At 46.3% G+C, this 72,089-nt stretch overlaps 1 protein-coding gene across 1 annotated transcript; it reads right to left on the reverse strand.

The window, feature by feature from the left end:
- Nucleotides 1-30,444: 30,444 nt before the first annotated feature.
- Nucleotides 30,445-31,767, reverse strand: LOC131978742 (trace amine-associated receptor 13c-like). Its single transcript, XM_059342474.1, has 2 exons — nt 31,595-31,767; nt 30,445-31,261 (listed from the first exon to the last, which is right to left on the reverse strand). The coding sequence occupies exons 1-2, from the start codon at nt 31,765-31,767 to the stop codon at nt 30,445-30,447; spliced, it is 990 nt and encodes a 329-aa protein (XP_059198457.1).
- Between the last annotated feature and the right edge of the window lie 40,322 nt (nt 31,768-72,089).

Below are 72,089 nucleotides of genomic sequence, written 5' to 3' on the forward strand. Positions count from 1 at the left end.
TGACATATCCTGATCAAAGATAACTCCAAGGTTCTTAATGGTGGTATTGGAGGCCAGGGTAATGCCATCGATGCTAATGAAGTCTTTAGATAATGAGTTTCGGAGGTGTTCGTGTCCGAGCACAATCACTTCCGTTTTTCCCGAGTTTAACATTAGAAAGTTGTGGACCATCCAGGTTTTTATGTCCTTAGGGCATGCATTAAGTTTGGGTAGCTGATCAGTTTCACCTGGATTGATTGATCTATATAACTAAGTGTCATCTGCATAACAATGAAAGTTAATTGAATGTTTTCTTATTATGTTACCTAGAGGGAGCATATAAAGGGTGAATAAAATTGGTCCAAGCACAGAACCCTGTGGAACACCGTGGTTAACACCAGTGCGCACGGAGGATTCATTGTTCACATTGTTACAGCCCGGCTCGAGGACTGCAACAAAGAACGGGAGGAGAGACGAGGTTCTGTACCAAAACAGCCAAATTTATTACACAAATGTGCCAAACAGGGGTAAAAACGGGGTGCGTAGGCACGCCGGGACGTCTACCTCAGACGGCGTCCCTGGAGAGACCGAGCGTCAGACAGTGAGGGGAATAAATGCACTCCACCGGGCCCAGGTGCAGCACATTTCTTGATTAGTCTCCACCTCTGCTGAACCTGGAACGCAAAACAGACCAACCAGTAACCGGACACAACAACACCCCCAGCATAGGTGGCAGAGGCCGTCACACCCCCCCCCCCCCCCCCCCATAAGAAGGAGTTCCCAGGGGAACGTCACAACTGCTAAACCCCCCCATAACCTAAAGCTAAGGGGAAAACACCTTAAATATACCGTACCCAATACACATTTCATAATCAAATTACCATCACTTATACCCAATACATTTTTACACACTTACAATTACCGTTCAAATTTACATTGACCGTCCTACCACTAATCCTTTGCAAGCCAACCAGCCCAAGCTTGTCCCCCAGCAACTTCGGCGCCTGAAGAAGCATTTAAGAGTGACAAACAGAAGACCAGAGGGTTATACACAAGACAAGCAAGACAATCAGGAGCTGTGAACTCTGGAAAGGGCATCAGCCACAACATTTTCTGAGCCTTTGATGTGGCGGATATCCAGGCAATACGACTGTAAATACAGCATCCAAGGCATGAGTCTACGATTTGGGCAATGGACAGACTGTAGGAACGTCAGGGGGTTATGATCCGTGTGAACAACAAGGGGGACGCTGGAACAGACGTAAACATCGAAATGCTGCAAGGCCCAAACCAGGGCAAGGGTCTCCTTCTCTATTACGGAATAGTTCAACTGAAAAGCATTGAACTTCTTTGAGTAAAAACTCACCGGCCGATCTACCCCACTACCATCCTTTTGGAACAGCACTGCTCCTGCCCCTACGTCGCTCGCATCCACCTGTAACTCGAAGGGACGATCCATCTGAGGGGCTGCAAGGACAGGAGATGAGCACAGCACAGATTTTACATTTTCAAAAGCCTTCTGGCACACAGTTGACCAGACAAACCGGGCGTTCCCCTTTAGCAGGTCAGTAAGTGGCGCCACCACAGTGGAAAAGTTTTTACAAAAACCCTAGTACCCTACCTAGTAGCTAGTACCTAGTACCCTACGAGGCCTAAGAAACGCTGCAGCTCTTTTTTCGTGGTGGGGGCTGGGTACCTCTCCACAGCGCTTACCTTGGCCTGCACAGCACACACTCTTCCCTGCCCCACAACTTTTCCCAAGTAAACCACCGTAGCCTTAGCAAACTCACACTTTGCTAGATTCACGGTCAACTGAGCAGCACTCAAACGAACAAACAAATCGCTAATACGGTCCAGATGTTGCTCCCACGTATTGCTGTAAACAACCACATCGTCCAAATATACCGCGCATCCATCCAACCCAGACACCACCATGTTCATCAGTCTCTGAAATGTTGCCGGTGCATTTCTCAAGCCAAAGCTCATCACAGTGTAGGCAAACAAACCAGAAGGTGTAATGAACGCAGAGATCTCTTTTGCTCGGTCAGTCAGCGGGATCTGCCAGTATCCCTTAAGGAGATCGAACTTACTGACGAACCGTGCTGCACCAACCTGATCTATGCAATCCTCGATTCTCGGTAACGGGTACGCATCAGGTTTTGAAACGGCGTTTACTTTACGGTAATCTGTACAAAATCGTGGGCTTTTATCGCTTTTTTCAACGAGCAAGCATGGTGATGCCCAACTGGAGGACGACGGCTCTGCAATCCCATTTTCCAGCATATACTGAATCTCAGACTCCATCACTCTGCGCTTTTCCTCAGACACTCTATAGAAACGCTGGCGAATTTCCTTCGTGGTACCTACATCAATATCGTGCTTGACCAAATGAGTTCGACTCGGTGTATCCCCAAATAAACCAGGAAACTTTTTGATCACTGCTGACAACTTAACCCTCTGTTCCTCAGTCAAATGTGCCAACAATGACGGCAGATTTTTCAATGTCTCGCTGTTTGACAAACGACCACGCAGCAGCCCGTCATCAGGTGCCATGACCCCATCGTCCTCCCCCCACGAGAACGGACCCCCCACTGCTGCTACAGCTGACACAGGCTTGGACTCGCGACAATAATAGGATTTTAATAGGTTAACATGACACAGTTGCGTCGCTTTCCTGCGGTTCGGGGTCGACAATATATAGTTTTGGTGGGTCACCTGATGCAACACAGTATACGGACCACAAAACCTAGCCTGAAAAGGTGAATGAATCAACGGCAGCAATGCCAGAACCTGGTCGCCAGGGCTAAACACACGCTGCTCTGCTTTCCGGTCATGCAACCGTTTCATCTTTCCCTGAGACAACGACAATTTATCCTTGGCCATCTCCCCTGCTGAATACAAGCGGTGCCTGAAACCATTTATGTAATCGATCAGGTTAGACGGCGGTTCTGATGACGGTGCAACAGCATCACGCAGCACTGCGAGAGGTCCACGCACTGAATGACCAAACACTAACTCATTAGGGCTAAAACCGGTGCTGTCCTGCACCACTTCCCTAGCAGCTAGCAAGAGCCACGGCAGCCCTTCCTCCCAGTCCTGATTTAGCTCTACACACCAACTACGCAACAACGATTTGAGCGTTTGGTGGAACCTCTCCAGAACACCCTGGCTCTGTGCATGATAAGCAGACGACATGTTATGCTGGACTTTAACTGTTTCAGGATTTGCGCAAAGAGATGTGATGAAAAATTTGATCCCTGATCACTCTGGATAACTTTTGGTATTCCAAAGATAGAAATAAACTGTGAGAGTGCTTTTACAACTGACTTTGCTGTGATGGAACGCAGAGGATACGCAGCTGGATAACGCGTGGCCTGGCACATCACTGTAAACAAGTAGTTGCTACCAGATTTAGAACGAGGCAACGGGCCGACACAATCGATCACAAGATGATCAAACGGCTGCGCAATTGCTGGAATGGGATAAAGTGGAGCAGGCTTTATTCCCTGGTTTGGTTTCCCTGTGATCTGACAGGTGGGACAGGATTTAATGATGTTAGACACATCTTTCTTTAAACGAGGCCAAAAGAAATATTGTAGTATGGAATTGTATGTCTTACGAACACCAAGATGTCCCAATTGGTCATGTGCTGTCTTAAGGACCTCAATGCGGAATTTCTCTGGAACCACAACCTGAAATACTGGCTTTCCAATAAAACTTACACCATGGGGCGACCATTTCCTCAGCAGTAGACCCTCCTGCAGCAGGTAGCCACCAGCAGCGCTCCTCACCGCCTCCTTAGAGAGAAGGGCATCAAACATCAGACTCAAGGAAGGGTCAGCTTTCTGCTCCGCCTCCAGCACACTGCGAGGAACTGACAACAAAGACTCAGGAACATCAACAAAACCAATTTCAACCGCTTCTCCCTTTTCATGCTCCTCCTGGTGAGAATGGCTCATAGCTCGTGTCACAGCACAAGCTGTAAATACTTCAGGGAAACAATGTGCATTTTCATCTACTTTACCAGTTACCACAGGTGCAGATGACACAATCGGGGGTGGTGGACCGTCGGCCCGCACTCTGCTGCCAGCGAGACCGTTCCCGAGGATGACATCCACCCCGCTGATCGGCAGCTCGGGGCGGACCCCCATGGCAACCTCTCCTTTCACCAAACCACAGTCAATACAGAGAGAATGCAGTGGAACAGGCTCAACATTCAATCCCATACCCCGCATCAAGACAAAGTCCCCAGTATCAGAGTCTCCAGAAAAAGGCAATACAGAGCTCAAGATATAAGAGTCAAATGCAGCTGTGTCCCTCAAGATCCTTACCGGAACACTTTTACCTCCCACCAGTGACACACGGCCTTCGGACATGAACACCGAGAAATCAGATCCTCTCCCACACTTGAGCTGTTGAGAAGAGACAGGCGCCACAGACATGCAACAAACCCCAGAATTTCCCTGCCTAGCATTAGCTTTCGGGCACTCAGCTTTCCAATGTCCCCTTTCCTTAGAAAAGTTACAACTTTTATCAGACTGAAAATGTCCTCGTACAGGGTACTCTGACCTACCATGACGTGGAGACCGTTTCTCTTCCCACTTACCCGGTGCGTGATACATACCAGCCCCAGGAGCCCGAAAATCACTCCGGTGCGTCAGCACATACTTGTCAGCCAACACCGCGGCCTCAGCAGCCGTCTTCACCTTGTGCTCACTGACGTAAACTGCAATATGGCTGGGAATAGAATTTTTTAATTTTTCCAACACCATCATATCACACAAGCCATTAAAAGTGTCAACGCCTGAAGCACTGCACCACCGACCAAAAAAAGTGACCAGATCCCTGGCAAACTCGAGATGACTTTGTCTACCATTCTTCTCCCAGGATCTAAATTTCTGGCGATAGGCTTCAGGAACCAATTCATAAACTTTCAGCACTGCAGCTTTAACAGACAAATAGACCCTGCTTTCCGCCATCGACAGAGCCGAATAGGCTTCCTGGGCCTTACCTGTTAACACACATTGTAGGAGGATTGTACGATCGGAATCAGACCAACCCCTGCTCTCAGCTACACGCTCGAACAAAGAGAAAAATGTGTCGGGGTCTCGTTCATTAAACTGAGGAACTAACCGCAAATTACTGCCAACATCAAACAATGAACTGGAACCAACGTGGTCACGAGCAGCCCCGCCAGCATGCAAGCTCAACCGCCGTTCCTCCAGCTCCAGCCTTTTAAGTTCGGTCTCTCCCCTCAGTTTCTCCACTGCCAGCTTCTCCATCTCTGTCTGCAGGCACAGCAACTCTCTCCTCTGCTCAAATGACAACATCGCATCAGCACTGTCCCCCATAGGACCAGCAGCCAGTGTTTTGGGTCCAAAATACCCTTCATCAGACAGTATAGCTTTGATAATGCTTTTCATGTTTTCCTTCATTCGCTTATCACCGACATCCAAATCAAAATGTTCTGCAATATGGACTAATTGTTCACGTGAAAAGCCGTCCAGCAGGACCTCTGATGGCTCTTTCAAAAACTCTTCCACACTTGCCATTTCTCATCACCGCTCACCTTTACTCCGTCCCCTGTCTGTCTGACACCTGTGACAATACTCGCAGCACGCTGAGCTCCACACAGCCCCCGCCCACAGCCTGAACGTCACCGTAGCCCTGTCCCTCTAACTGCCTAACCAAACTAGCTAAAACTCCCCACCTAGTCTTCAGGCGCTAGTTGCGGTGGGTATTTACGCACTTCTTACCGCAGACCCGGCGAAGCAACCAGCAATAGGCGACCTCACCCGCAGCCTCGGCCGTGCTCCCGAGCAAAACTGCTCCAACCACGTTCACACCACACTACAGCCCCCCACTGCGAACACCAAAGGGAGTCCGCACTTAAGCCTAACAGGGACAGAAACAACGGCAACTTACGATGGCCGCGGCCGGCTGCTGAACCCACTGCTTTTAAGAAAACATCAGCTCACAGGTAACTCAACACGTCAAACAGCGGCTTCATCAAACGGAAACTTAACCTCGTCAACATTACTCCCGAGCGATCAGCTGAGCATCCCCCCGTAACCAGCAACAGCTGTGTACTTACGTCACGCTACAATCGGACTTCATTCACAGAAACCCCCCAAAAAATCCGCCCACAAGCCTCACCTGTTAATGGCAGGATGTAGCCTTTTCCCCCCACATCACCCTACTAATAAAACCCTGAACTCTACTAAATCCTGCCTCCTGTGTTGTGCGCTCGAGCCTCTCCCCGCTACCCCTAACAGAAGATCTGGCCATGGACCCAGGCTCGGCAGACACAGGAGAGCGGACCCAAACCCCGCTTCCTGAACCCGCACAGCAGGCTCTCCAGGCCCAAGGGAGAGTTATTTCGGACCACAGCCGTCTCCTCAGGGAGGCTTCAGTTTCTGTCCAGTCCCTGGGTGACCGGCTCCTGGCCCAGGAGGCTCTACAGCAGGGGCGCTCTTCCCAGGTCCAGAACCTCACATCGATAGTCCAGGCCCTGTCGGAGCAGGTGGCTGCACTTATGGCTGCCATCACCCCCCTGGCTGCCCCTGCCGCAGGTCCAACCCCGTTGGCTGCTTCGCCTCCGGCCCTGTCTTCCGTCCAGCCCCGTGAGCCCAACTTGGCCAGTCCCCGCCCCTTCGACGGGACCTTTTCCCAGTTCCGTGGCTTCATCATGCAGTGTGAGTTGATATTTTCCCATCAACCCAGCCAGTTCCTCACACCAGCAGCCCGTGTGGCCTTCATCACCAACCTCACCACCAGCGAGGCCCTGAATTGGGCCCAGGCCATCCTCAGCTCTCGCCCGGCTTTGTTTGACGACTACACCACCTTCCTCGCTGAGTTCAGGAGGGTCTTCGACCACCCCACTGCCGGGCAGGATGTTGGGGCACGGCTGATGTCCCTTCGCCAGGGGAACCGGACAGCAGCCGCCTTCTCGACAGAGTTTCGCACTCTTGCTGCTGGGAGTGGTTGGAATGACGCTGGGCTAAGGAGCGCTTTTCGTCAGGGGCTGAGTGAGAACATCAAGGACGAACTCATCAGAGACAAGCCCTCCACTCTGGACGAACTGGTGGCCTTGGCTATTGATGTGGACGAGCGCATCAGGGAGCGCCAGCGTGAGAGGCGGCCCCCGACCAGCTCATCACGGCCCTGGAAAACCATCCTCGGGGCCTCCCCACCAAGGGCCAACCCCCCTGTTCGAGAACCAGCCACCACCATCCCCTCAGGTGAGGAGCCCATGCAGTTGGGTCGGACTCGCCTCACCGCAGCAGAGAGGAACCGGAGGATTGTCCGGGGATTGTGCCTCTACTGTGGTGACGGCAGGCACCTCCGTGACTCCTGCCCCTCCCTGCCAAAAGAGTAGGCTCACCCGAAGGGGGATTGCGGGTGAGCCGAATTACTCACTCCCCACCACCTATCAACCCAGCCAGGTTCCCTGTCACCCTCTCCTGGCAGGGTCAGACTATTTCAGTCGGGGCCATCATAGACTCGGGGGCAGACGGGAACTTCCTGGACGCCCAGTTTGCCCGCTCGGCTGCCCTCCCCCTCGTCGCCCTGGAGTCCCCACTTGCAGTCTCTGCCCTTGATGGACACAGTCTGGGGCCCCTCACCCACCGCACAAGACCCCTCTCCATGACCATCTCCGGGAACCATGTGGAGATGATCGACTTCTATGTCCTTAATTCTCCCCAAGCCCCCCTCATTCTGGGCCGACCATGGCTGGAGCTCCACATTCCCCATGTCAGCTATGGTGAGGGGCGCATCCTCAGCTGGAGTACGGCCTGCTATGCGCGGTGTCTCCGTGCTGCTCATACCCCGTCGTCACCACCCCAGCCCCCTCCAGCTCCCCCAGACCTCTCCTCCGTGCCAGAGGTCTACCACGACTTGGGAGAGGCCTTCAGTAAAGAGCGTGCACGCACCCTGCCCCCGCACCGGCCCTATGACTGTGCCATTGAGCTCCGCCCTGGCAGCAAACACCCGGTCAGCCGCCTGTACAACCTTGCCCCTCCAGAGAAGGCCGCCATGGATGAGTACATCTCCGAGAGCCTGGCCGAGGGGCTTATCCGACCTTCTCACTCCCCGGTGGCAGCGGGATTTTTCTTTGTGAAGAAGAAGGATGGGTCCCTCAGGCCATGCATTGACTACCGTGAGCTCAACGCCATCACCATCCGGAACACCTACCCTCTCCCCCTCATGAGCTCCAACTTCGAGCCCCTCCTCGGGGCCACGGTGTTCACTAAGTTGGACCTACGGAACGCATACCATCTGGTCCGGATCTGTGAGGGGGACGAATGGAAGACGGCTTTCAAGACCCCCCGTGGCCACTATGAATACCGAGTGATGCCCTTCGGCCTAACCAACGCCCCCTCGGTTTTCCAGGCCCTGATGAATGACGTGCTGAGGGATATGTTGGACATCTTTGTGGTCCTGTACCTGGATGACATCCTGGTGTTCTCCAGAGACTCTGAGGAACACGTCCAGCATGTCCGCCTCGTCATCCAGCGTCTCTTGGAAAACCGACTGTTTATTAAGGCTGAGAAATGCATCTTCCACGCTCCCTCCGTGGAGTTTCTGGGACTCATTGCGGAGGGGGGACGGACCCGGCCTGACCCTAAGAAGATCCGGGCAGTCGTCGACTGGGAACAGCCTACCTCCCGCAAGCAGCTGCAGTCCTTCCTTGGCTTCGCCAACTTTTATCGCCGGTTCATTCGGGACTACAGTCGGGTGGCTGCCCCCCTCACTGCCCTCACCTCCTCTCTGCGACCGTTTGCCTGGACACCAGGGGCCAGTACCGCCTTCGCTGACCTGAAGAGGCGCTTCACCTCTGCACCGATCCTGGTCAACCCAGACCCCACGAAGCCCTTCATAGTGGAGGTGGACGCCTCAGACACGGGTGTGGGCGGTGTCCTCTCTCAGCGGTCTGCTGACCAGAAGATGCGCCCCTGTGCCTTCTTTTCCCGTCGCTACTCCCCCGCTGAGACCAACTACGACATCGGTAACCGGGAGCTACTGGCTGTTGTGGAGGCATTCCAGGAGTGGCGGCACTGGCTGGAGGGCGCAGAGCACCCCATCACCGTTCTATCAGACCACAAGAATCTGACGTACATCAGGTCGGCCAGGAGGTTGACCTCCCGCCAGGCACGCTGGGCCCTGTTCCTCGGGCGGTTCGACTTCACCATCACGTTCCGCCCGGGGTCCCTGAACAATAAGGCTGACTCTCTGTCTCGGTGTCATGCGGCGGGGGAGGAGCCTACCACTCCAGATACCATCCTTCCTTTCTCCCGGGTCATCGGAGTGGTCAATATGGACATTGAGGCAGCGGTCATAAGGGCTCAGCACACCCAGCCCGACCCTGGGACTGGTCCACCTGGTCGTCTCTTCGTCCCGGAGGCCGTCAGAGCCACGGTAATCCAGTGGGGTCATGCCAGCCGATTTGCCTGCCACCCGGGGGCCCGACGTACCCTGTCCTTCCTGCGCCGGCAGTTCTGGTGGCCTACTATGGCAGAGGATGTCCGGGGGTACGTCTCAGCCTGCCCCACTTGTGCCCGCAGCAAGACATCCCATCAGCCCCCATCTGGTCTGCTGCGGCCCCTCCCCGTACCCAGTCGTCCATGGTCCCACATCGCGGTCGACTTTGTGACTGGTCTCCCCCTGTCCCAGGGTGACTCAGTCATCCTCACCATTGTGGACCGGTTCTCAAAGTCTGTGCGGTTGGTGGCCCTGGCGAAGCTGCCAACCGCAGGGGAGACTGCAGAGCTGCTGACTGCCCATGTCTTCAGGCTGTACGGGCTCCCCCAGGATGTGGTGTCTGACCGTGGTCCCCAGTTCACCTCGAAGGTGTGGCAGGCCTTCTGTGGGGGTATTGGGGCCACGGCAAGCCTCTCATCCGGCTACCATCCCCAGACCAACGGGCAGGCCGAGAGGACAAATCAGAGTCTGGAGTCGGCACTCCGCTGCATGGCTTCCCTCCATCCATCCTCCTGGAGCAGGGACCTGCCCTGGGTTGAGTACTCCCTGAATGCCATGGTCAGCGACTCCACCGGCCGGTCACCTTTTGAGTGCTCCCTGGGGTACCAGCCCCCCCTGCTCCCACTCCAGGAGGCTGATGCTTCGGTCCCGTCTGTCCAGGCTCACATCCGTCGGTGTCGGCGGGTTTGGGCCTCGGTGCGCTCGGCTCTGATCCGTGCTACGTCGCGGGCCGCTCGGGGTGCCAACCGGCGCCGCTCCCCTGCACCTGAGTACCAGGCCGGCCAGCAGGTTTGGTTGTCCACTGCTGACCTCCCCCTCCACGTCCCCTCCCGGAAGCTGGCGCCCAGGTTCATCGGTCCCTATGTCATCGATCGGGTGATCAACCTTGCGGCTGTCCGGCTGGTCCTCCCCCACTCCCTTCGGCGTGTCCACCCGGTGTTCCACGTCTCCCGGGTCAAGCCCGTCGTCACAAATGCTCTTGTGCCGCCGGCTCCTGCTCCGCCCCCTCCTCAGCTGGTGGATGGTCACCCTCAGTGGGCGGTTCGGCGGCTCCTTCGGGCCCGGCGCCAGGGCCGGGGGTTCCAGCACCTGGTTGACTGGGAGGGGTATGGGCCTGAGGAACGGAGCTGGGTTCCCAGGTCGCAGATCATGTCCCCTGCCCTCCTCCGGGACTTCTACAGGGCCCACCCTGATGCCCCGGGTGGGCCCCGGATGGCCGCACCTGGAGGTGCTCGCTCGGGGGGGGGGGGGTCCTGTTACGGCTCCACCCACACCCTCCTCCTCTGCTCCTTCACACCCCTCTGTTCCGGCCTCAGCCACTCCCAGCACCTCAGCTCGCTCCCAGCGGGCACTCCTCAGACACAGCTGCAACAGGTTGAGTTGACGAGGTGAATGAGCCGGATCACTGCACATCTGCTGCCACTCTCCAATCAACCCCTCTGCCTACAAGACTCCAGCTCTCCTGCCAGTCATCGCCAGATCTTCCCTGATTGTTACCTGGCAAGTACCTTGAAGAGAAGAGAAGTGTTTTGTTGCTGTTGCCTTTTTGCCCTTTTGGCTTTTTGAACCTTTTTGCCTCCTTGCCTTGCTCCAACTCATATTCAACCTCTCTTCCCACAGATCTCCCCTCTCCAGCAGTGATCCGGCTTGCCTGCCCGTCAACCAGCCCAGTCACCTCACCTGCTCTTCACCTCCAGCTCACCTCCAGCTCACCCAGCCTTTTCCCCCCACATCACCCTACTAATAAAACCCTGAACTCTACTAAATCCTGCCTCCTGTGTTGTGCTGCAGCACACTATATATTATCCACCGGGCTTCTTCTTATTCTTTCGTAGCTTCCGTGTTTTTTCCGGTCGACTACTCGTCCCGGAGTTTTGGTCATACATACACTAAAAAGGTATCAAATTGACCGGCTCGGCCATGACAAGTGTGCTATGACTTTTCTAAGGGTTTCGGCAAATGTTTTTCAAATTATTCGGCAAAAATCCCCCCAATGTTACCATATGGAGAGGCTAGAGTAGATTACATCATAGCTAAAGTGGAGAGGAAGAGAACAATTTGTCAAAAAATGAAATTGGAAACTGCGCTTGAGATTGCAGATGCCACTCTTCAGAAATAATTTATGGGTAGAAATGTAGGAAATTTGTCTTCTTAGTCACATTTGTCTGCTATAGCTGTCAGAGTTATAGTTTGGGGCTTGGGATGCATAGATGCACCACCAATATGCACCCATAGCCTCATAAACCGCCATGGTAGAAAGGCACGAAAATTTCTAGAGGAAAGCAAAGGCACCAGTTACTTCTGAGCGCTCTAAAAAAAATCTTAATTTTTTTCCAGAAAACACACATGTAGACATCCAGGAGGAACTCAGGATGCTCAAAGTGAAGTCGGTTCAATGATAGGAGCTAAGGTTTGGCCAAAAGTGCTATTTGTTGGATGGGAAAGTTTGCCAATGTGTGACTGCAGTCTCAGAAATGCTTTCCAGTTTTGTAGACTTTTGTCTTCTTTCTTCTTTAAATAATGAAAATAGTTTACCAAAGTTGCCTGTGGGAATTTTTTTTTACCTCAGTACCCAACAAGATGGTTGTGTCTGTCAGTTAAAAGAAAGAAAACAAACTGATACTGCTGCATGTGTTTTTTTCTTACAGAACCAAACAAGGTATAAAATGTATTGTGAGTTCTGCGTAACGTTACCCCTTACTATTTACACATCTGATGAGGTGAGGTCCAGATTTCTTCCCTTTTTCTAATGTCTCTAAGACTTTCAAAAGTAAATTTGTGGCTCAAAGTTGAGTTGAAAACTTTCTGAGGGAAGCTGCAGAATAGGTTGATAATTCTCTGGTGATTTGTGGCTGGCAGCGACCCCCTCTCACAGTACACATGGTAATTGAATTTGTTGTTATCCAAAACACTATTTTTTTATTAAATATTGAACTCCAAACAAACAATCACTAAAAGTAATGACAGACACAATATCAAATAGAAATAAACTGTATAGTCATAATTGCATAAGGTGTTGAAGTGTGATAGCGGCATCATGTGTTTATGCTGAAGCTTGTTTTTCTTAACACCTCTGATGGCAGTGATACCTCAGAGGTTGAAATGTCGTCATGTGACTAATCCATGCAGGTGTGAACAAAGTGTTGTCTACAGGGGTTCAGTACACCGCCATCAGGAGCAACTAATGGGCAGAAAAACATTGTTCATAGAGAGGCAGATTAAATCTAATGGGACCTAAGTAAGTGTGTGTGTGTGTGTGTGTGTGTGTTTGTGTGCAAATGTGCTTGTTTGCTATGGGTCAATGCCAATTTTACAATACACTCTGGCATTAAACCCAAGTCATCAGGAAAAAAACCTTTGAGTACTTTTTTATTCAGTTTAGTTTTGAGTCCCACATTAGAAACATAACTAAGAATGCATTTTATCGTCTGAAGAACAGTGCCAGAGTGCGACCATTTCGCTCTCATTAAAGAGACATTAATGTGTGGAGGAGCTATGGTGTATGTTTGTTATTTTCATAAAATGTTATTAAGTTTTATTTAAAATGATTGTATGGTTTAAACCAGGCAAAAGAGCAGTTGTTAAAACCAAGAAAACCACAGATCCTTGAGCAGAAGCACTGATATTTATCCACAGAATAAAATCAGGTTAAAAACAGGGGTCAAAGATTAAAAATGGTAGGACCGGGGGGCTGGTAAAAGGGTGTTAAAATGAGGGAAGCTAAAAACTGAGGGCAGAGGGAGTCCATTAAAACAGTCTAGAGTCTTATCTGCAAAGGCAGGGGCTGCAGCACTCGGGGCGCCAGTGGAAGTCGATCTGTCGCTGTAGAAAGCGTTGATACACTCCGCGCTCGGTCCTTCGGCCTCTTCACCCCGCTGCACTGCACCGTTGTCTTCCTCAGGGCGTTGACCTCGAGATATCAGGAGAGCAAGACAGCAGTCACTGCACCTTTAAACACACGTACATACAGCGGGTCACACTTAGTCGTAGATCACTACTCACGTAGAAGGAAGAGTATCTCATCCGCTTCTTCATGGGGCCTTCTAACAATCAGTCCCTGGCTTCTCCGTCCAACAGCTCTGGCGTGGTCACTGGGATCGGTCCCCTCTGTTCCTGCTTCGGCTTCCTGCCCTTTCCGCTGGATCGGTCTCTCCTCCCGTTTCCTCTTGAAGCTTGTTTAAAGTCCGCTAATTTTACGCTCCACAGATGCAGGCGATTACGCCGTGGGGAGTCACATCCATATGGGCTTTTCAGAATAAAATCACAATACACTCCTGGTGTGCAATACATGCAATATGAACATAAATAAAAACTACACACTAAAATCAGAAATATTGTAAATTAAAACACACTGGGAACTTAAAGACACACAATAAAATCTTACTTAACCCATGTGAGAAATGCACACATTTATCACCTGCAGTATCGCCTACTCTAATGCTCTACTTTCTGGTCTCCCAAAAAATAATATAGCTCATCTGCAATTACTTCAAAACTCAGCAACATGTTTGTTGACCAGGACTCGAAAGAGACCACATATTACAACAATTTAAAAGTTTCTGCATTGGCTGCCTGTTTAAGTTTAAAAAGTTTATAAAGCTCTTAATGTTCTGCTGTATTTACTCAAATAGTAGCCGGGGCTTATATTAATAAAAAATCTGTTTTTGGACCTGGCTAATAATAGGGGCAGGCTTTTATTTGAATGGGGCTTTTATTAAAAAAAGAAAATCAGAGCAGCTCTGACTGGCACTTTTTAGAGTGTTTTACACAGCGCATTGTAGCCAGTTACCCGGATTTCAGCCATATTGGAAGTACTCAAATGTAAACAAACAATGAACAGCACGCTGAATGTTCATTTTAAGCAGGATTTGAAATGTCTAAACTACTAAATAGCCCAGAAAAACGTGCGTAAACGGCTCACCTTTACAGAGAATGACTAGGACAGCGGTACACTTTGACATAACACCTGTAAGACACCCGGCTTAAAAAAGAGGCCGGCTTTCATTTACTGAAAATAGTTTTTACACCAGGTTACTAAATGAGGCCAATCATTAATAGGTGCCTGGCTCTAAATTGGGGGGAAAAGGTATGTGCTATTTATTTATCAGAGAGGCTTTTAGCCTATGAATCCTGAAAGTCAGAACCTAAACACTCGGTGACCTTTCATCACTATGGACCACACCTCTGGAACAACCTTCCTGAAGACCTGAGGGCAGCAGAGAATGTTAATATTTTAAAAATACATGTTATTTGTATGAAAGGTGCTACACAAAGTTTGATTGATTGATTGATTGATTGTCATGAGTTATTTTTTAAATTAAAAATACATTTTGTTTTTAAATTCAGTGTGTACACATACATTTTAGAATGTTTAATAATTACAATTATTATTAGTATTATTATGATATAACAATTATGGTCATCATAGAAATTATTTTTATACAGCTTATATCGATATCGGTAAATGTCTGTTATAATTATTTAACAGCAATGTTAATATAGGTTATCGTATGGCCAATTTTTTAAATTTTATTTTTTTATCAGTGCATCCCTAATATAAATACAAAATAATAATAACAAAAAAGATCTTTGGGCAAAAATATATGCAATTTGTACATTGAGTATTTCGTGTGGCCCACACAGGCAGACCTGTGATACAGTCAAAAATACATTTGCAGATCCCACACAGGAAGAAGGCCACAGCCTGTGTTTAAATAAAACTGCACCAGAAGTGAATAAACAGCTATGTTTACTGTTACAAACACCCCAAAGATGTGACTCTCAAACAGACCTGCAGAGATACAACACATCCAGCATCTACATCTGTCTCTGAGAGGGTTCAGAGCAGTTTCCTCACACATCATGTGCATGGGAGAGAGAATAGTCAACAAGGAGTCAACAGTTCAAAAAGGTTATCTCTTGACTTCATGCTCTTCTGCAGATTAAGAACACTTCTGATAGATGAGCAGACTAAATCTTTCTTTTTTTTTAAATAAATCATAAAATGTGACATCAAAAACTCAAAATGAATAAAAACATAGGAGAGGAGTAAAAACACAGAAATATTATTTTGTTCTCACCAATTTCTTGACGTCATCCTTCCATAGCTTCTCTACAGTATGTTGGCCTCACAGGAGCCAGGCTGCAGTATCTGAAGAGTAACAATATGTCTAACTGTTTTCCTGAACCAGGGGTAAAACAAGGCATAAATCAGAGGGTTTAGACAAGAGTTAAAATTGTAAAGATAGTTAATAAAGGACATAGTTGAACGACTCATGGAATCATATCCTCCCATACTTCCAAAGTAAGTTGGTGTGAAACACATTAGAAACACAACTACCAAAACACCAAGAGTCCTGGCTGCTTTCAGCTCAGATTTCTTTGCTGTTTTAGTCACTGAAATCTGCTTTGTGACAGCTGTAATGTGAGAGCGCATGGCACGAGCTTGAGACACAGCCACAACAAAGACTCTCGAATATAAAACTATAATGGCAGTAACAGGAACAAGAAAGCTTAAAACAAGTTCAAGGTAGGCACCGACATAATTTGTTAAATTATCACAATATCCATCGCAGTGAGAAGTGATTGCTTGTTGAATAAGAAGTAAATTAAAGGAGTAACTATTGGAGGCAACAGAACAGAACCATGAAAGACAAACACAGACTCTAACTCTATTCATAGTGATTCTGGTGGTGTAATGTAGAGGGTCACAAATAGCCACATAGCGGTCAACTGATATGAGCACCATGTTTACGACTGAAGCAGAGAAAATTATGTTAGACAAACACTTATAAAGGGAACACAAAAGGTCACCAAACAACCAGCAATGTGATTTTTCTAGTGCATCTGCTGGCATCACCAGGAGGCCCACAACACAATCTGAGACAGCCAGAGAGAGGAGGAGGATGTTGGTGGGTGTGTGGAGCTGCCTGGAGGAAAAGAGAAAAGCATCATTCTACAAAACACTCCTCATGACAAAATGTATAAACTATTACAAATATTGATGAAAATTGATTGAAGAATTTAGGTTTTCTGTTCAGCAACATATATGGTGAACATATCTAAGTGTTGATGATTTAAATAACAATATAGAGGTCACAGTGTTTTTTGCGTTAACGTGCAGTCAGGAGGACAGAAGATAATACTAGTGTTAGAGCAGCAACATTATTCACTACCAGTTCAAAGACAATTCTTCTTCATCTACAGCTGTTATTCACATGTTTAAAGTACAAAACCTGTAAAGAGAAACAAAAAAGTTAATCTCTGCCTGAAGTGGGAGATTGAGATGATGATGAGCAGGTTGAGGACCGCAGTGAGCACAGAGATGGAGTACAGTGTAATGTTTATAAACAATGTTTCAGGCCAAGGAGACGGTGGCATCCAGCAGGAGAAATTGGGGAATTCTGGGAAACAAGGCACCCAATCATCCCCAGCCTCCATCTTCAGAGATCTGCAGATAGCTGCAGCTCTGGCAGCTTTCTGAACAAAACTGAGTCATGTAACTGATTTACTTCTCTGTTACTTCTCATAATCCCACCCCTCCTTTTCCCCTCTGTGTATTTTGGTCTCCGATGTCCCTTCCCTCCTCACCTCACACCATCATCTTCATCACTTTCCCCGAATCTCTCTTTCTCTCTGTCTCTCTCTCTCTCTCTCTCTCTCTCGCTCTCTCTCTCTCTGAGTGAGAGCGTGTTTGTGAGAGTGTAGCGCTGGGAATTTTAAAAAAATAAATAGTTGCATTGCTTTTTTTTTAAAAACAATTTAAAAAAAAACAAATGAAAGCAAACCTTAAAACACTAAAACAAGAGCAGAGTCTCATGTGCGGTTGAAAGCCAAGGAATAAAAATAGGTTTTAAGATGAGTTTTAAAAATGGACAGTGACGAGGCTTGTCTGATGTGCAAAGGCAGCTTATTCCACAACTTGGGGGCTGCAACAGAGAAAGATCTGTCCCCTCTGAGCTTCCGTTTTGACCTCGGTACCTCCAGGAGCAGCAGATCAGCTGACCTGAGGCACCGAGCAGGAGCGTAGGGGTGGAGGAGCTCAGAGAGGTAAGACGGGGCGAGACCATTTAAAGATTTAAAAACAAATAAAATAATCTTAAAATGGACTCTAAAATGCACAGGCAGCCAGTGGAGGAAGGCCAGGATGGGAGTTATGTGCTCCTTCTTACGAACTCCAGTTAAGAGGCGAGCAGCTGCGTTCTGCACCAACTGGAGCCGTGCGAGGGAGGACTGGCTGACTCCAAAGTACAAAGAGTTACAGTAATCCAGCCGAGTAACAAAGGTGTGGATTACTGTTTCAAAGTGCTGGTGCATAAGAAAAGGCTTCACTTTAAATCAAATCAAATCAATTTTATTGATATAGCCCAAAATCACAAATCACAGATTTGCCTCAAAGGGCTTCACAGACTGTACATGGCACAACATCGTCTGTCCTTAGACCCTCACATCGAAGGTTGAAGGGGGAGAGGGAGCGAGGATAGAGAGAGACGGTTGAAAGAGAGACAGAGAGGAGCAGGAGTTCTGGGAGGGCCACAGCAGCAGGTGATGAAGCGCCACCATTGGCCCGTAGTGATGGTGAGTGTAGAGTGGACCAGGAGAGGAGCATTCCCATCTGGGGCCCAACCAGATCCACAGCAGTGAGACCAGCAGGAGTGATGCCGAGCAGGACCACAGCACGACACCCTGTGGAAGAGAGAGCAAAGAAAAGTGCTAGTACTCTGGGAAAATAAAAGCTTGTGTCATGTATTATTGGGACATCAGAGAAAGAGAAGAAAAGAGGGGCCCGGTGTATCATGTCCCCCAACACATTGGGCCTATAGCGGCATAACTAGGGGCTGGTCCAAGGCAGGCCTCAGCCAGCCCTAACTATAGGCTTTGTCAAAGAGGAAAGTTTTAAGTTTACTCTTCAATAAAGAGAGGGTGTCTGCCTCCCGTACTGAGACTGGGAGATGATTCCACAAGAGAAGAGCTTGATAACTGAAGGCTCTTGCTCCCAATCTAGTTTTAAGGACTTTAGGAACCACAAGTAACCTAGAATTTTGGGAGCATAGTGCTCTAGAAGGGTAATATGGCACTATGAGGTCTTTAAGATATGATGGTGCCTGACCATTTAGAGCTTTGTAAGTAAGAAGAAGGATTTTAAACTCAACAGGAGAAATAGGATCTCTTTTCTTGGTTCTTGTCAGTACACGAGCCGCAGCACTTTGGACTAACTGAAGAGTTTTGAGGGATTTATTGGAGCAGCCTGACAGTAAGGAATTACAGTAATCTAACCTTGAAGTAACAAAAGCATGCACTAATTTTTCTTCATCCTTTTGAGACAGGATGTGTCTAATTTTTGTAATATTACGTAGGTGAAAAAATGCAGTCCTTGAAGTTTGTTTTATATGGGAGTTAAATGACAGATCCTGATCAAAGACAACTCCAAGGTTCTTAATGGTGGTATTGGAGGCCAGGGTAATGCCATCGATGCTTATTAAGTCTTTAGATAATGAGTTCGAAGGTGTTCGTGTCCGAGCACAATCACTTCCGTTTTTTCCGAGTTTAGCATTAGGAAGTTGTGGACCATCCATGGAAAGATAATTTTCACCTGGATTGATTGATCTATATAACTGAGTGTCATCTGCATAACAATGAAAGTTAATTGAATGTTTTCTAATTATATTACCTAGAGGGAGCATATAAAGGGTGAATAAAATTGGTCCAAGCACAGAACCCTGTGGAACACCGTGGTTAACACCAGTGCGCACGGAGGATTCATTGTTCACATAAACAAACTGGGAATGGTCTAATAAGTACGATTTAAACCAGCCCAGTGCCATTCCTCTAATGCCAATTACACGTTCCAGTCTATGTAATAGGATACAATGGTCAATTGTATCAAATGCAGCACTCAGATCTAGCAAGACAAGGACAGAGACAAGTCCTTTGTCCGAAGAAATTAAAAAGGTCATTTGTAATTTTTACCAATGCTGTTTCTGTGCTATGATGAGTTCTAAATCCTGACTGGAAGTCCTCATATAAACTATTGTGTTGTAGAAAATCACAAAGCTGATTTGCGACTGGTCTCTCCAGGACCTTAGAGAGGAAGGGGAGGTTAGCTATTGGTCTATAGTTTGCTAAAACTCCAGGATCTAAATTATCCATTTTGAGAAGAGGTTTAATTACAGCTACTTTAAAGGATTGTGGCACACAGCCTGTTAATAATGACAGGTTGATTGCATCTAAGAAAGAAGTACCAGTTAAAGGTAGAACCTCTTTAAGCAGCCTTGTTGGGATGGGATCTAGGAGACAGGTTGACGGTTTAGATGAGGAAATCATTGAGGTTAGTTGTTGGAAAGTGATGGGAGCGAAGCGATCTAAATATTTATCAGGGTTTGTACCCGTTTCTAAGGCTCCTGGGTTTAAAGATGCCTCAGTACCAGTTAATGGCAGGATGTAGTGAATTTTATTTCTAATAGTTATAATTTTCTCGCTGAAAAAGCTCATAAAATCATTACTAGTGAGGGCTATAGGAATGAATGGGTCAATAGAGCTGTGACTCTCTGTCAGCCTGGCTACAGTGCTGAAGAGACATCTAGGGTTGTTCTTATTTTTCTCAATTAATGACGAATAATAGGCTGATCTGGCTTTACGGAGGATTTTCTTATATGCTTTAAGACTGTCCTGCCAGGTTAAAAGAAATTCATCCAGCTTAGTTGAATGCCATTTCCTTTCGAGCTTTCGTGAAATTTGCTTTAGTTCACGGGTTTGAGAATTGTACCATGGAGTTAACTTTTTCTGTTTTATTATTTTCTTCTTTAGTGGGGCAATAAAATCTAGCATCGTTCGCAATGAATCTGCAGTACTGTCGACAAAATGATCAATTAGGGAGGGACAGAAGTTAACATTGTCGTGCTCCAACATAATGGAGGACTAAGAGTTAAAGTTAGGTGGAATCACTTCCTTGAACTTAGCAACAGCACTATCAGATAGACATCTAGTGTAGAAACTCTTGCTTATTAGCAAGTAGTCCAGTAACAGGACTTCAAAAGATATTAAGATACTAAGGCTATCATTATCAACGTCGACATGAATATTAAAATCACCTACAATAATTACCTTATCTGTAATTAGTACTAGACTTGACAAAAACTCAGAGAATTGTGATAAAAATTCTGAATATGGACCGGGAGGCCGGTAAACTATGACAAATAGGATTGGCTGTTGGATTTTCCAGGTTGGGTGTGATGGGTGTGAAAGACTGAGAACAAGGCTTTCAATTGAGTTATAGTTTAATTTAGGTTTTGGGGTAATTAGAAGGTTTGACTCATACATCGCTGCAACTCCTCCTCCTTGGCCTGTGCCACGAGGGATATGAGTATTAATAGTAATAATTTAGCCAGCTGCCTGATCTGGAAAAAGCTGGATCTAACAACAGCACTTATCTGACGATCTAATTTAAATAACTGTCCATCTTAAAGCCTAAATTTGTGACATTACAAAATTGACCTTGTGACCTTACAAAATCTGCCAGAGGGCCCAAGTCAACAGGAGGGGTCACACAAGAGCCACTAGGGCCAAACACCATCACTTTTGTCTTCTTCTCATTGAAATTCAAAAAGTTCAAGGCCATCCAGGCCTTGATGTCTTTGAGACATGACAGGAGCGGTGTGAGGGAGAAAGCATCTTTTCGTTTCAGCGCCACATATATCTGACTGTCATCAGCGTAGCAATGAAAAGGGATGCCGTGCTTTCTCAAAATGGAGCCCAGAGGCAGTAAATACAGAGAAAAAAGCAGGGGCCCTAAAATCGACCCCTGTGGAACCCCATACAGCAGCGGAGCGGGGCTGGACTCCGAGGTACCAAGGCTTACATTCAAACTTCTGTCGGTCAGATGGGACTTGAAACTGGGTGACCGTCATGGAAAAACCAGACAAAAAACTAACAAAATGGAAATGGCTACTCCCTCAGGTGTCCTACAGAGGGGAGGGTGTTGGTAAATAATCTTGTAGCGTCCCTCCTGTGGAATCGCCTGATGTGTGTGGACCCCCCCCCAAGCCTTTTGGCCCAAATCCAGAAGAAAATGGTCTTTTTTTTCCGAGGGGGGGGGGGTTCCACTGGGTGCCACAGGGGGGGCTGTATTTACCTAGAGAGGAAGGGGGACAGGACCTCGTTCACTTGGCCAGTTCAACAGCCACTTTTTTATTTGAGTTCATCCAACGCGGAGCCTGACCAGCTGTATCTTCAGACATGAGTTACCTGGGGCTGGATGCTGCTCTGTTTTTAACCGAGGGTGAGACTTCATTAAGAATCTCCTTTCCATAAGGACTTTTGAAATAACTGCAACTCTGACCTTATCTGCGCACCAAAGTTGCATTAATTAACGCAGACTTCATTGCAACTGCCAGAGAAAGCTTCACCTCAAAAACAAGGACAAACCAGCAACTTAATTTCCAAGGCAGCAAATTATTGAAAGTCAACCTGACACTTCCTCCCTCCCTGCCTCCATCGAAAAAGGATTTCCCCCCTTCTCAACTGGATCTGTGAGTAATGTAACTGGGCTTAGATAAGCAGTCAGCAAGGACTTTAGTATAAAGGATTTTACCTGTAATCAAAGTTGTATGTTAACCTTGCTTTATACAGACAGTCAGTCTTATGTGCAACTAACTTACTAACCTTTGACCTGCTCACACACTGATTTACACGTAATATACTTTAAATTAACTGTAACCAAACACAGTTTTGCAGCTCTCACTAGGCCAACAGGCAAGGCCTGGTTACCCCTTCACAGCTTGAGTCCTTTGTGTGAGGAGCTTCACCCCTAAGCATGAGATTCACACAAGTGTTGCTCAGGTTCATCCCTACATATTTGATATCCTTATGGGAGGGATAGCATTTATGATAACGCCCTTTTATTAACATATTTGATGCCCTGTGCAAGGTCATCATTTATTCATAAAAGAGCCATCCTTAATTCCCAACAAGTATCTTCCCAGGATCCAACTGTGGGTGATGAGTGCTCAGGAACAGGGAACAAAGTCTTTTGTTTGGCGTCTACCATGTGACAATGGTGACGCTGTTGGGAATTTAGGATGCTTCTGTTCTGAATAAATGATGCCTCTCCTTAGCAACGTCTAGGCTATCGCTTCTGTTATTCCAGCGAACTGAGACGGGACTGATTAGGTGCTGGACAAAGGGCGGGTCTCAGGCTTACACACTCGAACTTCCACATATACAGACATGCATATGTCGCCTTCGGTTGCTCTGTCCCCCAGCGACAGGCGGGTCTGTGTCGAGCGCATCAGTGGTGCTGCTACAGGACCGCATGGATGTTGTGAATTGTATTATGCCTATATTTCTGAGTTTTTTTTCATTGTTTTTTTCCTCCTTTCCTCTCCTCATGTGTGCTGTATTTCTCTTTCTTCCTCCCTGTCTTCCTGTCCTGTTTACTTCTGTCATACTGTTTGTGGGTGTTTTACACGTTTGGACGGGTTGATGGCTTATCTCGTTGTGCTTGTACTTGTTACTCTGTGCAATGACAATAAAGGCTATTCTATTCTATGTGACAAATGCACCCTTTTATTACCTGCAGGATCGCCTACTCCAATGCTCTACTTTCTGGTCTCCCAAAAAATAATATAGCTTCATCTACAATGGGGCGGCTGTGGCTCAGTTCGTCCAGTAACCGGAAGGTTGGTGGTTCGATCCCTGACCATGGCAGCCTACGTGTCGAAGTATCCTTGAGCAAAAGGAACCCCAAATTGCTCCCAATGCAGTGTGAATGAATTCCCAGTGTGCCCTGGTAGCTTTGGCCACCAGTTTGAATGTGTGTGTGAATGAGTGTGTCTTTTGCTGATTGAATTAGGCATTGCCGTGGATTATTGAGATATACAGAAAATGGTGACAGCTGTCCAATGCCCAATAAGGCTGCCAGACATGATTGAAGCGATGCCCAGAGCAGAGCTGTCGGCACTCATACAGAAGTCACAAATCGCAATATGGATAAAATCTTGTATTGTATTGATGGCCTATTATGGACAAGACGGGTAGCCATGGAAATTGCATGTGGCCACTCGCCTGAGCCCCCCCACACACACACACATACACACAAAAAAAACAAATTCCCCTGAAAGTACACTGCAGCGAAACGCTCACCTCCTCAAGACATCTTTTTGCTGTCTGCTTCTGCCTTCTCTGGCAGTTGCCTTGAATTTTCCGTTCATAATTCAACCTTGATGCGCAGAGTAGATCAGAGTTGCAGTTGTTTCAGAATTATTTCTTGGGAAAGGGGATTTTCTGGAGAAAGTCTCACCCTGAGCGGGGGATCTCTGGAGGGGTTGAGAAAGGAGGTGGGCGCTAGTGAATCTAGGCGTCTGGGTCACCACCTGAAGGAGATGGAGGTGTTGCTGCTGGGCCAGCAGTAGAGAGCGAAAGATCAGAGGTGGAGATCTGGTCTTTACAGGGTACCACCTGCACTGTCAAAGGTCCCTTGACCAATGAGTTGGCCTGTAGGTGCCATGAACGCAGGGGATCCTGGGAGAGAGGCATCTCTCTGTTCCTTGTCAGATGCCCAAAATGGAAGGGAGATCTCTGACTGTCTCTTGTCAGACTATGAAAATGACTAGACTGCGACTGTCGCACAGCCACCTCATTCAAATGATGAGGCGCAATGAAAACTTTTAAAAAGGGATCTTTCAAAAAGCCGGACAAGAAACAGGATGAATTTTTTTACAAAAGAAAACTTACTCAAACAAAAATCACAAACTAGGCACTAAACGGGGCCGAGCAGAGTGGAGCCATCTGAGGGAGGCACCATCGGGGGAGCTGGTCACGCTGGGTCCAGCAATCGTCGGCTGCCACCGCTGAAGAGAGTGTCCGACAACTGGCCGTTGACTAATGAAAAGGGGCATGGTCAATCAAAAGGGGCGGAACAATCGATAACCAGTTAAACAGGGACTCTGTCCTGAGTACACTGACACCTCATACAAGTCTGTACAATAAACGGTTCATTCGTAAGGAAAAGGGGCGTGGCTTAGAAAATGGACCAATAACAATAGGGTACTAGTACCCTTGGTGCTCGGTCCCTAATAAAAATAATAATAAAATAACCAAACGTAAAACAATAGGGACTTCGGAGGTCATTGCCTGCTCGGGCCCTAATAAATATTAATTCGAAAAACAATAGGGACCTCGCAGGAAATTAATTCTCGGGCCCTAATAACCACAATGACAAACAAGGAAGGGGTTTTAAAAATAATTTAGTTAATTAAAAACAAGTTTCTCTAAAAGTTTGCTTGAAAATAGAAGATGGGATACTAGTCTGCAGTTATTAAAAAGTGATGTATAGAAATGTATATAAATTATTTAGTTCCCAAAGGGGTTTAACCATGGCAGTATTCAAAGCAGAAGGAAAGACACCCATCTCAAGACCAGCTCTTTTGCCCCGCTTCCTGGTTCTCAGCCGGGGGTTAGCATTGGTAAACCCTCGGAAACCACTGGTGTCCATGGTTCCGATTAAAACGTCCTCGTAAAAGTTCAGCTTTGGCTCAAATTTAGCCATGTTATCCCGTATGTGGAGGAGAGCCATTCTCTCATATTTGATAATCCCAAAAACATAATCCACGCGTAAACACAGCACAAACAATCATACTGACAGACAGAGCAACACCAAGTCGCCATAGGACGGCGCCATGACGCTCACTGAAAAACAATCTGAGTCGGAGGAGGACCGAGAGGTGGGTCGGGGTTTGACTGATTGATGGGTGACAGACACTTTGCTGAGGCAACGGCAACACAACGCCAAATAACTTTGTATTATGAATAGTGTAGATATTCTTTCAGTAGCTTGAAATGTGTCGTTAGCGCAGCACATGAGACTATGCAAGACAGATTAGAGTGTGTTTGATGAAGTCACCTTGCTTGGACGGTGATAGATTTGTGCCAAACTGTCATTATAGCCCGTCCGAGTCAGGCTCGAATTAAAACCACCACTGATGATGAATGTCATCAAAAGATGCTTTTTTTCTCTAAAGGCGCAGGTGTCGAAGCTGTGTTGACAGGAAAGCGGCAGACTCGAAAACCGTAAAACCAACTGGGGCAGTGCAGGCGGGGCATCAAGGCCTCTGTGGCCTCGGCAGATATTAGAGGCGGTTTTACCCTCAATTGTAGCCAAAGATCAAACTGGCTTTATTAAAGGTCGTCACTCCTTTTTTAACATTAGACGCCTATTTAATATTCTTTATGGTCCCACTCCACCTGATATTCCAGAAATACTATTGTCACTCGACACTAAGAAGGCGTTTGATCAGGTGGAGTGGGATTATCTCTTTTACACTCTTAAACAATTTGGCTTCTGTGAAAAATTCATCTCCTGGATTAAAGTTCTGTATTCTTCTCCACTAGCAGCTATCCGAACAAACAATAACCTCTCTCCTTATTTCCCTCTTCATCGTGGCACCCGACAAGGCTGTCCCCTGTCACCTCTCCTATTCGCCATTGCGATTGAGCCACTAGCCTTAGCATTACGTGACGAAAACTATACAAAAGGAATACAGAGATATGGCTCAGATAATAAGGTGTCCCTGTATGCTGATGATATGCTTTTATATCCGTCTCATCCTTTAACTAGCTTACCGAATACCCTGAACCTGCTTCAAGAATTCGGCAAAATATCGGGATACAAAATTAACCTACAGAAGTGTGAAATTATGCCAGTGAATACAGCAGCTAAGCAAATTAACTTAACTAGGTTTATTCCCTCTTAAAGTTACTCAGCAAAAACTCAAATACTTAGGAATTTGGATAACACATACCTTCAAAGATATATTCAAAGCTAATTTTACACCACTATTAACCCAACTTAAGCAAGATTTGGAACGCTGGAGTTTACTCCCCCTGTCACTAGGAGGCAGAATAAACATAATTAAAATGAATGTTTTGCCTAAATTTTTGTATATGTTTCAGTGTATTCCCCTATACGTATCTAAATCCTTTTTAATGTCAGTGGACAAGTTGGTGTCAGGATTTATATGGAACAAGAAAAATCCCAGAATACGGAAAAGGATCTTACAACAACACCGTAAACACGGAGGATTATCCCTTCCTAACTTTCAGTTTTACTATTGGGCTGCCAACATTAGATCCATGCTGTTTTGGAAAGACTCTCCATCTGGTGCCTCTAACCCTGAGTGGTTACGAATGGAAAACTCCTCTTGTCTTCATACTTCTTTACACTCACTTTTATGCTCAAAACTCCCCCTTTTGGAGCCCATATCTAAATTAACTTTGAATCCAGTTGTAAAACACTCTTTTAGAATTCTGACACAATTCAGACGAAGTTTTTCTCTTAAGGATCTACCCACCTGTGCTCCTATAATAAAAAATCACCAGTTTACGCCATCAATTATGGATGGTGTTTACCATGAATGGTCTAATAAAGGAGTCATCAAAATAGAAAATGTATTCATTGATAATACCTTTGCATCATTCAACCAATTAATGGTTAAATTTAACATTGCAAACGCTCATTTTTTTTAGATATTTGCAGCTCCGTAGTTTTATATAAACATCATTTACTCATTTCCCATCCCAGCCGCCTAATTCCCTCTTAAATTCCATTCTGAAGCTTAATTCCGGTTCCAAAGGGACTATTGGGAACATATATTCCTTATTTAATACATATAACTTGGAGCCTCTGACATCGTTAAAGACTCAATGGGAGGGCGACCTGGGGTTTGAACTTCCTGAGGAGATCTGGGAAAGAGCTTTAGATAGAATACATTCCTCTTCAATCTGTTTACGACACACAATTATCCAGTTCAAGGATATGCATCGCCTTCATTGGTCCAAAGTGAGACCTTCTAGAACCTTCTGCCATGACTGCCATATTTGGAATAACTCCTCAAGATACTCACCTCAACCGCCAGGCAAAGAATATGATAGGTGGAAGGAGAAACTTTCCCCAACCTTTAAGATGTGGATCAATGATCTTCTACACCACTTGGTATTAGAAAAGATTTGTTATTCTACAAGAGGATGTATTCAAAAAAATTTTGCAATTTGGAAACCCTTTTTGAATTATATAGAAAAATTAGATGTCACTAATATTGGTGCTCTATATGACTGATCCTGTATTCTGTATAATCTGTAATCCATAAGGACCCTCGTTTATCTATTGATTTCTTATTTACCTGTGTATCATTCTATTTTGCTTTAACTACTATATCTGTTATTATTTTACTTTATTATTATGTATTTATTTATATATACGTATATATAAATTGAAATTTTAATCTTATTATTATTGTCTTTTTTTATTTTTTAAATTGAACACAAGTTCAATTAATACTAGGTTGTCGAATGGTACAGTAATGTTGTTGCAGGGATGGGGCTCTGTTGGAGCGAGGGGGGAGGTGATGTTTATGTTTATATTGTATTTGTATTATTGCCAATCATCTATATTTCTGAATGTATGTACTTTGTACACTACCTCATATGCATAAATCTCAATAAAAAAGACTTGGAATAAAAAATAAAAAAAATGGTAGGACCGGGGGGCTGATAAAAGGGCGTTAGAATGAGGGAAGCTAAGAACTGAGGGGCGAGGGAGTCCAATAAAACAGTCTAGAGTCTTATCTGCAAAGGCAGGGGCTGCAGCACTCGGAGCGCCAGTGGAAGTCGATCTGTCGCCGTAGAAAGCGTTGATACCCTCCACGCTCGGTCCTGCGGCCTCTTTATCCCTCTGCACCGCACCGTTGTCTTCCTCAGGGCGTTGACCTCGAGCTATCAGGAGAGCAAGACAGCAGTCATTGCACTTTTAAACACACGTACATACAGCGGGTCACACTTAGTCGTAGATCACTACTCACGTAGAAGGAAGAGTATCACTCTTCTTCATGGGGCCTTCAAACAATCAGTCCCTGGCTTCTCCGTCCAACAGCTCTGGCGTGGTCACTGGGATCGGTCCCCTCTGTTCCTGCTTCGGCTTCCTGCCCTTTCCACTCGATCGGTCTCTCCTCCCGTTTCCTCTGGGAGCTTGTTTAAAGTCCGCTAATTTTACGCTCCACAGGTGCAGGCGATTACGCCGTGGGGAGTCACATCCATATGGGCTTTTCAGAATAAAATCACAATACACTCCTGGTGTGCAATACATACAATTTGAACATAAATAAAAACTACACACTAAAATCAGAAATATTGTAAATTAAAACACACTGAGAACTTAAAGACACAATAAAATCTTACTTAACCCATGTGACAAATGCACACATTTATCACCTGCAGTATCGCCTACTCTAATGCTCTACTTTCTGGTCTCCCAAAAAATAATATAGCTCATCTACAATTACTTCAAAACTCAGCAACACGTTTGCTGACCAGGACTCGAAACAGAGCACATATTACAACAATTTAAAAGTCTCTGCATTGGCTGCCTGTTTGCTTCAGAAGTTTATAAAGCTCTTAATGGTCTGCTGTATTTACTCAAATAGTAGCCGGCGCTTATATAAATAAAAAATCAGTTTGGGACCTGGCTAATAATAGGGGCAGGCTTTTATTTGAAGGGGGCTTTTATTAAAAAAAGAAAATCAGAGCAGCTCTGACCGGCACTTTTTAGAGTGTTTTACACAGCGAATTGTAGCCAGTTACCCGGATGTCAGCCATATTGGAAGTACTCGGATGTAAACAAACAATGAACAGCTGAATGTTCATTTTAAGCAGGATTTAAAATGTCTAAACTACTAAAGAGCCCAGAAGAACGTGCGTAAACGGCTCACCTTTACAGAGAATGACTAGGACAGCGGTACACTTTGACATAACACCGGTAAGACACCCGGCTTAAAAAAGAGGCCGGCTTTCATTTACTGAAAATAGTTTTTACACCAGGTTACTAAATGAGGCCAGTCATTAATAGGTGCCTGGCTCTAAATTGGGGGAAAAAGGTATGTGCTATTTATTTATCAGAGAGGCTTTTAGCCTATGAATCCTCTCCAACACTCAGGACTTTTGGTAGTGGCCTTTTAATAATCCCTAAAGACAGAACCTAAACACTCGGTGACCTTTCATCACTATGGACCACACCTCTGGAACAACCTTCCTGAAGACCTGAGGGCAGCAAAGTATGTTAATATTTTAAAAATACATGTTATTTGTATGAAAGGTGCTACACAAAGTTTGATTGACTGATTGTCATGAGTTATTTTTTAAATCAAAAATACATTTCGTTTTTAAATTCAGTGTGTACACATACATTATAGAATATTTAATAATTACAATTATTATTATCATTATTATGATATAACAATTATGGTCATCATAGAAATCATTTTTATGAAGCTTATATCGATATTGGTAAATGTCTGTTATAATTATTTAACAGCAATGTTAATATCGGTTATCGTATCAGCCAATTTTTTTTATTTTATTTTTTATCAGTGCATCCTTAATATGAATACATAATAATAATAACAAAAAAGATCTTTGGGCAAAAATATATGCAACTTGTACTTTGAGTATTTTGTGTGGCCCACACAGGCAGACCTGTGATACACTCAAAAAACATTTGCAGATCCCACACAGGAAGAAGGCCACAGCCTGTGTTGAAATAAAACAGCACCAGAAGTGAATAAACAGCTATGTTTACTGTTACAAACACCCCAAAGATGTGACTCTCAAACAGACCTGCAGAGATACAACACATCCAGCATCTACATCTGTCTCTGAGAGGGTTCAGAGCAGTTTCCTCACACATCATGTGCATGGGAGAGAGAATAGTCAACAAGGAGTCAACAGTTCAAAAAGGTTATCTCTTGACTTCATGCTCTTCTACAGATTAACAACACTTCTGATAGATGAGCAGATTATATCTTTCTTTTTTTTATAAATAAATTATAAAATGTGACATCGAAAACTCAAAATGAATAAAAACATAGCAGAGGAGAAAAAACACAGAAATATTATTTTGTTCTCACCAATTTCTTGATCTTTCCTTCCATAGCTTCTCTACAGTATGTTGGCCTCACAGGAGCCAGGCTGCAGTATCTGAAGAGTAACAATATGTCTAACTGTTTTCCTGAACCAGGGGTAAAACAAGGCATAAATCAGAGGGTTTAAACAAGAGTTAAAATTGTAAAGATACATAATAAAGTATACAGTTGAATAACTTATGGATGATTCATATTCTACTGTCATATTGCCAAAGTAAACTGGTGTGAAACACATTAGAAACACAACTACCAAAACACCAAGAGTCCTGGCTGCTTTCAGCTCAGATTTCTTTGCTGTTTTAGTCACTGAAATCTGCTTTGTGACAGCTGTAATGTGAGAGCGCATGGCACGAGCTTGAGACACAGCCACAACAAAGACTCTCGTATATAAAACTATAATGGCAGTAACAGGAACAATTAAGTTTAAAACGAGGTGAAGGAAGGCACCGGCCTCATGTATTAAAGCAAAACAATCTCCATAGCAGAAAGAAGTGTGTTCTTGTTGTTGAAAAATATGTAAATTAAAGAAATAACTATTGTAGGCAACAGAACAGAACCATAAAAGACAAACACAGACTCTAACTCTATTCACAGTGATTCTGGTGGTGTAATGCAGAGGGTCACAAATAGCCACATAGCGGTCAACTGATATGAGCACCATGTTTACGACTGAAACAGAGAAAATGATGTCGGACACAAACCTATAAAGAGAACACAAAAGGTCACCAAACAACCAGCACATTGACACATCTGCTGGCATCACCAGGAGGCCCACAAGAAAATCTGAGACAGCCAGAGAGAGGAGGAGGATGTTGGTGGGTGTATGGAGCTGCCTGGAGGAAAAGAGAAAAGCATTAATCTACAAAACAAATCTCATAACAAAATGTATAAACTATTACAAATATTGATGAAAATTGATTCAAGAATTTAGGTTTTCTGTTCAGCAACATATATGGCGAACATATCTAAGTGTTGATGATTTAAATTACAATATAGAGGTCACAGTGTTTTTTGCGTTAACGTGCAGTCAGGAGGACAGAAGATAATACTAGTGTTAGAGCAGCAACATTATTCACTACCAGTTCAAAGACAATTCTTCTTCATCTACAGCAGTTATTCACATGTTTAAAGTACAAAACCTGTAAAGAAAAAAAGTTAATCTCTGCCTGAAGTGGGAGATTGAGATGATGATGAGCAGGTTGAGGACCGCAGTGAGCACAGAGATGGAGTACAGTGTAATGTTAATAAACAATGTTTCAGGCCAAGGAGGCGGTGGCATCCAGCAGGAGATATTGGGGAATTCTGGGAAACAAGGCACCCAATCATCCCCAACCTCCATCTTCAGAGATCTGCAGATAGCTGCAGCTCTGGCAGCTTTCTGAACAAAACTGAGTCATGTAACTGATTTACTTCTCTGTTACTTCTCATAATCCCACCCCTCCTTTTCCCCTCTGTGTATTTTGGTCTCCGATGTCCCTTCCCTCCTCACCTCACACCATCATCTTCATCACTTTCCCCGAATCTCTCTCTCTCTCTCTCTGAGTGAGAGCGTGTTTGTGAGAGTTTAGCTCTGGGAATTTTTTGTTTTCCAAAAATTTCAATTTTTGAAAACCGACAGCCTTAAATATCTTGGTGTCTTCCTTGGAAAACTCAACTCAACTCAACTCAACTTTATTTGTAAAGCACCTTAAAAACAATCACAGCCGCAACAAAGTGCTGATACACACGAAAATAAATAGTTGCATCTTTTTTTTAAAAACAATTTTAAAAAACCCAAATAAAAGCAAACCTTAAAACACTAAAACAAGAGCAGAGTCTCATGCGCGGTTGAAAGCCAAGGAATAAAAATAGGTTTTAAGATGAGTTTTAAAAATGGACAGTGATGAGGCTTGTCTGATGTGCAAAGGCAGCTTATTCCACAACTTGGGGGCTGCAACAGAGAAAGATCTGTCCCCTCTGAGCTTCCGTTTTGACCTCGGTACCTCCAGGAGCAGCAGATCAGCTGACCTGAGGCACCGAGCAGGAGTGTAGGGGTGGAGGAGCTCAGGGAGGTAAGATGGGGCGAGACCACTAAAAGATTTGAAAACAAATTAAATAATCTTAAAATGGACTCTAAAATGCACAGGCAGCCAGTGGAGGGAGGCCAGGATGGGGGTTATGTGCTCCTTCTTACGAACTCCAGTTAAGAGGCGAGCAGCTGCGTTCTGCACCAACTGGAGCCGTGCGAGGGAGGACTGGCTGACTCCAAAGTACAAAGAGTTACAGTAATCCAGCCGAGTAACAAAGGCGTGGATTACTGTTTCAAAGTGCTGGTGCATAAGAAAAAGCTTCACTTTAAATCAAATCAATTTTATTGATATAGCCCAAAATCACAAATCACAGATTTGCCTCAAAGGGCTTCACAGACTGTACATGGCACGACATCGTCTGTCCTTAGACCCTCACATCGAAGGTTGAAGGGGGAGAGGGAGGGAGGATAGAGAGAGACGGTTGAGAGAGACAGAGAGGAGCAGGAGTTCTGGGAGGGCCACAGCAGCAGGTGATGAAGCGCCACCATTGGCCCGTAGTGATGGTGAGTGTAGAGTGGACCAGGAGAGGAGCATTCCCATCTGGGGCCCAACCAGATCCACAGCAGTGAGACCAGCAGGAGTGATGCCGAGCAGGACCACAGCACGACACCCTGTGGAAGAGAGAGCAAAGAAAAGTGCTAGTACTCTGGGATAATAAAAGCTTGTGTCATGTATTATTGGGACATCAGAGAAAGAGAAGAAAAGAGGGGCCCGGTGTATCATGTCCCCCAACACATTGGGCCTATAGCGGCATAACTAGGGGCTGGTCCAAGGCAGGCCTCAGCCAGCCCTAACTATAGGATTTGTCAAAGAGGAAAGTTTTAAGTTTACTCTTCAATAAAGACGGGGTGTCTGCCTCCCGTACTGAGACTGGGAGATGATTCCACAGGAGAGGAGCTTGATAACTGAAGGCTCTTGCTCCCAATCTAGTTTTAAGGACTTTAGGAACCACAAGTAACCTAGAATTTTGGGAGCATAGTGCTCTAGAAGGGTAATATGGCACTATGAGGTCTTTAAGATATGATGGTGCCTGACCATTTAGAGCTTTGTAAGTAAGAAGAAGGATTTTAAACTCAATTCTGGATGTTACAGGGAGTCAGTGCAGCGAAGCTAGAATGGGAGAAACATGATCTCTTTTCTTGGTTCTAGTCAGTACACGAGCCGCAGCATTTTGGACTAACTGAAGAGTTTTGAGGGATTTATTGGAGCAGCCTGACAGTAAGGAATTACAGTAATCTAACCTTGAAGTAACAAAAGCAAGCGCAAATGTTTCTTCATCCTTTTGAGACAGGATGTGTCTAATTTTTGTAATATTACGTAGGTGAAAAATGCAGTCCTTGAAGTTTGTTTTATATGGGAGTTAAATGACAGATCCTGATTTGTTTATTATATCTATTTACCTAGAGAGGAGAGGGGACAGGGCCTCATTCACTTGGCCAGTTCAACAGCCACTTTTTTATTTTAATTCATCCAACGATTCCTGACAGGGCCGTCAGACCTGGTGTGGAGGAGCCTGACCAGCTGTATCTTCAGACATGAGTAACCTGGGGCTGGATGCTGCTCTATTTTTAACTGATCCGGCCTTTTAAATTTTAAGTGGGTTTTCCCTGTTTTATCAGGGCGTTTTTAAATCTTGGGGCCTTTTTAATGATCAAAAAGAAAAAATGTCCACCTCTCTGCACTGGTTGTTGAAGTTGCCTTCTGTTCTGTTGTATGCTAACCTAGCGAGCTAGCAAACTGTAGTTCTATATGTTAACTCAGCTCCACCCTCTTATGCTAATATGCTCCTGGCTTGGAAGACCAAGGTGGTTGTTATGAACTATGCAAGGTCTGTACCCAAATGCAAGACTTAAGAGGCAGGTATCAGTGCAGACACAAATCCTTTATTGATTTAGCTGGAGTAATGTGCAGGGAAGGGTTGAGTATGTTGGGATCTTACCAGAGTTGAATCTTGGGTTCATTTGTGGACTTAAACATTTGTGGATTAAATGCAGCTTTCTGAGTCAACTCAGAAAATGGCAGGTCACCGCCACTCCACTGCCCCCAGAGCAGAAACATCTCCATCTCCTCCAGGAGGGGACCCTGGATTCACCAGCCCCCTCCTCCTTCACTCCCTGCTGAGATCCTGTGCAACTGAGGATGAGACTTCATTCAGAATCTAATTTCCATAAGGAATTCTGAAATAACTGCAACTCTGACCTTCTCTGCGCACCAAAGTTGCATTAATTAATGCAGACTTCATTGCAACTGCCAGAGAAAGCTTCACCTCAACAACAAGGACAAACCAGCAACTTAATTTCCAAGGCAGCAAATTATTGAAAGTCAACCTGAAACTTCCTCCCTCCCTGCCTCCATCGAAAAAGGATTTCCCCCCTTCTCAACTGGATCTGTGAGTAATGTAACTGGGCTTAGATAAGCAGTCAGCAAGGACTTTAGTATAATGGATTTGACCTGTAATTAATGATTTGGTTTATATGTTGGTTTTAAGTATATTCATGTGATATTCACGTTACAATCAAAGTTGTATGTTAATCTTGCTTTATACAGGCAGTCAGTCTTATATGCAACTAACTTACTAACCTTTAACTTGCTCACACACTGATTTACACGTAATATACTTTAAATTAACTGTAACCAAACACAGTTTTGCAGCTCTCACTAGGCCAACAAGCAAGGCTTGGCTACCCCTTCACAGCTTGAGTCCTTTGTGTGAGGAGTTTCAACCCCCAACTTTATGAGACGTATTTTGGTGAATTGGCTATATTTTTCTGTTTTACAGATGGTGGCCCAACGAGCTATGACTTAGGTACTGCCTCAAGCGAAGGAGTTCAAGTAGCTCGAGGTCTTGTTCATGAGTGAGCGTAGAACGGAGCGTGAGATGGACAGGCAGTTTGGTGCGGGGTCGGCAGTGATGCGGGCGATGTACCAGACCGTTGTGGTGAAGAAGGAGCTGAGCCGGAAAAAAAAGCTCTCGACTTACCTGTCCATCTACGTTCCAACCCTCACCTATGGTCATGAGCTTTGGGTAGTGACCGAAAGAGCAAGATCGCGGATAAAAGCGGCTGAAATGAGCTTTCTCCGTAGGGTGACTGGGCTCAGCCTTAGAGATAGGGAGAGGAGCTCAGACATCCGGAGGGAGCTCGGAGTAAAGCCGCTGCTCCTTCACGTCGAAAGGAGTCAGCTAAGGTGGGTTCGGCATCTGGTAAGGATGACTCCCGGGCGCCTCCCCTTAGAGGTGTTCCGGGCACGTCCAAATGGTAGGAGGCCCCGGGGAAGACCCAGAACACGGTGGAGGGACTATATCTCTCCTGGACTGGGAATGCCTCGGGGTCCCCCAGGATGAGCTGGATGTTGTGGCTGGGGAGAGGGACGTCTGGAATGCCCTGCATAGCCTGCTGCCCCCGCGACCCGGTCCCAGATAGGCAGAGGAAAATTGATGGATGGATATTAATTTTTTTTTTAATCCTGACTCACCAAGGCACCCAGTTTATGTCACAAACACTAAGAGAACTGTACAGATTATTGGGAATCAAGTCTATTCGAACCAGTGTTTACCACCCACAAACTGACGGCCTCATTGAGCGCCTTAATAAGACTTGATCCATGATCCGTAAGTTTGTGCACGATGATAGTCATAATTGGGATAAGTGGCTGGATCCTCTGCTTTTCAACCTTTGAACTGCTGTTTGGCAGGAAACCACGGGGGGTTTTGGACCTGGTTAAAGCTGGGAGGAAGGTCCAAGCCCCAGTAAAAACGAAGTTCTATACATCCTGGACCTGAGAGCAAAACTGCACACACTGTGACAGTTATCACGTGAGAATTTGCTCCGGGCCCAGGAACGTCAGCAGCGGCTGTACAACAGAGGATCTAGGTTAAGACAATTTTTAACAGGGGGATAAAGTGCTTGTATTACTCCCATCCTCCGCCTCCAAATCACTCGCCAAATGGCAAGGACGAGTGGATGATGTTGATTATGAACTTGCGAGGTCTGACAGGGGGGGCTACTCAGATTTATCATCTCAACCTCCTTAAAGTATGGAAAGAGGCTGAGTGACGGCAATTGCAGAGAGAGATGAGTTGGGGCCTGAAGTTCCAAAATCGACCAATCCTGCTTCGCTCCTCTGTGAAAACCATCTCTCACCGTCCCAGAAAGCAGATATTGCCAGGTTGCAGCAGTGTTACGCTGATGTGTTCTCCCCCCGGCCAGTACGCACAAGCCTTATTCAACACCATGTTGAGACTCACTCGGGCGTGATGGTGTGTAACGCCCGCCAATGTAATAATGTCCGCAAACGTAATAAACCACAAACGTAATAAAAATATGCAGCTTTTAATGTAATAATCCCACAAACGTAATACATTTTCCACAAACGTAATAACCGCTGCCTACTACAAACGTAACACGCGATTTCCCACAAATGTAATAACTATTACGTTTGCAGGGATTTGTTACGTTTGTGGGGAAGTGAAAATCTTCAACTTTCAAGATTGTAATAACTTCCCACAAATGTAATAACGCAATGAATAATGGTCGTGGTTGTTGTTGTTTGTTTGTTTGCCTATACACACTATACTAATACTGAGCATGGGTGCAAAATCCAGTTGATAGCCCTCCGCTCCGCTATCACACAACACCCCCCACCCCCCGCAAGCACGCTCCTTTTCAGTTCACAAAATTATTTTATGTTTAAACATAATTCTTTCTTTGCATACGCAATCTCTCTCTCTCTCTCTCTCTCTTCATTCGTCTCTGGCGCCGCTCCAGGTGGCAGCCTGTAGCCGCAGCTCCCGTCGTGTTTTGTAACTTTTGTTTAATTGTTGGTTTTTATTCCTTTTGGTGTTGTTTTTTATCTATCACTTACTGTTCACAAACGTTGTGACAATGGCTGGACTAAGTTTTACTACCTTTATCCGCGTTCTTCTGTTACTTTTTCTACTCTTTGTAACGGAGAACCTCGCCGGTAGTTATGAGGGCATTGTTTACACGCGCGAACAGCTGATTGCGCTGTGTGAGCCTCTGCTGCTGCCCGGAGACAGACTTGCGGAGGGAGAGAAGGAGGAAACACAAGCCAGCAGTCCCGGCGATTATTATGGGAAACGTGAGGTCTTTGGTAAATAAGACGGACGAGCTCTCAGCGCTGGTGAAGACCCAGAGGGAATACCGTGAGTGTAGCGTTTTTTTGCTTCAGCGAAACTTGGCTGCACTCACATATCCCGGATAGCAGCGTTGATGTTCCTGGCTACAGTTTGGTTCGTGGTGACAGAGACTGTTCCAAAAGTGGGAAGAAGAAAGGTGGCGGGCTTGCACTTTATGTGAGTGAGAGGTGGTGTAACCCCGGGCACGTCAGCGTGAAGGAACAGCTCTGTACCGCGGACATTGAACTGCTAGCTGTGGGAATGCGACCGTATTATTTGCCGAGGGAGTTCACGTCCACCATGTTTATTGCTGTCTACATCCCCCCATCAGCTAATGCAGCAGTGGCCTGTGAAGTCATCAGCACTGTCACTGCTAAACTACAGACTGAACACCCGGATGCATTCATGGTTATTACAGGAGATTTTAATCATGCCTCTCTGGGCAAGACATTAAATAACTTCCATCAATATGTTGACTGCCCCACCAGAGACAATAAGACGCTGGATCTCCTGTATGCTAACACCATGGATGCATATGAGGCAACAGCCCTCCCCCCCCTCGGCAGGTCGGACCACAACTTGGTCATGTTGACCCCAAAGTATGTTCCTCTTGTGAAAAGGCAGCCTGTGAACACCAGGACGGTGAGGAGGTGGACACATGAGGCCTCTGAGGCTCTGCAGGACTGCTTTGGGTTGACAGACTGGGATGTACTCTGTGAGCCTTATGGGGAGGACATTGATAACATGACTGACTGCATCACAGAGTACATTAAATTCTGTGAGGACACCACCATGCCAGCCCGGACCGTACGCTGCTTCTCCAACAACAAGCCCTGGATTACCAGTGACCTGAAGGCACTTCTGAACAAGAAGAAGAGGGCTTTCATGTCTGGAGACAGAGAGGAGCAGAGGAGAGTGCAGCACGAACTCAGGGAGATGCTGAGGACATGTAAGGACACCTACAGGAGGAAGCTGGAGGCCAAACTCCAACAGAACAGTGTGAGGGATGTGTGGACTGGAATGAAACACATCACAGGGATGAAGGGGAAGGACAGGCAGATGTCAGGGAGCCTGGACAGAGCAAACCAGTTTAACGACTTTTTTAACAGGTTTAGCTCACCGCCTGCCACCCCTTCTACTCCCCCTGCCCCCCACACATCCACACTGTCCCTAATGGCTCCCCCCTCCCCCCAGCATTCTCCAGTGCAGCACCTCTCCATCTGCCCCCCCTCCTCCTACACTGATGACATCTGCACCAACCCCCCCTCAGCGGTGACTACAGGCCAGGTAAAGAGGCAGCTGGAAAGACTCCATCAGCGTAAAGCTGCAGGTCCTGATGGTATCGCACCCAGGATCCTGAAGACCTGCGCCAGCCAGCTGTCTCCTGTACTGAGACATCTGTACAACCTGAGTCTGAGTCAGGAGAAAGTGCCGCTGCTGTGGAAGACCTCCTGCTTGGTCCCAGTCCCCAAGAAGTCAAGACCATCTGACCCAGCAGACTACAGACCTGTCGCCCTCACATCTCATGTGATGAAGGTCCTGGAGAGACTGGTCTTGGCCCAGCTGAGGCCACAGGTGAGGACGTTTCTGGACCCCTTGCAATTTGCCTACCAGCCCCATTTAGGAGTTGACGATGCTGTCATCTACCTGCTGCAACGAGCCCATTTGCATCTGGATGGTGGAGGAAGCACTGTGAGGATCACATTCTTTGATTTCTCCAGTGCTTTCAACACCATTCAACCTCTGCTGTTGGGTGAGAAGCTGCGGGGGATGGGTGTCGACGACTCTAGGATCTCCTGGATTACTGACTACCTGACAGGCAGGCCACAGTTTGTCCGTCTGGGCAGTGTCCTGTCTGATGTGGTGGTCAGTGATACAGGAGCTCCGCAGGGAACTGTGCTGTCTCCCTTCCTCTTCACCTTATACACCACTGACTTTCAGTACAACTCTGAGTCATGCCACCTGCAGAAGTTTTCTGATGACTCAGCTGTTGTCGGGTGTATAAGAGAGGGAGAGGAGGGAGAGTACAGGACACTGGTGGACAGATTTGTAGAGTGGTCCGAACAGAATCACCTGACGCTGAACGTCACCAAGACCAGAGAGATGGTGATCGACTTCAGGAGGAAGAAGATGCTTCCACAGCCACTTCAGATCAGGGGCGAGGTGGTGGAGGAGGTGGAGGACTATAAATACCTTGGAGTGGTGATCGGCAACAGACTGGACTGGAAATCTAACACAGAGGCTGTGTACAAGAAGGGGCTGAGCAGACTCTATTTCCTGAGGAAGCTGAGATCCTTCAATGTGTGCAGCAAGATGTTGGAGATCTTCTACCAGTCTGTTGTTGCCAGCGCCATTTTCTTTGCTGCTGTGTGTTGGGGCAGCAGCATCAGAGCCAGCGACACCAACAGACTTGATAAGATTATCAAGAAGGCTGGCTCTGTACTCGGTCTCAGGCTGGAGACTTTTGAGACTGTGGTGGAGAGGAGAACACTAAACAAACTGCTGGCCATCATGGACAATGACCAGCACCCTCTCCATCATGGACAATGACCAGCACCCTCTCCATCACACAGTAGAAAGACAGCGGAGCACCTTCTCTCACAGGCTGCTCCAGCTCCGCTGTCATAGGGACAGATATAAAAAATATTTCCTTCCACATGCCATCACACTGTACAATAAGAAATAATAGCCTGGTTCATTACATACTGTCTATGCACTTTATGTGTTTTTTATGCACACTGTTCATTGCACCTTATCTGTTTCATAGCATTTTTATACTGTATATTCATATTTATTCTGCACTGGAATTCTATTCCACTCCTTAATACATACTCCTTCTTTAGACACTTTATTTTATTTTATTCTATTGTATTTTACTGTATTTTTATATTTCATTGCTTGAAGTATGCCTAGGTTGTTCTTTTTATTTAATTGTGTTGTTATTGTCTCTGTGTGTAATGCTGCTGCTACGCTGTAATTTCCCAGCTTGGGATAAATAAAGTATATCTATCTATCTATCTCTCTCTCTCTCTCCCTCTCTCTCTCTCTCTCTCTCTCTCTCTCTCTCTCACACACACACACACACACACACACACCGCTGTCTGCGGTGCTGAACCAAAGAAGCCCTGACCCACGCATCAGTACCTGTCAAAGCTATAGATTTAAAAGCAAATTTGAATTGAATTGAATTAATAAACCTTTAGGTTCGTATTTAGACTGATGACTGTTGTGTTTACAAACGAGCAATAAATCCAGATTTCTTCATATTTTTTTGCCAACGGGAATTTGAAATTAAATCTCTCTCTCTCACGGAAATAATTTTTTATCAAGCTATCTCCCTCTGTCAACCACAATCTGTCTCTGTCAATAAATTATTTTCAGCCATGTCAATAAACAGGTAGGGGAAAACCGTCTCCCAGATTCGCTCGTTCTTAAGGACTTAAGAAGGCTCTTAAGAAGGGTTCGGCTAAGAAGGAGCGCTAAGATAGGGGTGTTTCCCAGATGCGTTCTTAACTGCCTTCTTTAGATCCCGCCAAAGAAGCTTCTTAAGAAGCTCTTAGTGGGAGCTGTCCACCGCCGTGGTGCTGAAATATAAATCAATCGATGCCAGGCAAATCGATCACCCACCACTTTATCAGCGCTTAAGTCACCCCACACACCTGTGCAATAAGGCTACGTGTGTGTGTGTGTGATCACAGTTAACAGGTGTATCCGAGTAGTAATCAAGCCATTAGCGCATATATACCCCACTGGCGGACCTCTACCGCGTGGTGGGCATCCTGATGTGTCTCCGGGCATGGCGCAGGAGGATCGGTGTCACGGCTGCCACACTCCGTGAAACCGGTGCCTTGCTTCCCCCACCACCTCCAGGAAGCTCCCCACTGCGCGGCCAGGAGTTGCACCTCCGGGCTGAGGGCAAAATTGCAGCGGGTTGCCCTCTGGATGTGTGGTGACACGAGCGTGACGAGGCGGTGGATCTCCTCACGAGGAAGCCGGTACTTGGACTGGACAGCCCGGTCCGACAGCACGTCGAGTGGGGAGAAGTGCTGACGCACATAAGCGTTTATATAAACCGTCACAGAGACGCTGTTGGTTCGCAGCGAGAATATGCTGTATTGCAGCCATGGTGTCTCACACGCGTGGACTTCGGCAACGCCTTTATATAGACTTGCAGGTGGAGACCCTCTTGATGAGGTTCCAGCTGAGTTCAATTACACCTGTCAGTTTCCCTCATATCTGTGAAATACCACAGGATTGTTGATGTTTTTATAGCTACTGTAAACTCATATGCAGATGCCGAATGTGTGTGAAAAGAAAAAGAGTGATAGTAATGATGATTTATTTTATTTATGTAGCTACAGGAACACATGGGCAATTCTTTATTTTTACATCGTTATTTTTCTTCTTATGCTATTATTTTTCTTGCGTCAGTGTTCTGCAGCTATGAGCGCGCATTCATCATTACGCAGGGTTTTAGTATTCCTTTGTGTCCGATATAACTTTCCCTGATGCAGCTGCACTGAGCGTTTGGTCGCTAAGAAGGCTGTTAAGAGTGGGTCAGGGCGATCTTACACTTCCTTCTTAGTGAAAGATCTTCTTAAGCTAAGAACGACTCTGGGAAACACTTCCTTCTTTCACAGCGCTCTTAAGACGCTCTTAGCGCTTAAGAAGGACGGGCAAGAAGGACGGGTCTATCTTCTGTTCTGTGTGGACTATCGCAGGGTGAATGGTGTTTCGCGGTTTGACGCCTATCCAATCCCCCGGGTCGACGAGCTCCTGGATCACCTTGGCACTGCTTGTCTTATTTGACCAAGAGCTACTGGCAGATTCCCAGAGAACGTCACAATCATTTTTGGACAGACCATGGCCTAGAGGGTTAAGAATCTGGCTTGTAACCAGGAAGTAGCCGGTTCCTGAATTATCTTCTGTAGTGTGTAAACACATCCAACACAGCACACTATATATTATCCACCGGGCTTCTTCTTATTCTTTCGTAGCTTCCGTGTTTTTTCCGGTCGACTACTCCTCCCGGAGTTTTGGTCATACATACACTAAAAAGGTATCAAATCGACCGGCTCGGCCATGACAAGTGTGCTATGACTTTTCTAAGGGTTTCGGCAAATGTTTTTCAAATTATTCGGCAAAAACACACCCAAAAATCCCCCCAATGTTACCATATGGAGAGGCTAGAGTAGATTACATCATAGGTAAAGTGGAGAGGAAGAGAACAATTTGTCAAAAAATGAAATTGGAAACTGCGCTTGAGATTGCAGATGCCACTCTTCAGAAATAATTTATGGGTAGAAATGTAGGAAATTTGTCTTCTTAGTCACATTTGTCTGCTATAGCTGTCAGAGTTATAGTTTGGGGCTTGGGATGCATAGATGCGCCACCAATATGCACCCATAGCCTCATAAACCGCCATAGTAAAAAGGCACGAAAATTTCTAGAGGAAAGCAAAGGCACCAGTTACTTCTGAGCGCTCTAAAAAAAATCTTAATTTTTTCCAGAAAACACACATGTAGACATCCAGGAGGAACTCAGGATGCTCAAAGTGAAGTCGGTTCAATGATAGGAGCTAAGGTTTGGCCAAAAGTGCTATTTGTTAGAGGGGAAAGTTTGCCAATGTGTGACTGCAGTCTCAGAAATGCTTTCCAGTTTTGTAGACTTTTGTCTTCTTTCTTCTTTAAATAATGAAAATAGTTTACCAAAGCTGCCTGTGGGAATTTTTTTTTTACCTCAGTCCCAACAAGAGGGTTGTGTCTGTCAGTTAAAAGAAAGAAAACAAACTGATACTGCTGCATGTGTTTTTTTCTTACAGAACCAAACAAGGTATAAAATGTATTGTGAGTTCTGCGTAACGTTACCCCTTACTATTTACACATCTGATGAGTTGATGAGTCCAGATTTCTTCCCTTTTTTTAATGTCTCTAAGACTTTCAAAAGTAAATTTGTGGCTCAAAGTTGAGTTGAAAACTTTCTGAGGGAAGCTGCAGAATAGGTTGATAATTCTCTGGTGATTTGTGGCTGGCAGCGACCCCCTCTCACAGTACACATGGTAATTGAATTTGTTGTTATCCAAAACACTATTTTTTATTAAATATTGAACTCCAAACAAACAATCACTAAAAGTAATGACAGACACAATATCAAATAGAAATAAACTGTATAGTCATAATTGCATAAGGTGTTGAAGTGTGATAGCTGCATCATGTGTTTATGCTGAAGCTTGTTTTTCTTAACACCTCTGATGGCAGTGATACCTCAGAGGTTGAAATGTCGTCATGTGACTAATCCATGCAGGTGTGAACAAAGTTTTTGTCTACAGGGGTTCAGTACACCGCCATCAGGAGCAACTAATGGGCAGAAAAACATTGTTCATAGAGAGGCAGATTAAATCTAATGGGACCTAAGTGTGTGTGTGTGTGTGTGTGTGTGTGTTTGTGTGCAAATGTGCTTGTTTGCTATGGGTCAATGCCAATTTTACAATACACTCTGGCATTAAACCCAAGTCATCAGGAAAAAAACCTTTGAGTACTTTTTTATTCAGTTTAGTTTTGAGTCCCACATTAGAAACATAACTAAGAATGCATTTTATCGTCTGAAGAACAGTGCCAGAGTGCGACCATTTCTCTCTCAATACAGAGACATTAATGTGTGGAGGAGCTATGGTGTATGTTTGTTATTTTCATAAAATGTTATTAAGTTTTATTTAAAATGATTGTATGGTTTAAACCAGGCAAAAGAGCAGTTGCTAAAACCAAGAAAACCACAGACCCTTGAGCAGAAGCACTGATATTTATCCACAGAATAAAATCAGGTTAAAAACAGGGGTCAAAGATTAAAAATGGTAGGACCGGGGGGCTGGTAAAAGGGTGTTAAAATGAGGGAAGCTAAAAACTGAGGGCAGAGGGAGTCCATTAAAACAGTCTTGAGTCTTATCTGCAAAGGCAGGGGCTGCAGCACTCGGGGTGCCAGTGGAAGTCGATCTGTCGCTGTAGAAAGTGTTGATACACTCCGCGCTCGGTCCTGCGGCCTCTTCACCCCGCTGCACTGCACCGTTGTCTTCCTCAGGGCGTTGACCTCCAGCTATCAGGAGAGCAAGACAGCAGTCACTGCACTTTTAAACAGACGTACATACAGCGGGTCACACATAGTCATTGATCACTACTCACGTAGAAGGAAGAGTATCACTCTTCTTCATGGGGCCTTCTAACAATCAGTCCCTGGCTTCTCCGTCCAACAGCTCTGGCGTGGTCACTGGGATCGGTCCCCTCTGTTCCTGCTTCGGCTTCCTGCCCTTTCCGCTCGATCGGTCTCTCCTCCCGTTTCCTCTGGAAGCTTGTTTAAAGTCGGCTAATTTTATGCTCCACAGGTGCAGGCGATTACGCCGTGGGGAGTCACATCCATATGGGCTTTTCAGAATAAAATCACAATACACTCCTGGTGTGCAATACATGCAATATGAACATAAATAAAAACTACACACTAAAATCAGAAATATTGTAAATTAAAACACACTGGGAACTTAAAGACACACAATAAAATCTTACTTAACCCATGTGACAAATGCACACATTTATCACCTGCAGTATCGCCTACTCTAATGCTCTACTTTCTGGTCTCCCAAAAAATAATATAGCTCATCTACAATTACTTCAAAACTCAGCAACACGTTTGCTGACCAGGTGTTTTTCACAGCGCATTGTAGCCAGTTACCCAGATGTTAGCCATATTGGAAGTACTCGAATGTAAACAAACAATGAACAGCACGCGGAATATTCATTTTAAGCAGGAAAATGAAATGTCTAAACTACTAAAAAGCCCAGAAAAACGTGCGTAAACGGCTCGACTTTACAGAGAATGACCAGGACAGCGGGAGACTTTTACATAACACCGGTAAGACACCCGGCTTATAAAAGAGGCCGGCTTTCATTTACTGAAAATAGTTTTTACACCAGGTTACTAAATGAGGCCAGTCATTAATAGGTGCCTGGCTATAAATTGGGGGAAAACGGTATGTGCTATTCATTTATCAGAGAGGCTTTTAGCCTATGAATCCTCTCAAACACTCAGGTCTTCTGGTAGTGGCCTTTTAATAATCCCTAAAGACAGAACCTAAACACTCGGTGACCTTTCATCACTATGGACCACACCTCTGGAACAACCTTCCTGAAGACCTGAGGGCAGCAGAGAATGTTAATATTTTAAAAATACATGTTATTTGTATGAAAGGTGCTATACAAAGTTTGATTGATTGATTGTAATGAGTTATTTTTTAAATTAAAAAGACATTTCGTTTTTAAATTCAGTGTGTACACATACATTTCAGTATGTTTAATAATTACAATTATTATTATTATGATATAACAATTATGGTCATCATATAAATTATTTTTATGAAGCTTATATCGATATTGGTAAATGTCTATAATTATTTAACAGCAATGTTAATATCGGTTATTGTATCGGCCAATTTTTTAAATTTTATTTTTTTATCAGTGCATCCCTAATATAAATACATAATAATAATAACAAAAAAGATCTTTGGGCAAAAATATATGCAATTTGTACATTGAGTATTTCGTGTGGCCCACACAGGCAGACCTTTGACACAGTCAAAAAAACATTTGCAGATCCCACACAGGAAGAAGGCCACAGCCTGTGATTAAATAAAACAGCACCAGAAGTGAATAAACAGCTATGTTTACTGTTACAAACACCCCAAAGATGTGACTCTCAAACAGACCTGCAGAGATACAACACATCCAGCATCTACATCTGTCTCTGAAAGGGTTCAGAGCAGTTTCCTCACACATCATGTGCATGGGAGAGAGAATAGTCAACAAGGAGTCAACAGGTCAAAAAGGTTATCTCTTGACTTCATGCTCTTCTACAGATTAACAACACTTCTGATAGATGAGCAGATTATATCTTTCTTTTCTAAAAATAGATTATGAAATGTGACATTGAAAACTCAAAATGAATAAAAAGAGCAGAAGAGAAACAGAAATATTATTTTGTTCTCACCAATTTCTTGACGTCATCCTTCCATAGCTTCTCTACAGTATGTTGGCCTCACAGGAGCCAGGCTGCAGTATCTGAAGAGTAACAATATGTCTAACTGTTTTCCTGAACCAGGGGTAAAACAAGGCATAAATCAGAGGGTTTAAACAAGAGTTAAAATAGAACAGATAATTAATGAAGTACATAGTTGAACGACTCATGGAATCATATCCTCCCATACTTCCAAAGTAAGTTGGTGTGAAACACATTAGAAACACAACTACCAAAACACCAAGAGTCCTGGCTGCTTTCAGCTCAGATTTCTTTGCTGTTTTAGTCACTGAAATCTGCTTTGTGACAGCTGTAATGTGAGAGCGCATGGCACGAGCTTGAGACACAGCCACAACAAAGACTCTCGAATATAAAACTATAATGGCAGTAACAGGAACAATAAAGCTTAAAACAAGTTCAAGGTAGGCAGCGACATCATGTGTTAAAGTATCACAATATCCATCGCAGTGAGAAGTGATTGCTTGTTGAATAAGAAGTAAATTAAAGTAGTAACTATTGGAGGCAACACAACAGAACCATAAAAGACAAACACAGACTCTAACTCTATTCACAGTGATTCTGGTGGTGTAATGCAGAGGGTCACAAATAGCCACATAGCGGTCAACTGATATGAGCACCATGTTTACGACTGAAACAGAGAAAATTATGTCGGACACACACCTATAAAGGGAACACAAAAGGTCACCAAACAACCAGCAATGTGTTCTTTCTAGTGCGTTTGATGGCATCACCAGGAGGCCCACAACACAATCTGAGACAGCCAGAGAGAGGAGGAGGATGTTGGTGGGTGTGTGGAGCTGCCTGGAGGAAAAGAGAAAAGCATCATTCTACAAAACACTCCTCATAACAAAATGTACAAACTATTACAAATATTGGTGAAAATTGATTTAAGAATTTAGATATTTTCTGTTCAGCAACATATATACATACAACTAGTGTCATATATAGTATATATACAACATACTAGTGTTAGAGCACCAACATTATTCACTACCAGTTCAAAGACAATTATTCTTAATCTACAGCAATTATTCACATGTTTAAAAAATACAAAACCTGTAAAGAAAAAAGTTAATCTCTGCCTGAAGTGGGAGATTGAGATGATGATGAGCAGGTTGAGGACCGCAGTGAGCACAGAGATGGAGTACAGTGTAATGTCAATAAACAATGTTTTGGGCCAAGCAGGCGAAGGCCACCAGCAGGAGAAATTGGGGAATTCTGGGAAACAAGGCACCAAATCATCCCCAGCCTCCATCTTCAGAGATCTGCAGATAGCTGCAGCTCTGGCAGCTTTCTGAACAAAACTGAGTCATGTAACTGATTTACTTCTCTGTTACTTCTCATAATCCCACCCCTCCTTTTCCCCTCTGTGTATTTTGGTCTCTGATGTCCCTTCCCTCCTCACCTCACACCATCATCTTCATCACTTTCCCCGAATCTCTCTCTCTCTCTCTCTCTCTCTCTCTCTCTCTCTCTCTCTGAGTGAGAGCGTGTTTGTGAGAGTGTAGCTCTGGGAATTTTTTGTTTTCCAAAAATTTCAATTTTTGAAAACCGAGAGCCTTAAATATCTTGGTGTCTTCCTTGGAAAACTCAACTCAACTCAACTCAACTTTATTTGTAAAGCACCTTAAAAACAATCACAGCCGCAACAAAGTGCTGATACACACGAAAATAAATAGTTGCATCTTTTTTTTAAAAACAATTTTAAAAAACCCAAATAAAAGCAAACCTTAAAACACTAAAACAAGAGCAGAGTCTCATGCGCGGTTGAAAGCCAAGGAATAAAAATAGGTTTTAAGATGAGTTTTAAAAATGGACAGTGATGAGGCTTGTCTGATTTGCAAAGGCAGCTTATTCCACAACTTGGGGGCTGCAACAGAGAAAGATCTGTCCCCTCTGAGCTTCCGTTTTGACCTCGGTACCTCCAGGAGCAGCAGATCAGCTGACCTGAGGCACCGAGCAGGAGTGTAGGGGTGGAGGAGCTCAGAGAGGTAAGATGGGGCGAGACCACTAAAAGATTTGAAAACAAATAAAATAATCTTAAAATGGACTCTAAAATGCACAGGCAGCCAGTGGAGGGAGGCCAGGATGGGAGTTATGTGCTCCTTCTTACGAACTCCAGTTAAGAGGCGAGCAGCTGCATTCTGCACCAACTGGAGCCGTGCGAGGGAGGACTGGCTGACTCCAAAGTACAAAGAGTTACAGTAATCCAGCTGAGTAACAAAGGCGTGGATTACTGTTTCAAAGTGCTGGTGCATAAGAAAAAGCTTCACTTTAAATCAAATCAATTTAATTGATATAGCCCAAAATCACAAATCACAGATTTGCCTCAAAGGGCTTCACAGACTGTACATGGCACAACATCCTCTGTCCTTAGACCCTCACATCGAAGGTTGAAGGGGGAGAGGGAGGGAGGATAGAGAGAGAGGGTTGAGAGAGAGACAGAGAGGAGCAGGAGTTCTGGGAGGGCCACAGCAGCAGGTGATGAAGCGCCACCATTGGCCCGTAGTGATGGTGAGTGTAGAGTGGACCAGGAGAGGAGCATTCCCATCTGGGGCCCAACCAGATCCACAGCAGTGAGACCAGCAGGAGTGATGCCGAGCAGGACCACAGCACGACACCCTGTGGAAGAGAGAGCAAAGAAAAGTGCTAGTACTCTGGGATAATAAAAGCTTGTGTCATGTATTATTGGGACATCAGACAAAGAGAAGAAAAGAGGGGCCCGGTGTATCATGTCCCCCAACACATTGGGCCTACAGCGGCATAACTAGGGGCTGGTCCAAGGCAGGCCTCAGCCAGCCTTAACTATAGGATTTGTCAAAGAGGAAAGTTTTAAGTTTACTCTTCAATAAAGACGGGGTGTCTGCCTCCCGTAATGAGACTGGGAGATGATTCCACAAGAGAGGAGCTTGATAACTGAAGGCTCTTGCTCCCAATCTAGTTTTAAGGACTTTAGGAACCACAAGTAACCTAGAATTTTGGGAGCGTAGTGCTCTAGAAGGGTAATATGGCACTATGAGGTCTTTAAGATATGATGGTGCCTGACCATTTAGAGCTTTGTAAGTAAGAAGAAGGATTTTAAACTCAATTCTGGATTTTACAGGGAGCCAGTGCAGCGAAGCTAGAACGGGAGAAATATGATCTCTTTTCTTGTGCCGCAGCACTTTGGACTAACTGAAGAGTTTTGAGGGATTTATTGGAGCAGCCTGACAGTAAGGAATTACAGTAATCTAACCTTGAAGTAACAAAAGCATGCACTAATTTATCTTCATCCTTTTGAGACAGGATGTGTCTAATTTTTGTAATGTTACGTAGGTGAAAAAATGCAGTCCTTGAAGTGTGTTTTATATGGGAGTTAAATGACATATCCTGATCAAAGATAACTCCAAGGTTCTTAATGGTGGTATTGGAGGCCAGGGTAATGCCATCGATGCTAATGAAGTCTTTAGATAATGAGTTTCGGAGGTGTTCGTGTCCGAGCACAATCACTTCCGTTTTTCCCGAGTTTTACATTAGGAAGTTGTGGACCATCCAGGTTTTTATGTCCTTAGGGCATGCATTAAGTTTGGGTAGCTGATCAGTTTCACCTGGATTGATTGATCTATATAACTAAGTGTCATCTGCATAACAATGAAAGTTAATTGAATGTTTTCTTATTATGTTACCTAGAGGGAGCATATAAAGGGTGAATAAAATTGGTCCAAGCACAGAACCCTGTGGAACACCGTGGTTAACACCAGTGCGCACGGAGGACTCATTGTTCACATTGTTACAGCCCGGCTCGAGGACTGCAACAAAGAACGGGAGGAGAGACGAGGTTCTGTACCAAAACAGCCAAATTTATTACACAAATGTGCCAAACAGGGGTAAAAACGGGGTGCGTAGGCACGCCGGGACGTCTTCCTCAGACGGCGTCCCTGGAGAGACCGAGCGTCAGACAGTGAGGGGAATAAATGCACTCCACCGGGCCCAGGTGCAGCAAATTTCTTGATTAGTCTCCACCTCTGCTGAACCTGGAACGCAAAACAGACCAACCAGTAACCGGACACAACAACACCCCCAGCATAGATGGCAGAGGCCGTCACCCCCCCCCCCCCCCCCCCCCCCCCATAAGAAGGAGTTCCCAGGGAACGTCACAACTGCTAAACCCCCCCATAACCTAAAGCTAAGGGGAAAACACCTTAAATATACCGTACCCAATACACATTTCATAATCAAATTACCATCACTTATACCCAATACATTTTTACACACTTACAATTACCGTTCAAATTTACATTGACCGTCCTACCACTACTCCTTTGCAAGCCAACCAGCCCAAGCTTGTCCCCCAGCAACTTCGGCGCCTGAAGAAGCATTTAAGAGTGACAAACAGAAGACCAGAGGGTTATACACAAGACAAGCAAGACAATCAGGAGCTGTGAACTCTGGAAAGGGCATCAGCCACAACATTTTCTGAGCCTTTGATGTGGCGGATATCCAGGCAATACGACTGTAAATACAGCATCCAAGGCATGAGTCTACGATTTGGGCAATGGACAGACTGTAGGAACGTCAGGGGGTTATGATCCGTGTGAACAACAAGGGGGACGCTGGAACAGACGTAAACATCGAAATGCTGCAAGGCCCAAACCAGGGCAAGGGTCTCCTTCTCTATTACGGAATAGTTCAACTGAAAAGCATTGAACTTCTTTGAGTAAAAACTCACCGGCCGATCTACCCCACTACCATCCTTTTGGAACAGCACTGCTCCTGCCCCTACGTCGCTCGCATCCACCTGTAACTCGAAGGGACGATCCATCTGAGGGGCTGCAAGGACAGGAGATGAGCACAGCACAGATTTTACATTTTCAAAAGCCTTCTGGCACACAGTTGACCAGACAAACCGGGCGTTCCCCTTTAGCAGGTCAGTAAGTGGCGCCACCACAGTGGAAAAGTTTTTACAAAAACCGCGATAGTACCCTACGAGGCCTAAGAAACGCTGCAGCTCTTTTTTCGTGGTGGGGGCTGGGTACCTCTCCACAGCGCTTACCTTGGCCTGCACAGCACACACTCTTCCCTGCCCCACAACTTTTCCCAAGTAAACCACCGTAGCCTTAGCAAACTCACACTTTGCTAGATTCACGGTCAACTGAGCAGCACTCAAACGAACAAACAAATCGCTAATACGGTCCAGATGTTGCTCCCACGCATTGCTGTAAACAACCACATCGTCCAAATATACCGCGCATCCATCCAACCCAGACACCACCATGTTCATCAGTCTCTGAAATGTTGCCGGTGCATTTCTCAAGCCAAAGCTCATCACAGTGTAGGCAAACAAACCAGAAGGTGTAATGAACGCAGAGATCTCTTTTGCTCGGTCAGTCAGCGGGATCTGCCAGTATCCCTTAAGGAGATCGAACTTACTGACGAACCGTGCTGCACCAACCTGATCTATGCAATCCTCGATTCTCAGTAACGGGTACGCATCAGGTTTTGAAACGGCGTTTACCTTACGGTAATCTGTACAAAATCGTGGGCTTTTATCGCTTTTTTCAACGAGCAAGCATGGTGATGCCCAACTGGAGGACGACGGCTCTGCAATCCCATTTTCCAGCATATACTGAATCTCAGACTCCATCACTCTGCGCTTTTCCTCAGACACTCTATAGAAACGCTGGCGAATTTCCTTCGTGGTACCTACATCAATATCGTGCTTGACCAAATGAGTTCGACTCGGTGTATCCCCAAATAAACCAGGAAACTTTTTGATCACTGCTGACAACTTAACCCTCTGTTCCTCAGTCAAATGTGCCAACAATGACGGCAGATTTTTCAATGTCTCGCTGTTTGACAAACGACCACGCAGCAGCCCGTCATCAGGTGCCATGACCCCATCGTCCTCCTCCCACGAGAACGGACCCCCCACTGCTGCTACAGCTGACACAGGCTTGGACTCGCGACAATAATAGGATTTTAATAGGTTAACATGACACAGTTGCGTCGCTTTCCTGCGGTTCGGGGTCGACAATATATAGTTTTGGTCGGTCACCTGATGCAACACAGTATACGGACCACAAAACCTAGCCTGAAAAGGTGAATGAATCAACGGCAGCAATGCCAGAACCTGGTCGCCAGGGCTAAACACACGCTGCTCTGCTTTCCGGTCATGCAACCGTTTCATCTTTCCCTGAGACAACGACAATTTATCCTTGGCCATCTCCCCTGCTGAATACAAGCGGTGCCTGAAACCATTTATGTAATCGATCAGGTTAGACGGCGGTTCTGATGACGGTGCAACAGCATCACGCAGCACTGCGAGAGGTCCACGCACTGAATGACCAAACACTAACTCATTAGGGCTAAAACCGGTGCTGTCCTGCACCACTTCCCTAGCAGCTAGCAAGAGCCACGGCAGCCCTTCCTCCCAGTCCTGATTTAGCTCTACACACCAACTACGCAACAACGATTTGAGCGTTTGGTGGAACCTCTCCAGAACACCCTGGCTCTGTGCATGATAAGCAGACGACATGTTATGCTGGACTTTAACTGTTTCAGGATTTGCGCAAAGAGATGTGATGAAAAATTTGATCCCTGATCACTCTGGATAACTTTTGGTATTCCAAAGATAGAAATAAACTGTGAGAGTGCTTTTACAACTGACTTTGCTGTGATGGAACGCAGAGGATACGCAGCTGGATAACGCGTGGCCTGGCACATCACTGTAAACAAGTAGTTGCTACCAGATTTAGAACGAGGCAACGGGCCGACACAATCGATCACAAGATGATCAAACGGCTGCGCAATTGCTGGAATGGGATAAAGTGGAGCAGGCTTTATTCCCTGGTTTGGTTTCCCTGTGATCTGACAGGTGGGACAGGATTTAATGAAGTTAGACACATCTTTCTTTAAACGACGCCAAAAGAAATATTGTAGTATGGAATTGTATGTCTTACGAACACCAAGATGTCCCAATTGGTCATGTGCTGTCTTAAGGACCTCAATGCGGAATTTCTCTGGAACCACAACCTGAAATACTGGCTTTCCAACAAAACTTACACCATGGGGCGACCATTTCCTCAGCAGTAGACCCTCCTGCAGCAGGTAGCCACCAGCAGCGCTCCTCACCGCCTCCTTAGAGAGAAGGGCATCAAACATCAGACTCAAGGAAGGGTCAGCTTTCTGCTCCGCCTCCAGCACACTGCGAGGAACTGACAACAAAGACTCAGGAGCATCAGCAAAACCAATTTCAACCACTTCTCCGCTTTTTTCATGCTCCTCCTGGTGAGAATGGCTCATAGCTCGTGTCACAGCACAAGCTGTAAATACTTCAGGGAAACAATGTGCATTTTCATCTACTTTACCAGTTACCACAGGTGCAGATGACAAAATCGGGGGTGGTGGACCGTCGGCCCACACTCTGCTGCCAGCGAGACCGTTCCCGAGGATGACATCCACCCCGCTGATCGGCAGCTCGGGGCGGACCCCCATGGCAACCTCTCCTTTCACCAAACCACAGTCAATACAGAGAGAATGCAGTGGAACAGGCTCAACATTCAATCCCATACCCCGCATCAAGACAAAGTCCCCAGTATCAGAGTCTCCAGAAAAAGGCAATACAGAGCTCAAGATATAAGAGTCAAATGCAGCTGTGTCCCTCAAGATCCTTACCGGAACACTTTTACCTCCCACCAGTGACACACGGCCTTCGGACATGAACACCGAGAAATCAGATCCTCTCCCACACTTGAGCTGTTGAGAAGAGACAGGCGCCACAGACATGCAACAAACCCCAGAATTTCCCCGCCTAGCATTAGCTTTCGGGCACTCAGCTTTCCAATGTCCCCTTTCCTTACAAAAGTTACAACTTTTATCAGACTGAAAATGTCCTCGTACAGGGTACTCTGACCTACCATGACGTGGAGACCGTTTCTCTTCCCACTTACCCGGTGCGTGATACATACCAGCCCCAGGAGCCCGAAAATCACTCCGGTGCGTCAGCACATACTCGTCAGCCAACACCGCGGCCTCAGCAGCCATCTTCACCTTGTGCTCACTGACGTAAACTGCAATATGGCTGGGAATAGAATTTTTAAATTTTTCCAACACCATCATATCACACAAGCCATTAAAAGTGTCAACGCCTGAAGCACTGCACCACCGACCAAAAAAAGTGACCAGATCCCTGGCAAACTCGAGATGACTTTGTCTACCATTCTTCTCCCAGGATCTAAATTTCTGGCGATAGGCTTCAGGAACCAATTCATAAACTTTCAGCACTGCAGCTTTAACAGACAAATAGACCCTGCTTTCCGCCATCGACAGAGCCGAATAGGCTTCCTGGGCCTTACCTGTTAACACACATTGTAGGAGGATTGTACGATCGGAATCAGACCAACCCCTGCTCTCAGCTACACGCTCGAACAAAGAGAAAAATGTGTCGGGGTCTCGTTCATTAAACTGAGGAACTAACCGCAAATTACTGCCAACATCAAACAATGAACTGGAACCAACGTGGTCACGAGCAGCCCCGCCAGCATGCAAGCTCAACCGCCGTTCCTCCAGCTCCAGCCTTTTAAGTTCGGTCTCTCCCCTCAGTTTCTCCACTGCCAGCTTCTCCATCTCTGTCTGCAGGCACAGCAACTCTCTCCTCTGCTCAAATGACAACATCGCATCAGCACTGTCCCCCATAGGACCAGCAGCCAGTGTTTTGGGTCCAAAATACCCTTCATCAGACAGTATAGCTTTGATAATGCTTTTCATGTTTTCCTTCATTCGCTTATCACCGACATCCAAATCAAAATGTTCTGCAATATGGACTAATTGTTCACGTGAAAAGCCGTCCAGCAGGACCTCTGATGGCTCTTTCAAAAACTCTTCCACACTTGCCATTTCTCATCACCGCTCACCTTTACTCCGTCCCCTGTCTGTCTGACACCTGTGACAATACTCGCAGCACGCTGAGCCCCACACAGCCCCCGCCCACAGCCTGAACGTCACCGTAGCCCTGTCCCTCTAACTGCCTAACCAAACTAGCTAAAACTCCCCACCTAGTCTTCAGGCGCTAGTTGCGGTGGGTATTTACGCACTTCTTACCGCAGACCCGGCGAAGCAACCAGCAATAGGCGACCTCACCCGCAGCCTCGGCCGTGCTCCCGAGCAAAACTGCTCCAACCACGTTCACACCACACTACAGCCCCCCACTGCGAACACCAAAGGGAGTCCGCACTTAAGCCTAACAGGGACAGAAACAACGGCAACTTACGATGGCCGCGGCCGGCTGCTGAACCCACTGCTTTTAAGAAAACATCAGCTCACAGGTAACTCAACACGTCAAACAGCGGCTTCATCAAACGGAAACTTACCCTCGTCAACATTACTCCCGAGCGATCAGCTGAGCGTCCCCCCGTAACCAGCAACAGCTGTGTACTTACGTCACGCTACAATCGGACTTCATTCACAGAAACCCCCCAAAAAATCCGCCCACAAGCCTCACCTGTTAATGGCAGGATGTAGCCTTTTCCCCCCACATCACCCTACTAATAAAACCCTGAACTCTACTAAATCCTGCCTCCTGTGTTGTGCGCTCGAGCCTCTCCCCGCTACCCCTAACAGAAGATCTGGCCATGGACCCAGGCTCGGCAGACACAGGAGAGCGGACCCAAACCCCGCTTCCTGAACCCGCACAGCAGGCTCTCCAGGCCCAAGGGAGAGTTATTTCGGACCACAGCCGTCTCCTCAGGGAGGCTTCAGTTTCTGTCCAGTCCCTGGGTGACCGGCTCCTGGCCCAGGAGGCTCTACAGCAGGGGCGCTCTTCCCAGGTCCAGAACCTCACATCGATGGTCCAGGCCCTGTCGGAGCAGGTGGCTGCACTTATGGCTGCCATCACCCCCCTGGCTGCCCCTGCCGCAGGTCCAACCCCGTTGGCTGCTTCGCCTCCGGCCCTGTCTTCCGTCCAGCCCCGTGAGCCCAACTTGGCCAGTCCCCGCCCCTTCGACGGGACCTTTTCCCAGTTCCGTGGCTTCATCATGCAGTGTGAGTTGATATTTTCCCATCAACCCAGCCAGTTCCTCACACCAGCAGCCCGTGTGGCCTTCATCACCAACCTCACCACCAGCGAGGCCCTGAATTGGGCCCAGGCCATCCTCAGCTCTCGCCCGGCTTTGTTTGACGACTACACCACCTTCCTCGCTGAGTTCAGGAGGGTCTTCGACCACCCCACTGCCGGGCAGGATGTTGGGGCACGGCTGATGTCCCTTCGCCAGGGGAACCGGACAGCAGCCGCCTTCTCGACAGAGTTTCGCACTCTTGCTGCTGGGAGTGGTTGGAATGACGCTGGGCTAAGGAGCGCTTTTCGTCAGGGGCTGAGTGAGAACATCAAGGACGAACTCATCAGAGACAAGCCCTCCACTCTGGACGAACTGGTGGCCTTGGCTATTGATGTGGACGAGCGCATCAGGGAGCGCCAGCGTGAGAGGCGGCCCCCGACCAGCTCATCACGGCCCTGGAACACCATCCTCGGGGCCTCCCCACCAAGGGCCAACCCCCCTGTTCGAGAACCAGCCACCACCATCCCCTCAGGTGAGGAGCCCATGCAGTTGGGTCGGACTCGCCTCACCGCAGCAGAGAGGAACCGGAGGATTGTCCGGGGATTGTGCCTCTACTGTGGTGACGGCAGGCACCTCCGTGACTCCTGCCCCTCCCTGCCAAAAGAGTAGGCTCACCCGAAGGGGGATTGCGGGTGAGCCGAATTACTCACTCCCCACCACCTATCAACCCAGCCAGGTTCCCTGTCACCCTCTCCTGGCAGGGTCAGACTATTTCAGTCGGGGCCATCATAGACTCGGGGGCAGACGGGAACTTCCTGGACGCCCAGTTTGCCCGCTCGGCTGCCCTCCCCCTCGTCGCCCTGGAGTCCCCACTTGCAGTCTCTGCCCTTGATGGACACAGTCTGGGGCCCCTCACCCACCGCACAAGACCCCTCTCCATGACCATCTCCGGGAACCATGTGGAGATGATCGACTTCTATGTCCTTAATTCTCCCCAAGCCCCCCTCATTCTGGGCCGACCATGGCTGGAGCTCCACATTCCCCATGTCAGCTATGGTGAGGGGCGCATCCTCAGCTGGAGTACGGCCTGCTATGCGCGGTGTCTCCGTGCTGCTCATACCCCGTCGTCACCACCCCAGCCCCCTCCAGCTCCCCCAGACCTCTCCTCCGTGCCAGAGGTCTACCACGACTTGGGAGAGGCCTTCAGTAAAGAGCGTGCACGCACCCTGCCCCCGCACCGGCCCTATGACTGTGCCATTGAGCTCCGCCCTGGCAGCAAACACCCGGTCAGCCGCCTGTACAACCTTGCCCCTCCAGAGAAGGCCGCCATGGATGAGTACATCTCCGAGAGCCTGGCCGAGGGGCTTATCCGACCTTCTCACTCCCCGGTGGCAGCGGGATTTTTCTTTGTGAAGAAGAAGGATGGGTCCCTCAGGCCATGCATTGACTACCGTGAGCTCAACTCCATCACCATCCGGAACACCTACCCTCTCCCCCTCATGAGCTCCAACTTCGAGCCCCTCCTCGGGGCCACGGTGTTCACTAAGTTGGACCTACGGAACGCATACCATCTGGTCCGGATCCGTGAGGGGGACGAATGGAAGACGGCTTTCAAGACCCCCCGTGGCCACTATGAATACCGAGTGATGCCCTTCGGCCTAACCAACGCCCCCTCGGTTTTCCAGGCCCTGATGAATGACGTGCTGAGGGATATGTTGGACATCTTTGTGGTCCTGTACCTGGATGACATCCTGGTGTTCTCCAGAGACTCTGAGGAACACGTCCAGCATGTCCGCCTCGTCATCCAGCGTCTCTTGGAGAACCGACTGTTTATTAAGGCTGAGAAATGCATCTTCCACGCTCCCTCCGTGGAGTTTCTAGGACTCATTGTGGAGGGGGGACGGACCCGGCCTGACCCTAAGAAGATCCGGGCAGTCGTCGACTGGGAACAGCCTACCTCCCGCAAGCAGCTGCAGTCCTTCCTTGGCTTCGCCAACTTTTATCGCCGGTTCATTCGGGACTACAGTCGGGTGGCTGCCCCCCTCACTGCCCTCACCTCCTCTCTGCGACCGTTTGCCTGGACACCAGGGGCCAGTACCGCCTTCGCTGACCTGAAGAGGCGCTTCACCTCTGCACCGATCCTGGTCAACCCAGACCCCACGAAGCCCTTCATAGTGGAGGTGGACGCCTCAGACACGGGTGTGGGCGGTGTCCTCTCTCAGCGGTCTGCTGACCAGAAGATGTGCCCCTGTGCCTTCTTTTCCCGTCGCTACTCCCCCGCTGAGACCAACTACGACATCGGTAACCGGGAGCTACTGGCTGTTGTGGAGGCATTCCAGGAGTGGCGGCACTGGCTGGAGGGCGCAGAGCACCCCATCACCGTTCTATCAGACCACAAGAATCTGACGTACATCAGGTCGGCCAGGAGGTTGACCTCCCGCCAGGCACGCTGGGCCCTGTTCCTCGGGCGGTTCGACTTCACCATCACGTTCCGCCCGGGGTCCCTGAACAATAAGGCTGACTCTCTGTCTCGGTGTCATGCGGCGGGGGAGGAGCCTACCACTCCAGATACCATCCTTCCTTTCTCCCGGGTCATCGGAGTGGTCAATATGGACATTGAGGCAGCGGTCATAAGGGCTCAGCACACCCAGCCCGACCCTGGGACTGGTCCACCTGGTCGTCTCTTCGTCCCGGAGGCCGTCAGAGCCACGGTAATCCAGTGGGGTCATGCCAGCCGCTTTGCCTGCCACCCAGGGGCCCGACGTACCCTGTCCTTCCTGCGCCGGCAGTTCTGGTGGCCTACTATGGCAGAGGATGTCCGGGGGTACGTCTCAGCCTGCCCCACTTGTGCCCGCAGCAAGACATCCCATCAGCCCCCATCTGGTCTGCTGCGGCCCCTCCCCGTACCCAGTCGTCCATGGTCCCACATCGCGGTCGACTTTGTGACTGGTCTCCCCCTGTCCCAGGGTGACTCAGTCATCCTCACCATTGTGGACCGGTTCTCAAAGTCTGTGCGGTTGGTGGCCCTGGCGAAGCTGCCAACCGCAGCGGAGACTGCAGAGCTGCTGACTGCCCATGTCTTCAGGCTGTACGGGCTCCCCCAGGATGTGGTGTCTGACCGTGGTCCCCAGTTCACCTCGAAGGTGTGGCAGGCCTTCTGTGGGGGTATTGGGGCCACGGCAAGCCTCTCATCCGGCTACCATCCCCAGACCAACGGGCAGGCCGAGAGGACAAATCAGAGTCTGGAGTCGGCACTCCGCTGCATGGCTTCCCTCCATCCATCCTCCTGGAGCAGGGACCTGCCCTGGGTTGAGTACTCCCTGAATGCCATGGTCAGCGACTCCACCGGCCGGTCACCTTTTGAGTGCTCCCTGGGGTACCAGCCCCCCCTGCTCCCACTCCAGGAGGCTGATGCTTCGGTCCCGTCTGTCCAGGCTCACATCCGTCGGTGTCGGCGGGTTTGGGCCTCGGTGCACTCGGCTCTGCTCCGTGCTACGTCGCGGGCCGCTCGGGGTGCCAACCGGCGCCGCTCCCCTGCACCTGAGTACCAGGCCGGCCAGCAGGTTTGGTTGTCCACTGCTGACCTCCCCCTCCACGTCCCCTCCCGGAAGCTGGCGCCCAGGTTCATCGGTCCCTATGTCATCGATCGGGTGATCAACCTTGCGGCTGTCCGGCTGGTCCTCCCCCACTCCCTTCGGCGTGTCCACCCGGTGTTCCACGTCTCCCGGGTCAAGCCCGTCGTCACAAATGCTCTTGTGCCGCCGGCTCCTGCTCCGCCCCCTCCTCAGCTGGTGGATGGTCACCCTCAGTGGGCGGTTCGGCGGCTCCTTCGGGCCCGGCGCCAGGGCCGGGGGTTCCAGCACCTGGTTGACTGGGAGGGGTATGGGCCTGAGGAACGGAGCTGGGTTCCCAGGTCGCAGATCATGTCCCCTGCCCTCCTCCGGGACTTCTACAGGGCCCACCCTGATGCCCCGGGTGGGCCCCGGATGGCCGCACCTGGAGGTGCTCGCTCGGGGGGGGGGGGTCCTGTTACGGCTCCACCCACACCCTCCTCCTCTGCTCCTTCACACCCCTCTGTTCCGGCCTCAGCCACTCCCAGCACCTCAGCTCGCTCCCAGCGGGCACTCCTCAGACACAGCTGCAACAGGTTGAGTTGACGAGGTGAATGAGCCGGATCACTGCACATCTGCTGCCACTCTCCAATCAACCCCTCTGCCTACAAGACTCCAGCTCTCCTGCCAGTCATCGCCAGATCTTCCCTGATTGTTACCTGGCAAGTACCTTGAAGAGAAGAGAAGTGTTTTGTTGCTGTTGCCTTTTTGCCCTTTTGGCTTTTTGAACCTTTTTGCCTCCTTGCCTTGCTCCAACTCATATTCAACCTCTCTTCCCTCAACCTCTCTTCCCACAGATCTCCCCTCTCCAGCAGTGATCCGGCTTGCCTGCCCGTCAACCAGCCCAGTCACCTCACCTGCTCTTCACCTCCAGCTCACCTCCGGTGCCCTTCCAGCTCACCTCCAGCTCCCCTCCAGCTCACCCAGCCTTTTCCCCCCACATCACCCTACTAATAAAACCCTGAACTCTACTAAATCCTGCCTCCTGTGTTGTGCGCTCGAGCCTCTCCCCGCTACCCCTAACACTGGCTTGTAACCAGGAAGTAGCCGGTTCCTGAATTATCTTCTGTAGTGCGTAAATACATCCAACACAGCACACTATATATTATCCACCGGGCTTCTTCTTATTCTTTCGTAGCTTCCGTGTTTTTTCCGGTCGACTACTCCTCCCGGAGTTTTGGTCATACATACACTAAAAAGGTATCAAATTGTCCGGCTCGGCCATGACAAGTGTGCTATGACTTTTCTAAGGGTTTCGGCAAATGTTTTTCAAATTATTCGGCAAAAATCCCCCCAATGTTACCATATGGAGAGGCTAGAGTAGATTACATCATAGCTAAAGTGGAGAGGAAGAGAACAATTTGTCAAAAAATGAAATTGGAAACTGCGCTTGAGATTGCAGATGCCACTCTGATGAAAATTGATTTAAGAATTTAAATATTTTCTGTTCAGCAACATATATACATACAACTAGTGTTATATATAGTATATATACAACATGCCACTAATTTATGGGTAGAAATGTAGGAAATTTGTCTTCTTAGTCACATTTCTCTGCTATAGCTGTCAGAGTTATAGTTTGGGGCTTGGGATGCATAGATGCACCACCAATATGCACCCATAGCCTCATAAACCGCCATGGTAGAAAGGCACGAAAATTTCTAGAGGAAAGCAAAGGCACCAGTTACTTCTGAGCGCTCTAAAAAAAATCTTAATTTTTTTCCAGAAAACACACATGTAGACATCCAGGAGGAACTCAGGATGCTCAAAGTGAAGTCGGTTCAATGATAGGAGCTAAGGTTTGGCCAAAAGTGCTATTTGTTAGATGGGAAAGTTTGCCAATGTGTGACTGCAGTCTCAGAAATGCTTTCCAGTTTTGTAGACTTTTGTCTTCTTTCTTCTTTAAATAATGAAAATAGTTTACCAAAGTTGCCTGTGGGAATTTTTTTTTTACCTCAGTACCCAACAAGATGGTTGTGTCTGTCAGTTAAAAGAAAGAAAACAAACTGATACTGCTGCATGTGTTTTTTTCTTACAGAACCAAACAAGGTATAAAATGTATTGTGAGTTCTGCGTAACGTTACCCCTTACTATTTACACATCTGATGAGGTGAGGTCCAGATTTCTTCCCTTTTTCTAATGTCTCTAAGACTTTCAAAAGTAAATTTGTGGCTCAAAGTTGAGTTGAAAACTTTCTGAGGGAAGCTGCAGAATAGGTTGATAATTCTCTGGTGATTTGTGGCTGGCAGCGACCCCCTCTCACAGTACACATGGTAATTGAATTTGTTGTTATCCAAAACACTATTTTTTTATTAAATATTGAACTCCAAACAAACAATCACTAAAAGTAATGACAGACACAATATCAAATAGAAATAAACTGTATAGTCATAATTGCATAAGGTGTTGAAGTGTGATAGCGGCATCATGTGTTTATGCTGAAGCTTGTTTTTCTTAACACCTCTGATGGCAGTGATACCTCAGAGGTTGAAATGTCGTCATGTGACTAATCCATGCAGGTGTGAACAAAGTTTTTGTCTACAGGGGTTCAGTACACCGCCATCAGGAGCAACTAATGGGCAGAAAAACATTGGTCATAGAGAGGCAGATTAAATCTAATGGGACCTAAGTGTGTGTGTGTGTGTGTGTGTGTGTGTGTGTGTTTGTGTTTGTGTGCAAATGTGCTTGTTTGCTATGGGTCAATGCCAATTTTACAATACACTCTGGCATTAAACCCAAGTCATCAGGAAAAAAACCTTTGAGTACTTTTTTATTCAGTTTAGTTTTGAGTCCCACATTAGAAACATAACTAAGAATGCATTTTATCGTCTGAAGAACAGTGCCAGAGTGCGACCATTTCTCTCTCAATGAAGAGACATTAATGTGTGGAGGAGCTATGGTGTATGTTTGTTATTTTCATAAAATGTTATTAAGTTTTATTTAAAATGATTGTATGGTTTAAACCAGGCAAAAGAGCAGTTGTTAAAACCAAGAAAACCACAGATCCTTGAGCAGAAGCACTGATATTTATCCACAGAATAAAATCAGGTTAAAAACAGGGGTCAAAGATTAAAAATGGTAGGACCGGGGGACTGGTAAAGGGCGTTAAAATGAGGGAAGCTAAAAACTGAGGGGTGAGGGAGTCCATTAAAACAGTCTAGAGTCTTATCTGCAAAGGCAGGGGCTGCAGCACTCGGAGCACCAGTGGAAGTCGATCTGTCGCCGTAGAAAGCGTTGATACACTCCGCGCTCGGTCCTGCGGCCTCTTCACCCCGCTGCACTGCACCGTTGTCTTCCTCAGGGCGTTGACCTCCAGCTATCAGGAGAGCAAGACAGCAGTCACTGCACTTTTAAACAGACATACATACAGCGGGTCACACTTAGTCGTAGATCACTACTCACGTAGAAGGAAGAGTATCACTCTTCTTCATGGGGCCTTCTAACAATCAGTCCCTGGCTTCTCCGTCCAACAGCTCTGGCGTGGTCACTGGGATCGGTCCCCTCTGTTCCTGCTTCGGCTTCCTGCCCTTTCCGCTCGATCGGTCTCTCCTCCCGTTTCCTCTGGAAGCTTGTTTAAAGTCCGCTAGTTTTACGCTCCACAGGTGCAGGCGATTACGCCGTGGGGAGTCACATCCATATGGGCTTTTCAGAATAAAATCACAATACACTCCTGGTGTGCAATACATGCAATATAAACATAAATAAAAACTACACACTAAAATCAGAAATACTGTGAATTGAAACACACTGGGAGCTTAAAGACACACAATAAAATCTTACTTAACCCATGTGACAAATGCACACATTTATCACCTGCAGTATCGCCTACTCTAATGCTCTACTTTCTGGTCTCCCAAAAAATAATATAGCTCATCTACAATTACTTCAAAACTCAGCAACACGTTTGCTGACCAGGTGTTTTTCACAGCGCATTGTAGCCAGTTACCCAGATGTCAGCCATATTGGAAGTACTCGAATGTAAACAAACAATGAACAGCACGCGGAATATTCATTTTAAGCAGGAAAATGAAATGTCTAAACTACTAAAAAGCCCAGAAAAACGTGCGTAAACGGCTCGACTTAACAGAGAATGACCAGGACAGCGGGAGACTTTGACATAACACCGGTAAGACACCCGGCTTATAAAAGAGGCCGGCTTTTATATACTGAAAATAGTTTTTACACCAGGTTACTAAATGAGGCCAGTCATTAATAGGTGCCTGGCTATAAATTGGGGGAAAACGGTATGTGCTATTTATTTATCAGAGAGGCTTTTAGCCTATGAATCCTCTCAAACACTCAGGTCTTCTGGTAGTGGCCTTTTAATAATCCCTAAAGACAGAACCTAAACACTCGGTGACCTTTCATCACTATGGACCACACCTCTGGAACAACCTTCCTGAAGACCTGAGGGCAGCAGAGAATGTTAATATTTTAAAAATACATGTTATTTGTATGACAGGTGCTATACAAAGTTTGATTGATTCATTGTAATGAGTTATTTTTTAAATTAAAAAGACATTTCGTTTTTAAATTCAGTGTGTACACATACATTTCAGTATGTTTAATAATTACAATTATTATTATTATGATATAACAATTATGGTCGTCATAGAAATTATTTTTATGAAGCTTATATCGATATTGGTAAATGTCTATAATTATTTAACAGCAATGTTAATATCGGTTATTGTATCGGCCAATTTTTTAAATTTTATTTTTTTATCAGTGCATCCCTAATATAAATACATAATAGTAATAACAAAAAAGATCTTTGGGCAAAAATATATGCAATTTGTACATTGAGTATTTCGTGTGGCCCACACAGGCAGACCTGTGATACACTCAAAAAAACATTTGCAGATCCCACACAGGAAGAAGGCCACAGCCTGTGTTTAAATAAAACAGCACCAGAAGTGAATAAACAGCTATGTTTACTGTTACAAACACCCCAAAGATGTGACTCTCAAACAGACCTGCAGAGATACAACACATCCAGCATCTACATCTGTCTCTGAGAGGGTTCAGAGCAGTTTCCTCACACATCATGTGCATGGGAGAGAGAATAGTCAACAAGGAGTCAACAGTTCAAAAAGGTTATCTTTTGACTTCATGCTCTTCTACAGATTAACAACACTTCTGATAGATGAGCAGATTATATCTTTCTTTTCTAAAAATAGATTATGAAATGTGACATTGAAAACTCAAAATGAATAAAAAGAGCAGAAGAGAAACAGAAATATTATTTTGTTCTCACCAATTTCTTGACATCATCTTTCCATAGCTTCTCTACAGTATGTTGGCCTCACAGGAGCCAGGCTGCAGTATCTGAAGAGTAACAATGAGTCTAACTGTTTTCCTGAACCAGGGGTAAAACAAGGCATAAATCAGAGGGTTTAAACAAGAGTTAAAATAGAACAGATAATTAATGAAGTACATAGTTGGACGACTCATGGATTCCTGTCCTCCCATACTTGCAAAGTAAGTTGGTGTGAAACACATTAGAAACACAACTACCAAAACACCAAGAGTCCTGGCTGCTTTCAGCTCAGATTTCTTTGCTGTTTTAGTCACTAAAATCTGCTTTGTGACAGCTGTAATGTGAGAGCGCATGGCACGAGCTTGAGACACAGCCACAACAAAGACTCTCGAATATAAAACTATAATGGCAGTAACAGGAACAAGAAAGTTTAAAACAAGTTGAAGGTAGGCAGCGACATCATTTCTTAAGTGATCACAATATCCATCGCAGTAAGAAGTGATTGCTTGTTGAATAAGAAGTAAATTAAAGTAGTAACTAGTGTAGGCAACAGAACAGAACCATAAAAGACAAACACAGACTCTAACTCTATTCACAGTGATTCTGGTGGTGTAATGCAGAGGGTCACAAATAGCCACATAGCGGTCAACTGATATGAGCACCATGTTTACGACTGAAACAGAGAAAATTATGCTAGACACACACCTATAAAGGGAACACAAAAGGTCACCAAACAACCAGCAATGTGTTCTTTCTAGTGCGTTTGATGGCATCACCAGGAGGCCCACAACACAATCTGAGACAGCCAGAGAGAGGAGGAGGATGTTGGTGGGTGTGTGGAGCTGCCTGGAGGAAAAGAGAAAAGCATCATTCTACAAAACACTCCTCATGACAAAATGTATAAACTATTACAAATATTGATGAAAATTGATTTAAGAATTTAAATATTTTCTGTTCAGCAACATATATACATACAACTAGTGTTATATATAGTATATATACAACATACTAGTGTTAGAGCACCAACATTATTCACTACCAGTTCAAAGACAATTCTTCTTAATCTACAGCTGTTATTCACATGTTTAAAAAATACAAAACCTGTAAAGAAAAAAGTTAATCTCTGCCTGAAGTGGGAGATTGAGATGATGATGAGCAGGTTGAGGACCGCAGTGAGCACAGAGATGGAGTACAGTGTAATGTCAATAAACAATGTTTTGGGCCAAGCAGGCGAAGGCCACCAGCAGGAGAAATTGGGGAATTCTGGGAAACAAGGCACCAAATCATCCCCAGCCTCCATCTTCAGAGATCTGCAGATAGCTGCAGCTCTGGCAGCTTTCTGAACAAAACTGAGTCATGTAACTGATTTACTTCTCTGTTACTTCTCATAATCCCACCCCTCCTTTTCCCCTCTGTGTATTTTGGTCTCCGATGTCCCTTCCCTCCTCACCTCACACCATCATCTTCATCACTTTCCCTGAATCTCTCTCTTTCTCTCTCTCTCTCTGAGTGAGAGCGTGTTTGTGAGAGTGTAGCGCTGGGAATTTTTTGTTTTCCAAGAATTTCAATTTTTGAAAACCGACAGCCTTAAATATCTTGGTGTCTTCCTTGGAAAACTCAACTCAACTCAACTCAACTTTATTTGTAAAGCACCTTAAAAACAATCACAGCCGCAACAAAGTGCTGATACACACGAAAATAAATAGTTGCATTGCTTTTTTTTAAAAACAATTTAAAAAAAAACAAATGAAAGCAAACCTTAAAACACTAAAACAAGAGCAGAGTCTCATGCGCGGTTGAAAGCCAAGGAATAAAAATAGGTTTTAAGATGAGTTTTAAAAATGGACAGTGATGAGGCTTGTCTGATTTGCAAAGGCAGCTTATTCCACAACTTGGGGGCTGCAACAGAGAAAGATCTGTCCCCTCTGAGCTTCCGTTTTGACCTCGGTACCTCCAGGAGCAGCAGATCAGCTGACCTGAGGCACCGAGCAGGAGCGTAGGGGTGGAGGAGCTCAGAGAGGTAAAATGGGGCGAGACCACTAAAAGATTTGAAAACAAATAAAATAATCTTGAAATGGACTCTAAAATGCACAGGCAGCCAGTGGAGGGAGGCCAGGATGGGAGTTATGTGCTCCTTCTTACGAACTCCAGTTAAGAGGCGAGCAGCTGCGTTCTGCACCAACTGGAGCCGTGCGAGGGAGGACTGGCTGACTCCAAAGTACAAAGAGTTACAGTAATCCAGCCGAGTAACAAAGGCGTGGATTACTGTTTCAAAGTGCTGGTGCATAAGAAAAAGCTTCACTTTAAATCAAATCAATTTAATTGATATAGCCCAAAATCACAAATCACAGATTTGCCTCAAAGGGCTTCACAGACTGTACATGGCACGACATCCTCTGTCCTTAGACCCTCACATCGAAGGTTGAAGGGGGAGAGGGAGGGAGGATAGAGAGAGACGGTTGAGAGAGAGACAGAGAGGAGCAGGAGTTCTGGGAGGGCCACAGCAGCAGGTGATGAAGCGCCACCATTGGCCCATAGTGATGGTGAGTGTAGAGTGGACCAGGAGAGGAGCATTCCCATCTGGGGCCCAACCAGATCCACAGCAGTGAGACCAGCAGGAGTGATGCCGAGCAGGACCACAGCACGACACCCTGTGGAAGAGAGAGCAAAGAAAAGTGCTAGTACTCTGGGAAAATAAAAGCTTGTGTCATGTATTATTGGGACATCAGAGAAAGAGAAGAAAAGAGGGGCCCGGTGTATCGTGTCCCCCGACACATTGGGCCTATAGCGGCATAACTAGGGGCTGGTCCAAGGCAGGCCTCAGCCAGCCCTAACTATAGGATTTGTCAAAGAGGAAAGTTTTAAGTTTACTCTTCAATAAAGACGGGGTGTCTGCCTCCCGTACTGAGACTGGGAGATGATTCCACAGGAGAGGAGCTTGATAACTGAACGCTCTTGCTCCCAATCTAGTTTTAAGGACTTTAGGAACCACAAGTAACCTAGAATTTTGGGAGCATAGTGCTCTAGAAGGGTAATATGGCACTATGAGGTCTTTAAGATATGATGGTGCCTGACCATTTAGAGCTTTGTAAGTAAGAAGAAGGATTTTAAACTCAATTCTGGATTTTACAGGGAGCCAGTGCAGCGAAGCTTGAACGGGAGAAATATGATCTCTTTTCTTGGTTCTTGTCAGTACACGAGCCGCAGCATTTTGGACTTTTTAATGATCAAAAAGAAAAAATGTCCACCTCTCTGCACTGGTTGTTGAAGTTGCCTTCTGTGCTGTTGTATTCTAACCTAGCGAGCTAGCAAACTGTAGTTCTATATGTTAACTCAGCTCCACCCTCTTATGCTAATATGCTCCTGGCTTGGAAGACCAAGGTGATTGTTATGAACTATGCAAGGTCTGTACCCAAATGCAAGACTTAAGAGGCAGGTATCAGTGCAGACACAAATCCTTTATTGATTTAGCTGGAGTAATGTGCAGGGAAGGGTTGAGTATGTTGGGATCTTACCAGAGTTGAATCTTGGGTTCATTTGTGGACTTAAACATTTGTGGATTAAATGCAGCTTTCTGAGTCAACTCACAAAATGGCAGGTCACCGCCACTCCACTGCCCCCAGAGCAGAAACATCTCCATCTCCTCCAGGAGGGGACCCTGGATTCACCAGCCCCCTCCTCCTTCACTCCCTGCTGAGATCCTGTGCAACTGAGGATGAGACTTCATTCAGAATCTAATTTCCATAAGGAATTCTGAAATAACTGCAACTCTGACCTCTGCGCACCAAAGTTGCATTAATTAACGCAGACTTCATTGCAACTGCCAGAGAAAGCTTCACCTCAACAACAAGGACAAACCAGCAACTTAATTTCCAAGGCAGCAAATTATTGAAAGTCAACCTGAAACTTCCTCCCTCCCTGCCTCCATCGAAAAAGGATTTCCCCCCTTCTCAACTGGATCTGTGAGTAATGTAACTGGGCTTAGATAAGCAGTCAGCAAGGACTTTAGTATAAAGGATTTGACCTGTAATTAATGATTTGGTTTATATGTTGGTTTTAAGTATATTCATGTGATATTCACGTTACAATCAAAGTTGTATGTTAATCTTGCTTTATACAGGCAGTCAGTCTTATATGCAACTAACTTACTAACCTTTAACTTGCTCATAACTGAGATTTTCACGTAATATACTTTAAATTAACTGTAACCAAACACAGTTTTGCAGCTCTCACTAGGCCAACAAGCAAGGCTTGGCTACCCCTTCACAGCTTGAGTCCTTTGTGTGAGGAGTTTCAACCCCCAACTTTATGAGACGTATTTTGGTGAATTGGCTATATTTTTCTGTTTTACAGATGGTGGCCCAACGAGCTATGACTTAGGTACTGCCTCAAGCGAAGGAGTTCAAGTAGCTTGGGGTCTTGTTCATGAGTGAGCATAGAACGGAGCGTGAGATGGACAGGCGGTTTGGTGCGGGGTCGGCAGTGATGCGGGCAATGTACCAGACCGTTGTGGTGAAGAAGGAGCTGAGCCGGAAAAAAAAGCTCTCGACTTACCTGTCCATCTACGTTCCAACCCTCACCTATGGTCATGAGCTTTGGGTAGTGACCGAAAGAGCAAGATCGCGGATACAAGCAGCTGAAATGAGCTTTCTCCGTAGGGTGACTGGGCTCAGCCTTAGAGATAGGGGGAGGAGCTCAGACATCCGGAGGGAGCTCGGAGTAGAGCCGCTGCTCCTTCACGTCGAAAGGAGTCAGCTGAGGTGGGTTCAGCATCTGGTAAGGATGACTCCCGGGCGCCTCCCTTTAGAGGTGTTCCGGGCACGTCCAAATGGTAGGAGGCCCCGGGGAAGACCCAGAACACGGTGGAGGGATTATATCTCTCTCCTGGACTGGGAATGCCTCGGGGTCCCCCAGGATGAGCTGGATGTTGTGGCTGGGGAGAGGGACGTCTGGAATGCCCTGCATAGCCTGCTGCCCCCGCGACCCGGTCCCAGATAGGCAGAGCAAAATTGATGGATGGATGGATATTAATTTTTTGCCTCACCAAGGCACCCAGTTTATGTCACAAACACTAAGAGAACTGTACAGATTATTGGGAATCAAGTCTATTCGAACCAGTGTTTACCACCCACAAACTGACGGCCTCATTGAGCGCCTTAATAAGACTTGATCCATGATCCGTAAGTTTGTGCACGATGATAGTCATAATTGGGATAAGTGGCTGGATCCTCTGCTTTTCAACCTTTGAACTGCTGTTTGGCAGGAAACCACGGGGGGTTTTGGACCTGGTTAAAGCTGGGAGGAAGGTCCAAGCCCCAGAAAAAACGAAGTTCTATACATCCTGGACCTGAGAGCAAAACTGCACACACTGTGACAGTTATCACGTGAGAATTTGCTCCGGGCCCAGGAACGTCAGCAGCGGCTGTACAACAGAGGATCTAGGTTAAGACAATTTTCACAGGGGGATAAAGTGCTTGTATTACTCCCATCCTCCGCCTCCAAATCACTCGCCAAATGGCAAGGACGAGTGGATGATGTTGATTATGAGCTTGCGCGGTCTGACAGGGGGGGCCACTCAGATTTATCATCTCAACCTCCTTAAAGTATGGAAAGAGGCTGAGTGACGGCAATTGCAGAGAGAGATGAGTTGGGGCCTGAAGTTCCAAAATCGACCAATCCTGCTTCGCTCCTCTGTGAAAACCATCTCTCACCGTCCCAGAAAGCAGATATAGCCAGGTTGCAGCAGTGTTACGCTGATGTGTTCTCCCCCCGGCCAGTACGCACAAGCCTTATTCAACACCATGTTGAGACTCACTCGGGCGTGATGGTGTGTAACGCCCGCCAATGTAATAATGTCCGCAAACGTAATAAACCACAAACGTAATAAAAATCTGCAGCTTTTAATGTAATAATCCCACAAACGTAATACATTTTCCACAAACGTAATAACCGCTGCCTACTACAAACGTAACACGCGATTTCCCACAAATGTAATAACTATTACGTTTGCAGGGATTTATTACGTTTGTGGGGAAGTGAAAATCTTCAACTTTCAAGATTGTAATAACTTCCCACAAATGTAATAACGCAATGAATAATGGTCGTGGTTGTTGTTGTTTGTTTGTTTGCCTATACACACTATACTAATACTGAGCATGGGTGCAAAATCCAGTTGATAGCCCTCCGCTCCGCTATCACACAACACCCCCCACCCCCCGCAAGCACGCTCCTTTTCAGTTCACAAAATTATTTTATGTTTAAACATAATTCTTTCTTTGCATACGCAATCTCTCTCTCTCTCTCTCTCTCTCTCTTCATTCGTCTCTGGCGCCGCTCCAGGTGGCAGCCTGTAGCCGCAGCTCCCGTCGTGTTTTGTAACTTTTGTTTAATTGTTGGTTTTTATTCCTTTTGGTGTTGTTTTTTATCTATCACTTACTGTTCACAAACGTTGTGACAATGGCTGGACTAAGTTTTA

Source organism: Centropristis striata, chromosome 10, assembly GCF_030273125.1.
Source record: "Centropristis striata isolate RG_2023a ecotype Rhode Island chromosome 10, C.striata_1.0, whole genome shotgun sequence".
Taxonomy (NCBI): Eukaryota; Metazoa; Chordata; class Actinopteri; order Perciformes; family Serranidae; genus Centropristis; species Centropristis striata.

Excerpts from the sequence above, each read along its gene's own strand:
- LOC131978742 (XM_059342474.1), bottom strand. The coding sequence starts at position 31,767 with ATGGAGGTTGGGGATGATTGGGTGCCTTGTTTCCCAGAATTCCCCAAT. Across the intron at positions 31,262-31,594 it reads ATCTCAATCTCCCACTTCAG|GCAGCTCCATACACCCACCA; the intron begins GCAGAGATTAAC and ends CTTTTCCTCCAG.